We start from the raw sequence: 66,672 nt of genomic DNA on the forward strand, positions 1-66,672 counted from the left end.
GCGCCCCGACCCCCGCAGGCGGTGCCCCCCGCGGCCGCCGGCCCTGCGCTGCGCCGGGGACGTCCCCTAGGGGCCCGCCCCGGCGACCCCGCTGGGCTCCCCGCAGGGCTCCGCGGATCCGCCACCCAGCCGGGGACGCAGGCCCTTCCCTGGCCGCCCGCCCGCCGCGAGCACCCCTCCTCCGTGGCACCCGGCAGGGGTGGTTCTCCGGGTGGGCGCCTGGGCCACCGTGCCAGAGGGGCTGGGCAGCTCACAGGCTGCGGAAACGTACCCAGTGGGAGCGGCTCTGTTCCCAGCGCACCGCGGGGGGCCGCCGCCAGTGTCGCCCCAGCTGGTGGGGCGCTTCACCCCCAAGAAGGCGCCATCTCCGGAGCCGGAGGAGCGGAAGCGGCGTGGTCCGGCTGCCTCACCTTCTCCGGCGGCGCGGCGCGGGCGTGGGGCTCCCTGCGCTCCGGCAGGCCATGTGACCCACGAGCTGCGGAGCGACTGCAGCCCCCCAAGCTGGCTGGGTGGGGGTGGGGGCGGGGGAGGATGGCATAAAGCGCCAACCGAGGGGCAGAGGGGGAAAAGCAGGCTCAGGGCAAAGGAAGTTGAAATGCGGCAAGGTCTGGCTCTCTTTGCTCTAAAGAGCTGCAACCGACCCTTACGCGCGTTCTCTGCTGGAGATGTCTGTCATTGCCAATAATAATAATAATAGCTGCCACCCACCCGCCCCAATTCCTCCCGTCATTCGCGTTGTGCCAGGTACCTTACGGACATTACTACTCTCATTACACTCCTGTGCATTAGCAGTCACCCTCGATTTGCAAATGGCAAAAAAGGATTTGAAAGAGCAATTTGCCAAATAACAGCCATTATTTCAAAAGGCTGACATTGAAAGAGCTCTTAAAGAGCCCCAAAGTTAGGTTTCACCAGGCTAACATCACTTAGCTAAGCATTGGTTTTAGGTCAGTGATTCTTTCGACTTCCCAGTCAGCCTCTCCCAGAAGTGACTTTGGTAGTTGATTTAAATCACCTGTACCTTTCCCTAACCCCTTAATTTTGGCTATGTAGAGGATACCATACCTCACACATAAGAAAACTGAGGTTTGGCCTAATGAATGGTCTTGTTCACATGTCAAAACAGATCTAAACCCAGTCTATTGGGAGCCTATCAGCTACCAATAATTGGGTGCTTGTTTGCTGAGAACTGTGCAAAAACATGAACCTAATGCACTAGATGTTGGGCTGTTGACCACAAGGGCAGCGGATGTGAAAGACGTTAAGATTGACAGTCTGGAAACCCCTATGTGGGGCCCTTCTATGAGTCAGAATTAACTTGATGGCAGTGCGTTTGTTTGTTGTTGCTTGAGTGTGTGTGTGTGTGTGTGTGCTGTGCAGAACAATTTATATTATCTTTGTGGTCACAACGATCTTATCAGATAGCGACTATTATTATTGCTAAGTTAAGGAAATTGAAGTTCAGAGGAGATTATGAAAGTGTCACACAGCTGTGACAGAATTTGAATTCAAGTTTAGGTCCCTTTGATCTCCAAAGGGAGGTTATTTTTCAGTGTTGTGCAACCTTTTGTTCATTGCTTGATTTTAAGATTTTGCCAGTTGAATGGAGTGTGTAACCTGTATCCAGAAGCCCAGACTGGAGCTCATTAGTCATGGCAATTTCTGGGTGGTGTACGCTTTTGTTTATAGAACCCCGAACCAGCCAAACTCACTGCCATCGATCCCGTTCTGGTTCACAGCCACCCGACAGGATAGGGTAGAACTATCGTGTAAGGTGTGCAGGGTTGTCTGTCAGTCTTTTCAGAAGCAGGTTATAAAGTAGAACTGAGGAACAGGGAGGAAGACAGACATAACTGACAGGACAAGGGAGAGCAGAAACAGAAATAGCTTTATTTGGGGGTGTGCTCCAGGAGGAGGTTCTATGGCCTAGGCCAACAGGTCAGGGAAGTTGTGCTCAGAGCTGGGGGTGAGGGGTTTCAAAGGGGTGGTGAGGAATGTATGGCAATAAGCATATGGGGTCTGGAAACTCCAAATTGCTTGTCCACTCCTCGCTTGCTGGCTTTCTTTGAACCCAGAACATCTGGTTCACTGGTTATCTTATCTGGCTGTTATCTTCTCTGGCTCTGGCTGCTGCTGACCTTTGGGATGTGCAGGGAAGCACTTGCAGGGCCAGGACCTGCTTCAGCTTAGTCCAAATGGGGGCTGCCTAGTTCAGACCGGGCCCAAACATTCCAAACTTCTTAATATTGGTAATGGGGTGAAGTTTTTTTGTCATAACTACTTCCTGCTGAGATAGGGCAAAGAAGGGGATTAAGAGTTGGAAGTTTTTGGGGTGGGGTGTTGGCTCAGAGCAGGCTGAGCAGGGAGGGAGCTGGGAAGGGGGAGAGAGAGAGAGAATCCAGGGAGTCTGGTGGGTCTGGCTCAGGGAGGGGGCGGGTGTCCGAGGTACAGTGCCTCCGCCTTTGGGAGTTGAGGGGTAGTGGAGAAGGTGATGGTGAGGGATACTCAGAATATGGAGGTCTTACTGGGGGCACAGACAAGGAGTCAGGGGGTCCGGAGAAATATGGAAGGGGAGTACTGTCTGGGTCTGATTAAGAGAGTGTTTGGCTAGGAGGACTTGAGCAGGGTGACAGGTAGTAGAGAGGGATGGGAGCGAAGAAAGAAAAAAAACCTGAAAAAAAGAAAAAAACCTGAACATATAGGACTTCTGATTATTTGTGAGTTTGTTGATAAAAATTGTTGTGGTTGCGGGGAACGTTAAAATCAAAAGTGCTATTTTCTGGCTTTGGTTACAGAAAAAGACCAGGCATTTAGGGCAGAGATCAGGAGCCAAACCCTATTCAGTAACATTGGCAGTAGGCACCCCAAAGGACTGTCCTTAGGGGTTTGGGACAGAGGACTTCCCATTGTGTCTCAAACTGCAGGGGCTACTGACAGAGGAGAAGGGCGTCCCCTGGTCCCCCGTTCGCACCCTTCAGTCAGGAGGTGGCCCAGTAACCATGAGAGGTGTCTGGGTCAGAGCTAGGGGCCCAGTGGGAGAGTCCTGGACTTTCCGGAACAGGAAGGTTCCCTGGCGCAGGCCTGCTTCTTTAGCTGGCAGACAGGGACCTCGGATCAGAGAGAGACACATGGAAGCCCAGGAGGGGAAGGGGAGCCTGGCTTTATGGCCGGTAAAAAAGGAGTTTAGTTAGGCCTTTGTTCAGGGTGAGAGTAAGGGGAAGCAGAACATTTTACAGTAAGCACTGTGGGGTGCAGACACAAAACACACAAGCAGGTAGAAAAGGCTCAGACACACCTCCATTTCAATAATACTGTCTCCTTGTTGTTGTGTGTTGTGGTCATGTTGCGTCCGACTCATGATGACTCCATGTGGACAGAGGTGTGAAATCAGTCAATAGGCCACAGTGTTTTAATAAAGACCCTACACATAATTAGCTGATGGCAGAACACAAAACCACAATGCAGTTGAGAAGACTAACTACCTCAAAACATGATCAATGATAAATTTTGTCAGAAGAGATATTAAAATAATATTTTAAGCAGCAAAATCAACATTTTAAAAGAGATAAAGGACAATATTAGTAATATAAAACAAAGATGAGAAGAGGTAGGAAAAGCAAACCAGAAATATTAGGCATGAAAAAGAGGAGGATGTGGCTGAACGGATAAAGCTGAGGAATGAACTAGGACAACCAGATTGAGGAATTTTCCCAGAGGGAGTGGGAAAGAAGAAAGAAATATAAAATATGAAGAAAAAAAAATATGGAAGGCAGAAACAGAAGGCTGTGCTTGGCACTCAGTTTTTGTATGAAGCACCTTTCATATTTATCTATATAGAAATTGATCATTTTAGTTGCTTCATATGCATATGAAAATTGAGTGTTGAATAGGGAAGGTTGAAGAGGAATCAATGCATTTGCATTACAGACTTGGCAAAGAATATTGAAAGTACCATGGACTTCCATACAGACATGTCTTGGAAGAAGTACAGCCAGAATGCTCTTTAGAAGCAAGGATGGCAAGACTTCATTTCATGTACTTCAGACATATTGTCAGGAGAGACCAATCCCTGGAGAAGGACCGTATTTGGTAAAGTAGTGGGGCAGTGTAAAAGAGGAAGGCTTTTGACAAGGTGGATTACCACAGCGGCTGCAACAATGTGCTCAGGCATAGGAACAATTGTGAGGATGGTGTGGGACTGGGCCACGTTTCCTTATGTTGTACATAGGGTCACTGTGGGTCAGAACTGAATGGTACCTAACAACAATTCCTTTGTTCTGTTGGAATGACTGCCTCTTGATTCATGTATAGGTTCTCCATGAGTACAATTAAGAATTCCTGAATTTTCATTCTTTTTTTTTCTTTTTTTTCAAACCCCAGCCCAGCCCTCCTGAATTTTCATTCTTCTCAGTGCTATCCATAGGTTCTTATGAGCCACGCAGTTGAGTGCCTTTGCATAGTCAGTAAAACACATGTAAATATTTTTCCAGTATTCTCTGCTTTCAGTCAAGAATCATATGACATCAGTAGTAATATCCCTAGTTCCATATCCTCTTCTGAGTCTGACTTGAATTTCAGCCACTGTACTGCTAAAACCATAGTTGAATGATGTTCATCAAAGTGTTACTTGCATGTGATATCAATACTATTGTTCTATAATTTGTGTATTCTGTTGGGTCACCTTTCTTTGGAATGAGTTCAAGTATGGAACTCTTCCATTTGGTTAGGCAGGTCGTTGTCTTCCAGATTTCTTGGCAAAGGTTCAGGAGTGCTTCCAGTACTTCATCAGCTTGCTGATACATTTCAATTGGTATTTCATCGATTCCTGTTTTTCATTAATGTCTCCAGTGCAGCTCGGACTTCTTCCTTCAGCACCATCTGTTCTTGCTACTCCTTAAAATGGTTAAATGTCAACTAGGTATTTTCTGCATTGTTCCAACACTTTGCTAATATGATCCTTCAACATTGACACCCTAGACTTGAATCTTCTCTTGAGTTCTATCAGTTTAAGATGATGAACATGTTCTTCCTTTTTGATTTTTCAACTCCTGGTCTTTGAACATTTTGTAATTTGTCTGTGCTCTCAGCCAGGATCCATCGGGTGTCACCTGGTCTTCCCCTTGGTCTATAGAGTGAAATTAAATTCTTATTAAATGGCATGGCAGAGGCATCTGACCTCCTCTATCTGCACCAGGGGGAGAGAGGACTAGCATTAGCATCAGCCCAAGGCCAGTCCTGTTAGCTCCTCTCCCCAAACCTGAAACCAGTGTCCTTTCCTTAGCACACTCGGCTGGGCTCGATGACTTCGTGCAATGGCCACACAAAACTCACAGACAATACAGGCAGACCTTTGGTTATGATTGATCTGCTCCTATCTCTGTCTTTACGGCTTTAAGTGGACTGTGTAGGTGAGTCATAACGGGCATATAGTTCTTATTTAGCTTTACTTTAGTGCAAGCTGCAAGTCAGCAGTTTGAATCTACCAGCCATTCTTTCTCATGTGACCCTATGGGCCAGACAGAACTGCCCTTGCAGGTTTCTGAGATGAAATCTTTATAGGAGCAGAAAGCCTTGTCTTTCTCCCATCATAGTGTCACTGAGAGTTGGAATGACTCTAGAGTCATGAGCCATTCTTTCTGTAAATCTTTACCGCTTTGGGAACCCACAGGGGGCAGTTCTGTTGCTCTAGGGGGCCATTATGAGTTGGAATCCACTTGATGGCAATGAGTTTTGAATGAGGATTGGGTCAATAATTTCAAAGTGAGCACAAATCTATATAACATTAAAGGGCAAGTCTGAATTACATAAAAGTTTGTCATCTGAAACTGCCTAGACTCATCCTGATGGGGTTTGTTAGAGATGTCAGAATCAGAAACAAGGCAGGCTACAGTTGTTGGATCCGGGTAGCCTCGACTCAGATATAAGGCATGTCTTATATAAGATATAAGGCAGGTGGCCTGGCTGAGGTATGTGGCCCTGCAGGTGCTCTTGGGCTGTCCTGGCTTCTGTCTTGCTCTGGCAAGTGTTGTAAAGTTCAAATTGGATTAAACGGTTATTGTCATCTCTCTGTGCTGCCTCTCTCGCATTGTGTGTATGCCCGAGTGCATATGCAAAACAAGATTCTTCTGTCTGTTTAGATTTCGCAGTCACTGCATCCCAAGTTTCCCGGAGTGCGCGTGTGCATCATTTCTTTTGTGATGGAAGGGGGAGAGAGACGTTTAGGTTGGGCAGGGAGTGAACAGAGAAAGGAGAAAACTAGAGGCATTGCGTTTGAGATCCTCTGATCAGAATTCACACCAGCTCCCGTGTAGACATAGACAGCATCGCTTTCTGAGAATTTCCCCAAAGAACGAGGGATAGATAGTTTGATCAGGACCATGCTTCTGTTTTAGGGAGGGACAGCTCAGAGACCTTGTGTTTAGACTCACATATACATATCGCCCTATTTTAAATTCATGAAAAATTTCAACTGATCTTTGTTGATTGTGAAAATACTTTCCTATTGGTGTTGTAACAAACAACACCAAGTGTATTCTACTACAGTTTGGGGCATCAATTGTCCACAGTGAATGTTATGGACTAAAAGCAATGCATTGGCAGGTGGGCTCTCTCTAGAGACTCTAGAGAATCTCTTTCCTCGCTTTTTCCAGGGCCCAGAGGCTGCCCACCCCCAGTGCCCTGGCTCACAGCCCCACAGCACATCATCGGTTATCGTCACATGGCTTTCTTCCTCCTTTGACTATTTCGTCTAATAAAAATATCACTGTGATTACATTTAGGGCCCACCAGATAGTCCATGGAACCCCGGTGGCCTAGTCTCAATGCATTGGTCTGCTCACTTTGAGCTTGGCAGCTGGAAACCACCAACCATTCCAAGGGAGAAGGAGGGGGCTTTATAGCCTTGGAAACTCACAGGGGCAACTCCACCCTGTTTATAAGGTCACGTTGAGTTGGCCTTGACTCGATGGCAGTGAGTTTGATTTGGTTTGGAGATAACCCATGATGATATGTTTCTATTTGAAGCTCTTCAATTTAGTCACATCTCTGCAAATAACCTTTGACCGGCTAAGGAAACCTTCACAGGTTCTAGGAATTTGTCTATGATTCAGCTTAAAACCAGTATGTACTATATATCCAGAACTACTCTTAAGTTATGGGGCTACAACTCATTGCTGTTGTATCAATTCCAACCCAGAAGGTGCCCTATAGGATAGAGGAGAACAGCCCCATAGAATTTCCAAAGTTGGGAAACTCGACAGCAGCATGCTGCCCCTCGTTCTCCTGCAGAATGACTAGAAGTTTGTGTTGCCAACATTTTCTTGTTCCGCCGGTGCTCCTTTTTGCTAGAGATAGCTGTGAATCAGAAAGCCGAGGGGGGAAGAGCCAGAGCTGAATGAGTAGGTTGCACAGAGGGATCTGATTAAGCAGGATCTCCTAAGCCTGCTGCCACGAGATTGGGTTTTATCCAAGTACAAAGAGAAGCCATTGAGGAGTTTTAAGTAGGTGGAATTATTAAATTCTCTCAGGATTCATGAAGCGAATGGTCTGATGGGGACCCCACAATTTACATTCTGGCTAGCTGAGGGTTTAGGACTCCTTTGGGGTGGGTGGAGGTAGAGGAAATAAGCAACAAACATGCAAACAAACAAACATACACACATACAAAAATAAAGAGTATGTGATACTGGGAGAGAACTAGGTCAGGGTGACAATGTGATAGGAACCAAGGGAAAGAGCTTCAAAGAGAAATTAATTAACGGTGTCTTCCAGTATTAAAGATGAAGATACAAAATGGGTTTAGCTACGTGGATGGAATCCGTGTCACAATGAATAAAGGTGTCAGCAATTTCTCAACATAACATGGTGCTAAACCAGTTTGGAGAAGGTTGAGGAAGGAAGAGATGGAGACGGTCTTAGACAAGGGACTAGTGGGCCAGGAGAAGAGAGCAGCAGAGTTTTAGAGGGCGGAAATGAACTGGAGAAATGGAGGGTGGATCTGGGTTGTTATGGATTCTGCTCAGGCTCCTACCGAGTGCTAAACTTACCTAACTGCTGGCTTCCTCCATGGAGAACAGTCCTCGAAGAGTCCCGATGGAGAAAGCTCCGAGGTCTTCTGGTGGGATGGGATGCTGCTTTGAACTCATAGGTAGGTGTGAGTATGTGCATGTATGTGTGTGCGGGGTGCGGGGACTTGCTGTGAGATAATAACATAATAAAAGAATTGTGGACCTTCTTCTATTGCTTTTCTCATTGCTTTGTGACAAACAGGATCTATACCCTTACCTGTGAGCTCTGGGCCAAATATAATCGAGAGTAAAATTAGAACAGAACCTTATAAGGAGCTGAGGAAATGTCTGAACGGACTTGGGGTTATCACTTTCCCACCTGTTCCCTCCTAAACCCTGAAGAATGAAGCCGTGAATTGTTCTGGAAAGTGAGTGTGATTGGCTTAGATTCTTGGGTGTCTGAACTCACCGCTCACAGACTCATTCACCATAAGCCAGAAGCTGACATGAGGTCTGGCTTTTCCTCCATTGCATTGTCTGACATGTATTCAGGCAAAATCATCCCACAGGTCAAAAAACAGGCCACAACAAACAAAAAACCATAATGCCTTTGAGAAGATTAACTACTTCAAAACATGATCAATCATAAATTTTATCAGAAGAGATAATTTTAAAACAGCAAAATGAATATTTTAAGATAGATAAAGGACAATATTAGTAATATGAAACAAAGATGAGAAACAGTAGGAAACTGAAAAATATATTAAGCATGAAAAAGAGGTGAAGTGGCAGAATGGATAAAGCTGGGGAATGAATGAGGAGGACCAGACAGGAATTTTTCCAGAGGGAGTGGAAAAGAAGAAAGAAATACATGACAAAAGGATATGAAAGACAGAAATGGAAGGTTTGTGCTTGGCACTCGGTTTTCATATTAAACTCCTTTAATATTTATCTATCTAGAAATTGTTGGTGGTATATTCAACTGCCTTATCTGCATGTGAAAGTTGAGCCTTGAATAAGAAAGATCGAAGAATAATTGATGCATTTGAATTACAGTTCTGGCAGAGAATATTGACAGTACCATGGATATAAAATTCACATATCATATACTTCCATAGTTGTGTCCCTTTTAAAAAGAGAATGTACACATCATCACAATCAGTTCCAGTAAGCACACTGGTTTCAGATGCTTTATTTCTTTGTATAAAAATGGATGTTATAAAAAAAAAATGCATGTTATACGTACAGTCCTGTACTTGCTTGTCCAAGTCAGCCTTGTAAGTATTTTTCAATTTTAAGAAACACAGCTCAATATCATAATTTTTAATGGCTTCATAGCACTCTATAGACATAATTTACCATGGTTAATTATTATAATTACTCAAATTTTTAAAGTATAAGTAATGTATGATAAACATTGTTGTGAAGTTATATTTACATACTTATTTGAAATTTTCCCTAAGAGTACATAATTAGACCTGGAATTGTTTGATCATTAGGGGAGCTTATAGTAAATATATTTTAATTTAACTTGCTTTTCTTTTTATTATATAGGTAGTATATATTCATTATAGGAAAAAGAAAATAGAGATAAACAAAAAGAAAGTACAGTTAAAATCACAAATATTATATTCCTGAGAGAACCAGTGTTAGCAATGTAGCCTTCTGGACATTGCTATCTGGATATATATATATATGTATATATGTGTATAAATAAATAAATATATATATATATATGAAGTTGTGATTTGTAATGTTCATATTGCTTTATACCCTAATACTTAAAAATAATGTTACCATGATCATTTTTCCAAATTAATAAATATCTTTCTTTAACTTGGTTAGCAGCACTGTAATTTATTTAGCCCTATAATGCCTGATTTTTTAATTTCAGGAAAAATTTTTTTTGTTTTTATTCTTTACTTTCATAGTTATCAATATATATATTAATATATACATTTAATTAAATGTTATGAAAATGTCGCACTAGGCATTACAGGGTTAAATAATTCCATATTTTTGATACCAGGTTCTTGTTTCAGTTTTATCCATTATCAACAATTATTCCTGGCTAAATATTCCTCAAGCTACTCGGTTTTTTAAAAGGAGTTATAAATTTTAACCACTTTTAAATAGGGCCAAAATCAAACTCTGCCATTGAGTCAGTTAGGACTCATAGCGACCCTATCGGACAGAGTAGAACTGCCCTGGTGGGTTTCCAAGACACTAGCTCCTGACAGGAGTGGAAAGCCTCATCTATCTCCCAAGAAGCATCTTATGGTCAGCCGCCACATCCATAATCCACTGTGCCACCAGGGCAAAAGCTCATAGAAATTTTTCATTACCTATAAACTTTTTTCTCACGAAACAAAACTTTAATTGATCTTTATTTATTTTTTTCAAAACCATTTTCTTGAGAACTAATACAGATATATCATTTCATAGTTCAATCACATCAAACGTTATTATACAATTGCTACCATAATCTGTTTCAAAACATTCTCTTCCTTCTTGAACTCCTTGATTGATCATCTTACCTTCTACCCTCACCACCTCCCTCACCATCCCCTGCACAGGAATCCTTATTTTATTTGTTGTCTCTATGTTCATCAATTCTGGATTTTATATACTGAAAAACAGAAAAACACTTAACAAAGAGGCTACCCACAATGAAATACATCAGAGATAAACTCCAATATGAAAAAAAAAAACAAATACTGAAAAGCAGATTGGGCCCAAAGTGTACTGGAGGGGCATCAAGTGACAAGGTTGTAATCGTTCTAGCCAGGGACCTTGAACTGTGGGAAGCCCCGAAGATGAAAGTAAAAGCAATTATTTCATCATTTAAGCTTGAAAAACGCTATTTAACATTTAAAAACCAAATACAATTTAAAAACAAAACACCCAAATCAAGTTATAATCTAATCAAATTATACTTCAATATGGAAATTTAGTCTGATAGTCAACTTCAAGTTTAATTTCAAAAAATTGGCAAATTCTTCTGGTAGATAAAGGAATCAACTATTCTGTAACTTAATATATTCACCTTCATATTTTAGTTATGCTCCATAGGAAACTCTGGGTTCAAATTCAGATCCAAAAAACAAACAAGACTTTTAATCATTGCCATCTAGTCAGTTCCAACTCATAGTGACTTGACAGGGCAGAGCAGAACTACAAATCTTCCATTCAACAATCCATGCACGTTTCCTTTTGTGACATTGACTGCAATTCCCAGAGTGCAGCACTCCTGCCATTTCCTCCCGGTGTTTCCATTTGACCTTCTTTCTTTCAATGTAAAGATTCGTTTTATTTCTACTGGGGAGAGGGGAAGGATAAATAGAACTGTTTCCAATTTGCTTTCCACTATAGACACACAAGGCCCCACATGTATGCATACATACCCAAAACTCCTGGACCAAAACCCCAAAAAGAATCAAGAATCAAAAGCACCCTCAAATTGCAGTGATAGTTCACATTTTGACCAAAATATTAGATCCTAGAAGTGCAAAATGCAAATCAAGTGACCAAAAATGCTGAAAAACAGCATTATTAAAATACAAAACATTTCTATTACTGAACTATTATCAGGTGATGCTCTCTGTAGAACTTTGGAGCCACATAGCTGATCTGTTCAGTCTAGTCCATACCAGCTTCCCCAAACCAGGAAAGACAGGAGTTAGCTTCATTCAAAATTTTCTGCGAGATGTGGAACATCATCATGCTCCTCATCAGTGTCTTCTGGCTTTGGTGTTTTGCCATCCTGCATTTGCCTTGAGAACTGTTCAGCTAATTTCCTAAGACTTGCTAAGCTGTCAGCACCAAGCTGATTTAATATTCCAGGCAGCATTTCTGTGATTGGTTTTGACGTCTGCATGGCCAATAATAGCACATGTGTTAGCAGAGCCGGAAGCTTGGACCTTGGGATTGTTGAAATGAATAACTGTCCCATCATCTTTAATCATGCTTACCTCTTCAATAGCAGCTGTATTATTCACAGCCAATTTTTAAAGAGAATTCTGAAGCTTTTTGTCATCAGCTGTAGCTGTTCTATGGACCCCCTTCTTCTTTCTGTGAGCTGTACCCCTGCCCTGTCCAGACCTGACCTGATGTCTGGCTACCTTCTCTTGATTCATGCTGATGGCCAATCTGAAGCAGGGAGGGGCCTCAAACACCAGCACTCGGCAAGAGCAGGATGGCTGCCTCAGTGGAGACCCAGGCCTTCTTTTCTATCCCATCTGGCCTTCAGAGTTTTATCCCTGCTGCTCTTTTGATCCCCGAGTGTTCATGGTTCTCATTTGTGAGTATCTCTTTGATGCGATTGTTCACCTTAAAGATTTGATGAGTATTGAAGTCTTAGGGGTTTCCACCATCTCTGTCAGACCAGTAAGCCTGGAATACTTTATGATTTTGAGTTTTGCTCCGCAATTTCCTCACTCTCTCTTCCTATTATGCTCCCTGTCAGAGCACTCAGAGTGGTAGCCTGGCAGCAGTTCTCTGGTCCCAAAGTCATGGAACCTGGGGTTCAAATAGTCCATTAGTCCTTTGGAGTAACTGTCTCCATGCGTCTTGGGTTTTTTTCGTTCTCCTTTGCTCTCCATCTTGAGCTGGTTGTCTCCAGAAACAAACTAGTGGCACTCCTCGACAAGGAAGAATGTTATAGTAATATTCTAGAAGCAACTCTACATCAAAGAGGCCCCCAAGCCTAGGCCACGGGTCCGATGCTAGCCGGCGCTCTTCAGACTCCTGTAGCAGCTTCAGGAAGATCAAGTAGGCAGCAGGGGGAACACAGGCTGGTGAGTGCAGTCACGTGGCTCCAAGGACAGTGGAAGCATGGCAGGGCACCTACAGCCTTCAGGGTCGGGCAGCCCACACGAGGCCACCCCTGGCGGCAGACACAGAGTCCCAGGGAAGTCTCAGTGAGGAGGGAGGTTAAGAGGAATCTTCTCTGTCTCATTCTTGCTCTTATACAAAAGGCCACACCCCCAGGAGGTGTCATCATGCTGCCACTTGATTGACAGGTTGGACTCCTGTCTGTAGCCAGGACATAATCTCCAGCCATTAAACTGTCTATGGCGAGAGACCAATAGTTGCATCTTATAGCTTTTAAGACTCTGGTAGCTTACTCACCAAAGTAGGATGTAGAACATTGTCTTTGCGAACTATGTTAGACCAATTGAATTCTATGTTCCCTGAATTTTATGATCTTGAGCCCCTAAGCCCAGCAACTCATTCCCTTACTGGATTTGGTTATGGCTAAGACATTCGCATAATCTTACATCCTGTGTGCTCCATGGGAGAAAGATGGGGCTTTTTACTCCTGTAACAAGGTGCAGTCTCAGAAATGCTCAAGGACTGTTCTGTCTGTCCTATAGGGTCACTGTGAGTTGGCCTGGACTAAATGGCAGTGAGTTTGGTTTTGGTTTGTTGTGCTTTATCTAAGGAGTCTTGGTGGTTGGGCTGTTAACGTCAAGGTCAGCACTTTGAGCTCACCAATCACTCCGAGGGAGAGCCAGAAACTCAAAATCAAACTCACTGTCACTCAGTCAACACTGACTCATAGATAACCCCTGTGGGTTTCCAAGACTGCTGTTTATAGGAGTTGAAAGGCCGGTCTTTCTCTTGCAGAGGTGCTGGTGGTTTTGAACTCATGACCATGAAGAGCACAGCCCAACATGTAACCACTACACCAGGGCTCCTCCGAGGGAGAAAAACGAGGCTTTCTGTTCTCACAAAGAGTCACAACCTTGGAAAACCAAAGGCCCAGTTCCACTCTGTCTTATAGGGTCACTATGTGTCCAAATCCACTCAGCGGCACTGGATTTGGGGTATGCTCTCTATACTCGTGGGTATATTTACAGTACGCATAAATACGTGTGGAAATAGTCCCTATCCAGCCTGCATATATACTCCTGGTATAATCCCATTCACATTCCCACCCTCATTCAGCATGAGTAGCTAGGGATCCACTATAGTACTTTCATACCACAGTGGTGTCACACAATATTTGTTCTATCATGGTTGACTTATTTCACTAGAAGAAGGAAGGAAGGTCCTCTAGGTTCATTTCTGTGATGAGGTGTTTCACAGGCTCTTTGTCACTCTTTCTAACGTTCCATTATGTGTCTGCACCATAGTCCATTCATCCATGGATGGGCACTTAACATTGTTTCCATCTTTGTGCTATTGTGAATAGCGCGACGGTGAAGATGGGTGTGCAGAAACCTGTTTGTATCCTGGCTCTTATTTCTCTAGGACTTATATCCAGTAGGGAGATTGCTGGGTCATATGGCATTTCTATGTCCAAGTTTTAAAGGCAGTACCAGGTCTGGCTGATATTTAAGCTTTTGGTACCATCGACAACATGACTGCCAGGACAGCCTTTACAAAAAGAAGAAAAGACAAAGCAGAATGTCCAGTACATCGGATATTTTCGCTTGTATTGCTTGAAACCACACATTTCTTTGTGATTATTCTAAATGGGAACATCACATTTCACGTAAGCGGTTCTAATGTTAGGCTTGGTTGTTAAACAGTTGTTATGTGTTCACAAGCTAATTATCAGATTAATAAAAAGAAGGACAAGTAAGACAACCTGTCTGGTTTGAAAGGGAACTGGGTTTCAAGATTAGCTGAAGATTTGAAATGTCAAAGTAAGGTCAACATATGCGCCAGGGCTTACACAAGCACAAGTCAACCACCCCATCTCTGTGCTTTTGAAAGCTCTCTTTACCCTGGCATCGGATTACTTTTAAAGCTGTGTCCAATTACAAGCTGCAAGCGAACTAGTTTCGAGCTGGTGCAGAACTTGTAATGTGAGGTTTTCTTTCAAGTAAGTAAAGCCTAATGGTTTATCCCATGACAAAGGGTAAATGTTACCACGTAGACCATGCAGCAGGGAGCAGAAGAGAAGACGTCGGGAACCCATGGACCGCATCCTATGTCAGATCACATGACTGGGCTTTATAAATGCTTTCAACAGGAGACCCCACTGTCCTCCTGGAATAAAGACCAAACCCCCGTGGGAATGATTTGTGACGGCTTACACACAGGCTTGCTTCACAGTAAGTCAGTGTGTGCGTGCTACCGCTGGCGCGTTTCCTGAGGTCCTGACAGTGACCAGAGTGGGAAGCACTGGAGTGTCACAGGGGTGGGGGCTGGGAGTACTGTCCTAGAAACTGGGCTTGGACAGCTATCTGAGGACTTGGAAGCTGGACCCGGACTGCCCGAATCTGAGGGGGCCATCAGTATGATTAGCCTACTTCTTCTGCCTTTGGTGGGGAAGCGGTGTTGATAAAGCAAGCTTTCAAACAGTCCTGGGTTTTGTGCACAGATTACTGCTACAAGACTGTCTATTACCTGGATTTGGCCGAGGGCTTCAGGTACCCACATTCATCTAGGAAGGTATCACAATAAATGTGATGTCCACAACTGGTTTCCTGGAGTCAGTACATGTTTGTATGGGAAACTGAGGACCAGGAAGAGAGTGTAGGTGGACAAATTATTTTCATAATTAAATCTGGGAGGGCAGGGTTCTGGGTGGGTAGAGGCCTTCACACTTGTGAGTTAGAGATGAGTCCCAGTCACATTCTCATAATTAAGATTAATCCCCACAATATCCTCCCATAATAGTGCTACCTTAAAGTTACCTCTTAGAAGCCCATGGCTGATTGCCGTCTGGCCGGCAGCTTTATCTACAGGCGCAGACACGTTGCTATTGCTCTCTCTGCTCAGGGGGCAGTCCCTCCCCTTTACCTGCCACTGGTGTCATGTTCTCCTCCAATGAACCCAGAGACGTCTGCCCACTTTGTTACATATGTGGCTACCTGTATGTGTATGGGGGCTAGCATGCCCCGAGATCTATGAATAGATGAAAGAATACATTTTCTCTCTCTCTCCCGGACCTGGTTCCTGATATCATGGAAGAGGTGAGTACCCCCATGTTTTTGTCTGTCTCTTAATTTCTTCCCTTCAAGTACACAACCATCCCTTAGGACCCCTCCAGATGTGGACTTGATCCCACATGTTTGTATTGTTATAGGGTGTCTATTCATATCAATTCTCCCATCCTGATCTCAAAAATAATATAATGGGGAATTAACCAGATTCAACATAACACACACACACACACACACACACACACACACACTTCACTGAAATAAAATCAATGTTTTTTAAAATTGGGTAATATACAGATGCTTACTACCTAGTGTTTAACTTACTTCTTTTTTTTTTTTCTCTTCTAGACATTTACTTTCCATTGAGCCCTTGAGATCAGCTCCTCTTTACACCCCTCCCCTCAACTTATTTCTGTTACATTATTTAAAAATGTATAAATACAAACTTGGTATAAATGCCTTCCGCTTACACCGCTATGAAAACGGGAGCCTATTTACAAGTTAACCATTACCAGAGTTAACAAAGCCAAATAAAATTCAAATGTACAGAATTTATTTAACGTGACATCCGATGTTATTTTTGGTGAATTAAGCCCCTGCTTGCAATGTGAATTCTATGCAATTCAGTGATCCATGTCATCACTCTCAGTTGCCCACTGGGAAAGGTGCTCACCGCCAAGCCTGCAGATTCTCTCTGGACGCCCGTAAACTCCGAGGGTGAAGGAGAGTGTGTCTGTAAACCTAATTAGACACTGTGGTCCCAAGGCTGCACTCAGAGAAGCTGAATTGAATATGCACAAATACCCTTGCAGGAATAATGTTTTTTGCATTTCTTTATAACTGAAAAATGAAAACAAGATCTTCTTTTTTTAAATTAAGGTTGCTGAGCCCTGGTGACATAGTGCTTACTCTGTGGACTGCCATCGGCTATTTGAAACCACTGGGCGCACCTCCAGGAGAACGACTGGGCATTCTACTCCAGTGAAGACTTACAGTCTTGGAAACAGGACAATCTACCCTGCCCTGTCGGCTCTCTCGGAGTCAGAATCCCTCGATGGCCGTGAGTTTGGTGGTGGTGTTCTTTTGGTCTTTGCGTTCCTCGTGCTGCTGCAACATTAATACTGCGAACGGATGACTTTAAAGAACAGGACGTTATTGATCTAAGTTGCAGAGACCAGAAGTCCAAATTCAGAGTGCGACTCTAGGTTGGTCTTTCGAATCGACCAGGAGGTGCCTTGAAAGAAAGGTCTCAGACTCTACTTCTGAAAGGTCGTAGGCACCCAAATCTTGATGGAGCATAGTGCTACTTTGATACGTGTGAGGTTGAAACGCAGGGGTTGGAATTAACCCAATTCTGTTTGTTTTTTGGCATGTAGACACAATGCAGCTTATCAAGAGAGCTTTAAATGAAATGGAATCTGCTGGCGATTTGCTCCGCACTTCACTTCTCATGTTTGCAAAGACCTTGTTGAACCTCCCGACCCCATGCTCAGTGGATGAGAGACCTTGCTTTGGCTCCTGGAGTAAGGTACAAATGACCCTGTTCTTTAGGAAGCACAGAGCAAGGTCGGGGAGGGCATACTTTAATGGCTTTGGTGGTGCTCAATGAGCTTCTAACTGCAAGGTCAGTGGTTCTAACCTACCAGCTGCGCTACTGGGACAAGAGGAGGCTGTCTGCTTCTGTAAAGTATTTAATTCTCAGAAACCCAAAGGGCTAGTTCTACTGAGGCCTCCATGAGTCAGAAATGAGTCCAATGCCAGTGAGTTCATGGGATCTTGGGAGAGGCAGACGGACGTGTGAGAATGAAGGTGCAGATTGCAGCGCTGGTGAACGGTGGCTACAAGGTAAACGAGGCTGAGGACAAAAAGGTGGGGCTGGTGTCTGCGGGACCCCCTCAGGCCAAAGTGTCCATCATCACCTGGGGCAGGGTTCTTCAGACAAGTCTAAGTGGGGCGCATAATTACCAAAGAAAACACTGTCACGTCCAGATCCTTCCCCTGGAGATTTGAATACCCTGCGAGGGGAGCAAACGCTACGGAATCTCTGGGTGCCTCTGTAACAAATGATACCACCCACTGGCATCGCTGGCTTGGCATCAGCCAGTGCTCACAGTCACTCACCACGCGATTCACCATGGGCCTTCTGCACCGACCATAGGGAATCCTTTGTAATGCGTATCAATTTTAACCATACATGTGTGATGCAGGTGATGTTTCTGACCAGTTCAAAACAAAATAATGTGATATATATTGTGAATTGCTTGAGTGGGATATTTCTGAGGCTGCATGGATACTAATAACAGGAGAATTTCATAAAATCTCTCTACAACATCACTGCTAATTACAGTATTATTTATAATCTTAATAATAACTGAATAAGAGCCTTTCAGGATTTTTCTTCTTTTTCTTTAATTGCTACTTTATTATCAAAAGAGTTATTCATAAAGTGAGCTGAAAGACAATGTGTATAGCCTGTCGAATTAAAATTGATGATTTGCTCTATAAACCTTCACCTAAATCACAATAAAAGATTGAAAAAATTAGATGACAGCCTTGGACCCCTTCTGGGGCAGAACCACTCTGTCCTGTGGGGTGGCAATCGATCAGTCAGTTTTGACTCTAGGATGCGTTTTTTTCTTTTTTTAATGCTAAGTTGACCCTCTCCTGATGGGGTGGTTGGCTTGTTATTGCACATTACCCATTGCCTTCTGCTGATCCCGACTCATAGTGAGCGTCTCGGAGAGAGTCGCAAGCTCTTTAGGGTTGCTGAGACTAGTTCCTTACGGAGTTGACTCCGTTTTCTCTCAGAATGGCTGGAGGATTCGAACAGCCCAGCTTGGGGGTTAGCAGCACGTCTTAGAAAGTTCACAAAGTAATTTAGCCTCTAGTTTATACCTTGTAGGCATATTGATGCATTGCAAGCTGGGCTTACAAAAGATGTTTTTGTTGTTATTAACTCACTACAGGCATATTTCTATTTAAAAAACAATAAATTTCTGATGAAACAGTACACACACATTTAAAGTCATTTTGGTGTTGCCTCCTCTGATAACGTCACTGTGATCCATTCTCACTGCATTCTCCTAATGACATCATTGATGCCACACTAGATGCCATTCAGCTCTCTACCTGTAAATCGAGGCTGCCTAGCACCCAGCCCAGTCCAGATTTACGGAATATCTGCAGACACGGAGATGACTAACAGCCTTACTGTTGAACACCCACGGCAATGGGAAGAAGAAATGTTTTGACAAAATTTTGGTAAACAAAAATAAATGTTTCTTAATTTGTCCTTCAGGACTGCATTAGGCCCACCCTAGTTTAGGAGCCCTGGTGGTAAGGCTGGGCTATGTGTTAGGCTGGTAAAAACAAAATCAGCTATTCAAACCTACCAGCCACTCCATGGGAGAAAGAGGAGGCTTTCTACTCCCATAAAGATTAATAGTCTGGAAACCCACTGGCACAGCCCTACTCTGTCCTACAGGATCACGATGAGTTGATGAATTGACTCTACAATAGTGAGTTTTTAAGTTAATTTGCTAGACAAATAGTTTAAGTTCACAAAATATAAAGAAAATCACAAAGGCTATAGAATCCTTGCATAGGCATTCACTCAATCAATAAAAATAATTTTACCACTGTTATGTGCCGGGCAGCCCTCATGGCACAATGGATTACCCGTTGAACTGCTAACCACAAGGTCATCAGTTTGAAACCAGCAGCAGCTGGAGGGAGAAAGATGAGGCTTTCTACTCCCGCAAAGAGTTAGTCTCAGAAGCCCACAGGGGTAGTTCTGCTCTGTCCTATAGGGGCACTATGAGGTGGCACAGACTGGATGGCAGTGAGTTTGGTTGCTTTACTATGTGCTAAGGAACTCTCGTGGTGCTGTCGGCTTGAATGCTGGGCTGCTAACTTCAAGGTGGGCAGTTCAAGTTCACTAGCTAGTGAATGGACTTCTCTGCTTCCCTAAAGATTTTCAGCCTCAGAAACCTTATCTAAGGCTGCTTTGAGTCAGAATCATTGGAAAGTCAGCGAGTTTAAGTAGTGGTTGTCCAGGTTTCTAAGCATTAAACACTTGACTGATAAGTTTAGTACTTTCCAACCAAGGTGTTTAAAAGGAAATCGGGGCCAGAGCCATGTGGCCTGCTGCCACCTTGTGGTAGCACTATGTACATAATGAAGAAGGATGTAAATCACATACTAGGTCCTTCTCTAATAAGACAAAGAATCACTCAATAATTGGGAGGGGAAAAAAATCACTTAAAATCTTAGGGTCTGAGAGGAGGTACACTGGTACAGATGGGAACTGGAAATACAGGGAATCCGGGACGGATGAGCCCTAATAGGACCAGTGAGTGGCGAAACAGGGAGGGTAAAGGGAGAATGGGTAGGAAGGAGGGAACCGATTACATGGAACTGTGTGTGACCTCCTCCCTGGGGGACAGACAACCGAAAAGTGGATGAAGGGAGACATCGGACAGGGCAAGATATGACAAAATACCCATTTATAAACTATCAAGGGCTCATGCGGGAGAGGGGAGCGGGGAGGGAGGGGAAAAATGAGGACCTAGTGTCGGGGGTTTAAATGGAGAGAAAATGTTTTGAGAAACGATGTACAAATGCGCTTTACACAATTGATGTGTGTATGGATTGGGATAACAGTTGTATGAACCCCTAATAAAATGTTAAAAAAAAAAATTCAAATCATCTAGCAAAAAAAAAAATCTTAGGGTCTGTTTCATTCGTTTATAAATTATGTATAGTTACAGTGTACTATATTATAATGTTGTTGAGGTGACCAATAAGAGATTTTAAACAAATGGATTCTAAATATTAAGATCTTATTTTTTGGCTTAGCATGGTTAACATACTCTTCTCCCAGATATGAGTGAGAAGAAACCTCATTTGATTTTCTCTTCCTTAAGACAGTAAGCAGATGGGCAGTGTGGTCAATGCCTGAAATGGGCAATGTGGTGAGTGCTTTTTTCCTTTCCCCAGCCCATTGTTCCGGTTCTCTAGGATCAGGCTAGCCTATGAAGCTAGCCAAGGGCTGAGTGGGGTTTTCAGCAGGTGCAGAATATGGGGGCCTACATGACAAGACTCAAAGAGTCGTAAAATATGTGCCTCTTTCGCACTGCCGTGGGGTACATGCCGCCTCCTGCTACTCTGTGGGACCCCATGGGACTCTGAAACGGTCATTGGGAATGGGAGCAGAAAGCCCTGTCTTTCTCTCAAGGATGGGCTGGTGGTTTCCAGTTGCTGACCTTGCAGTTTGCAGCCCAAAGCACAACCACGACCCCACCAGAGCTCTTGTAGCCATTTTTAGGAGGTAGCATATGATCGGGAAGCAACAGCACTAGAGGAAGAAGTCCAAGGTGTACTGAAGACATTGTTAAAAACAGGGCTTCAGGAATTGACAGAATGCCAGATGTGATATTGCAACCAAAGGATGCAAAATGGAAGCACTCATTGATTTTTGTCAAGAAATTTCTAAGACAGCAGTGTGGTCAACCAACTGGGAGACATTTACGAACCCTCTCCCAGGGGGATGGACAACAGAGAAGTGGGTGAAGAGAGACAGTGGTCAGTGTAAAACATGAAGAAAAGAATAATTTAGAAATTATCAAGGGTTCACGAGGGAGGGTGGAGGAGGGAGGGAAAAATGAGGAGCTGATATCAAGGGCTCAAGTAGAAAGAAAATGTTTTGAAAATGATGCTGGCAACATATGTATAAATGTGCTTGACACAATAGATATATGCATGGATTGCAATAAAAGCTGTAAAAGCCCCAATAAAATGATTTTAAAAAAGGATTATAATGTTAAAAAATGGATTTATTTTCAAAGCTACGTATTTAAATTTTTTTTTTAAAACAAAACAACCTATCACCATCCAAGGACTCTCCATTACACTTAATACATCTGTCAAATCTGCGATTCCATTCTTGGAAACATTTTTCAAACTCATCTGTTTGCATGGCTGACAGCACCTCCCTTGTTCTTTTCTTCACCTCTTATATGTCATCAAATTGCTGTTCTTTCGTGTCCTTCTGCATTCGTGGAAACAAAAAGAAGTCACATGGAGTGAGGTCAGGTGAGTCAGGTGTGTGGGGCAAGAAAGGCATGCTATTTTTTGCCCCAAACTGGCGCACTGAGATGGCCTCATGAGCAGGTGCATTGTCGTGGTGGCTACACCAGTCCCCTACCTGTCACAAATCAGGCCTTTTTTTTGTCGCACACTGTTAGGCAATCTTTTCAGAACTGCTAAATAGAAAGTTTGCTTAACAGTCTGACCTGGTGGAAAGAACTCCAAATTCACTATGAATTGACATTTTGGGGAAGGTGACAGACATCCCGAACGAGGTTTATCACCAGTCAACAAATCACCTTTTTTGAAATGAGAAAAACACTCATATGCTTGAGTTTTTCCCATAGCACTGTCCTTGTGTGTGTTCAACATCACAACATTTTCTGTGGCATTTTTCCTGAGCAGGAAACACAATTTCACAGCTTCAAACTGTTCTCTGAAATTGGCCATCACAAAAAAAATGAGGTTTGTGTGAAACTGCTTTTATGAAAAAATTCCGTGACCAGAGAGAACCTTCCCAGGTGATGCCACTGGGTGCATTAACTTAGAGCTAGTTGCTCATGCTTGCCTAGTGGGTAAAAATGCATATTAGGAAAGCTCCGCCAGCAGAGTTTTTTGGTTTTTTTTGTACCCCGTCATACATTTATACCCATTGCAAACAAAGGTGATCCAACAGAATTTGGTCATTATCAAACATATTATAGGCAAATTAAATTTTATTGAAGAAAATTAAGATTGGTTGCAGCAGTACAGGGATCTTCTTACATTCAAGCCAGATATGGAAGACAGCACAAAACAAGGGGAAATCATTGCTGATTTGGAGCTTGGAGGAAAGCAGAGATTCCCAAAAATATGTTTACTTGTATTTTACTTCATATGCAAAATACCATGTGTGGATCCTAAGAAACTATGGCTAACATTACAAAGAATGAGGAACTCAGAACTGCCACAAAATTATAACTGGAGGCCGATGAATTCTTCATAGTTGTAGGTGGGGCTACAGAAGGGAAAGGGACCGTGATTGGAATGACTGACTACACTGTAGTGGATTAGAAGAATTTACAAGATTGGTTCAGAGCCCTCCGACCAAGGCAGTCAAGGTATGGCTCATAACTATGCTACTCTAGTACCCCACATTCTCTCAAGGGCACACACAGTTAAATCCAAGAGGCTGTGGCTACTGCCTCCCTGGGCTGGTTAGGAGAGCATTAGTAATTCACTTTCAAATACACTGTGCCTGAGAGCAAGCGTTTTTTGATGGTCAGAACTCAAAGGAGGAGGAATATATGTGGAGACTCAAAAGTGGATTTTGGGTTCCAACTGTAAACCTTCTGCACACTAGGACTCAGAATTTAACCTCTGAAATGGAGGCAGACAGCTTTGAAGAGATAAAGATAGATTGGTTACTTTCCTATCATTGTAGAGTAGAGCCCTGGACCTTGACACTAACCTGTTCTGGGAGCAGTCGAGTTCCGAATCAATTTTCCCCATAAATAACTGAAAACGGATTAATCCGTTCTGACCACCAAGTTTTTACCCTAACCTTGCCTTTTTATACAAAACTACACAGAAATTTCAACGTAAGTAAGTTCAGTTAAATAATATAATTTAAGTAAGAGACACAACATTAAAAAAGTTTTTAACAACTACAGTATGGCCCATAGCTTGAGATGGATGAGGATCTGGATCTGTGGACATGGATGTGGAGAGGAGGTGTGGAGAGTCATTGTTTGGAAGAGGAATCCCCTTCCATAAAATCAATTGGTAGCTGCTTTTCAGGAGGTTTTCCCTACTTCTTTGCTTTTTTTTTATTAGGACTTGGCTGGCTTTCTCTGAAAAAAAAAAATTCTATCTAATGTGGTCTGCTGTTGGCATTGTCTTAACTGTTTTCTAAATGGGATTACTAAATTATCATCACAATATTGATGACACAGTTAACCAGTTCCTTACATGATGATTCTTTTCACAAAAACTCTTGGACTTTCTCCCAATGAAGCAGCATTTCTTTGATTGCTGAAGAAGCTGACTCCCTCTGGATTTCCTCCTCTCCTCCGCCAAAATCTGCTGCTGATCCTCTTGAAGTCCTGGAGTTCTTCGGTTGTGAGTTCAGTGCTGTGCTCTTCAACCAGCTCCGCGATGTCATCAGCACCCCCTGCTTCCCCGTGCCGTACAACACTATGAATGCCACTTCTTTTCTTTTGTTGTTGTTATTGTGAGGAGGCATTGCGTGAGTTCAGATTCAACCATCCCATGTACAGCAGAACAAAACACTGCCCAGTCCTCTGACATTCTCGCAGTGATTGCTACAGTGATTGCTACGGTAGAGCCCATTGTAGCAGCCATGGGGTCAACCCATCTCCTTGTGGGTCTCTTTTTCCCTGATCGTCTACTTTACCAAGTATGATGTCCTTTGCTAGGAGCCAGACCTTTCTGATAACATGTCCAACATATGGGAGAACAAATCTCGCCATTCTACTTCTCCCAACAGATTTGTTTTTCCATCAATATTCTTTGCCCAAACCTTGCTTCAAATGCATCACTTCTCCACTCTTTCTTACTCATTGTCCAGCTGTCCTAGGAATAGGAGGGGATTGCAACTACTGTGGCTTGGGCCAGGTGCACGTCAGTCTTCAAAGTGACATCTTGGTTCTTGAATCCTTCAAAGAGGTTTTGTGCTGCAGATTTACCCAATGCAATCCATTGTTTGATTCCTTGACTGCTGCTTTCATGAACTTGAATTGTTTTCTTAAACCTGTAAACCAGCCCCTACTAGCCAAAAACTCATGCTCCGGACCACGACTTGATCCAAGTTTGCTTTTCATAAGCCCACATGCAAAGTTCGAGCCTGAGTGCAAATAATAGCCTCTGAAATACTATCACCAACCATTTGTTTCTCAATTTGTCTCCTTCATCTCTTATAGGGCGTCGCTGGTTTGTCAAACTTGTAACCCCCTTAGCAACACGAACACTTTCTATTGCCTCTTTATTCTTTAAAAATGTATTTATGGTGGATCTTGGCAAACTAAACTGGGACACTAAATCAGTCACACGAATGCCTCTTGTGTACTTTTTAATCACCTCTTTTTTCAGTTTAATTGTGGTTCTTTTTCTTTTTCTGCTTGTCTGCAATGGCTTTCTTACAACCCATGTTTTTTATCTAAAAACAGAAAAGCCACAAAAACTAAGACGATTAGAGCAAAGTGCAAAAGGTTTAAACAACGAGTACTAACAATGCCAACGAACACCGAGTGACCCAAACATGGACTGCTTTTGTTTACGAAAATCGCGTGTCAGGTGGGATACTGATGTTCTTTCTGCTCGAGCTCCGATGCAAAATGTTCTCGACATTTTGCGTCAAAATCCTATTATGTCGAGTACTGATTCAGTACAGTACACGGGTTCTACTGTATCAGAAAAAAGTTAAATGGAGAGGAAAAAACCAAGTTAAATGGAAACAGCAGTTTGTCATGAACTAAAATCAATGTCACGCCAGGGCTGCCTCTTGATTTGCGAGGATCTTTTCCCCTTCGATTTCTCGATCCCAGGAGGCACGTGAGTATTAAGTAGTGGTTCTCAAACCTTTTGTCATCGTATTATGGGGTCGCACTGCTTCTCACATGTTTCTACTATTAATAAAATGATTAAAAAATTCAACTTCAATGAGATATTAAAATGAAAATGCAGTAGCCTTTAAAAAATGTTTCTAATATGTGGGCAGGCCCGTGTATTGTTGGCTGTAAGAACAATATAAAATCTTTGGACTTTCTTCAGAACCCTTCGTTCAGCTGCACGGGCTTCGTGTCTTTCCCAGTGGCGTCTGAGGCTAGTTCGGCTGTCCAGGAAAGTGACCGAGGTCAAGACGAACCATGACTTTAACTCGGCGCCCCACGCCCCAACAAAACTCCAACAATGAAAAACTCAAGATGGCAGTCGTAAAGACCGATTCGCTTCCAAACACAGCGACACGCTCCCTCGGGCGTCAGTCGTTACGATAGAGACGAGCCATTCCTCCAACGCCAGGCGTCCTAGAGAAGCCGCGCGTACTCGGGCCTCCGGGCGCCCTCGCATTGCGTCACTTCCGTGGCGACCGGGCGGAAGCGATTTCCTCTTTCCTGTCCCTTCTCCGCCTGGTCCCGCCTCCCGGAAGCTTTGCTCGCGCTCAGCGGGGCCCTCGGGTCAGGGGTGAGAGGTGAGAGGGCGGCGTGGGCCTGGAGAGTAACTGCCGCGCATTGGGCTCCCCGGTAGCGCTAGTTGAAGGCACCAGGTAGGTCTCGGCTGAGGGCGCGATCGGGTTGTGCGGGCTCTCGGGGAGTCTCCAGTTAGGGGGCTCTTCTTCCGGGGCCGGCAGCTGGCCACCGCCAGGTCTAGGGTCCCTGGCCCCGCGCGAGGTGGACGGTAGCCTTTGTCGCTGCTCCGGTTTCCACCCTGCGGGCGCCTCCGATTGCTGCCACTGCAGTCCATTGGCACTGCGACGGCAGAGCTGCCTTTGATGTAAGCAGAGCGCTTTCGCAGCCATTGCGCTTCCCCTGAGCTCCGAAACCGCGCGTGGCGCGTAGGGCAAATGCAATGATGAGCCAACGCCAAGGGGCAGATGAAGCGGAAGCGCTTGGAGAACCCACTCTTTCAAGGCAGCCAGGCTCTCTTAGAGGCAGAACCGGGGCTCACGCCGAGCTTTAGCTTCCCTAGATGGGCACCAGATCGTGGGAAGAGACTGGAAATAGAGAAACCGCAGGCAGGAAAAGGGGAGCCAGCATTGCTTTCTGCGTGTCTGGCATAAGGCTACGTGCTTTCTATGATTATGTGACCTGTGCCTTGGCACAGTCATAGGAAGGACATACTGCCAGTCCTCGTTTAGGAAGCTGAGGCCCAGACGTGACAAGTGACGTGTCCAGTGTTAATGCCGGAGCGGACCTCTCTCGAGCTAAGAACTCTGCAGCACTGTGGTTCTTCCTGATCAAACTGTACTTTTCTGGGGTGGGCATAGCAGGGAATGCAAAGAAGTAAGGGACAACACCCTGATAGCTATTCTTGGTCTCTTCACCCTCTGGCTCCTGTTTGGAAATTTATGTTCATAGCAGTCCAGCCCGGAGTCTTCCTTCACAATTTATTTCCTCCCCAAGAAGAATTTAGGGACTGTATTGCTTGGACATAGGTTCAATACCAATAGATATCGGTTAAAGGGCTGGCTGGGAAAACTGGCAGTTTTTGTAGCAATGGGTGGTCTCATTGCAGACATTTTTTAAATTGCCCTTTTCTCTTTGCTTATCTTACCTCAATGTATGCATTTTTCCTTCCAGGAAAGAGACTATCTTCTTCTGACAAGATGTCTGGGATTGGCAATAAAAGAGCAGCAGGAGAGCCGGGAACATCTATGCCCCCGGAGAAGAAGACAGCTGTGGAAGATTCGGGGACCACCGTAGAGACAATTAAGCTGGGTGGTGTCTCTTCAACGGTATGTGGAAACAGTGTTTCTCTTGTGATCGGAAATTCAGAATGCCCATGGAAGATTACAGTGGCAGGTATAAGAGGAAATAGAGCAATGTCATTAAAAGCCTGGCAGATGAGGGTCTGCAGCCAGACTGCGTCAGGCGGACACTCAGCTCCATGACTGTTAAGCTGAATAGCCTTTTGGTATCTTTCTTACGACTGTATCCTTGTCTGTAACATGTAATGACAGTACTTACCTCATTAGGTTGTGCAGCAATGCTGAAAGTCTGTGTCAGGACTGACAATATTGTCTTAAAGTAATTGCTTCAGCAGTGTGTGTGGATATTTATGATTATTATTGGGCTAAATATTACACATTTAATGATGAGCAGAGATGGTATCTTTGCTCTCTGTACCTGACAGTTTGATTAGACTATTATAAACGGAAAACTCATTGTAATGTTATATGACAATTAGATATCAAAAGTTAATGTTTTTCTTATAGACAGGGTTCTGTCTTTTGGGGCTCAGCCATGGGATATGGTGCAAAATGTTTTAGATCTTTATAGTTTACAAAACCACATGGATTCCTTATTTAATGATGAGGCTGAGACTTAGAGAAGTTTACCCACCCTCTCCCTGCACAGCCTGGAGGCTAGAAGAATACTAGGAACACTCGGAGCAAATTGTCAATGAAGACAGTGCCGTTTCTGAGGCTATGCCAGACTACTGCCAAGAAGTGGTTTTGCCTTACCACTGCCTCACAGTGTACACCTGAAGGGCATCTATTCACTTAGTGCTTAAAATATCTATCGAGCGTCTACTCGTTTTCAGGCAGTGTGCTTTCTACTGAGAATAGACCTGGACTTAACTTTGTGGGCTTCTGTTGTAATACAGTCAAGCTGGAAATGTGTTGTTCGTAGGGGTGAGCCCATAGCATACAATTTGCACTTTATCCAAAAGACACTGGGGAGGCACTGGAAGGTTTTAAGTAGCAAAGTGACCTCTCTGGCTGAGGTTTGGAGCACAGTGTGCTTTAAGCAGGAGTTCATTTAGTAGAACTGTTCTCTAGTCCTTGCCCCAGCCCCCAACCCCAGAGGTGGGGAACTGATGAATGCTTGTGCCCTCATTGCTTGAAGCTTGCCTTTGGAAGTGGTCAGTCCACAGGGCTTCCAGCTTCTGAAGTGAACCGAATGAATGTAGGACTGTAAAAATGAGATACCAAGGGGGAGCCCTGGCAGTGGAAATGGCGCTGTCCACCACTAGTGTGCTGAAAATGGCTGGTCAGCAGGACACGGCATGAGACACAAAAGTGTCAACTGCAGGAGGCTATTGTCCTAACTTTGATTATTGGGCTGGAGTCTCCATGGAGGTAGTGCTGACAGGGTTTCTTGATGGATTGCATGAAGCATGCGAGAGAAAGGAGATAAGATCACCTTAGAATTTGGGGAGGATGGAGTGTTCATTTACTGAGCTGTGGATCACATGAGAGGTGCTGATTTGGGGATGGTGTGGAGGATGAATGCTGCAGGGAGTTATGACTGATTGTTTAAGATGGCTAGTAGCCCTCTGATTGGATTAGCAGTTGGATCTAGTTCAGGTGGGCTAAGGTTATTTACTTGGACGTAATCGTTTGTAGGTGGTATTTTCTTAAGTGCACGAGACTGAGGGTCTTCCCTAGGCATAGACAGAGAGATCTGTGTACCAAGGTGTAGGTCTCTGCAGCGCGTTCACATCCAGGAGATGAGAAGGAACGAGTCAAGAGACAGTGAAAACGGGGCCTGTGAGAACAAGGGAGGCGTGGTCTCAGATCCAGATGAAGAAGGTGTTTCAAGAAGGAGTTGATCGGGTGCTGCTGATGGCTTCAGTAAGGTGAGGACTGATGATGACCGTTAGATTTACCGCCAGAGAGTTCATTGTTGACTTAACAAGCACAGTATTGGTGGGCAGTGGGAGCAGGACAAGGAGAGAGGAGAAGAGTACGTGAAAAGAAGAGTCTTAATGTAAAATACAGCAAAGAAACGGGGCAGTAGTCAGGGGAATGTGGGCATGAGGGAAGGCTTTTGTCTGTTTCTCAAGGTAGGAAACAGTACAGCCTGCTTCTCTTTTGGTTGTAATGATTTGGGAGTGAGGCGAGAGTTGATGCAGCAGGAAGAGCGGGCAGTTACTGATGTGATGTCCTTGAATGGGAGAAAGGGAGTATAGTGTAGCAAACAGGCGGTGGGGAGCTGTTGACAACCAAAAGGGAGGCAGGGATATGGGTTCATGCCCAGGCTGTCAGCTGTGGTGGTGGAGTTAGGTGTGAAGGTTCTCTTCTGATTGCTGTAGTGTTTTTCCCCAGTGAAATCAGAAGCATGACTTGACTGAGTGAGGATGGGGGAAGAAGTTTTGGAGGTTTGAAGAGACAGGAGAAGGTATGAAGCAGCCATCTGAAGAGCAGGGACTAGAGATGTCAGACTGCTGGGCAGCTCCGAGTGCCCACTTGAGGATTGTGATCATGGATCTGAAAGTGAAGTTAGTCAGTCTGATGCTTCACTTTCCTCCCGTCATGTTTGGCTGGATGGGTGTTGTCTTGGTATAGTTGGAGAGGCGGGTGCTTTCAGAGTTGGGGTTCTGGTTATCAGGCAGGTCTGATGAAGGAGCAAGGAGAGAGAGGAAGGTAGATAAAGGGGTGTGTGTGTCTATAATGAGTTATCATGGAGTTTAAGTTTGGTAAAGAAGAAAGTGAGAGGAAAGATGGTAGGATGAATGTCTTGTAGATCATAGTGGGATGGAAAATTGGTGGAATTGGGAAACTAGAGAGAGTGGGCTGGAAAAAGCAGTTGGCAGTTGTGAAGAATAGGGTATTTGAAATTGCACTGATAGAGAATGTGCAGGTCCTGCTGAGAATGAGAATAATCGTAGCGTTGGTGGCTGAGGGCGGTAGAGGGCAAGTGGATAGGAAGAAGGAATTTTTTCTCAGCATTGCCTTAGCATTGTCAACAAGTCACTAGTTCAAGATGTTGGAAGGGTTCTTTACGTGGAATTTGATGTTTGGCAGAATGTGGCATGCGTAGTACTGGAGAAGGTGATAGAACAAGCCAGGCACTAGGTCCTGGAATGTGTGGGAAGTGACTGCACACATATATATGCCCACAACTAGGCAGGGGCAGGCGGAGCAAAGATAAGAGGTTTTAGGGAAGAGGATAGTCTAGAACTGCCCTTGGAGAACAAGGAATGGGAAGTCGGAATCTCGGGTTTCCAAGGTGGCGCATTTCCAGATAATACTGAGGTCCAAGATGTGACTTTTGAAATGCATCACTGAAGCCCAGGGAAGGAGATAATCATTGGCGCTAAGGCATCCAAGGTACTGACAGGCTAGATACTAGAGGACTAAATGGTTTGTCCACATGAATATTGAAGTCACTGGAGATGCTGGCAGTGATGGGGTAGACATGGAGCCCGGTACCCAGTCATGAGTGAAGGAAGGGTAGTACTTAGGAGATGACAGTGGTGATGCGGTAGAGAGTGACCCAGCTGCATGGCCGAGCCTCCTGTGAATAGAAAAGTGATGTGGGTAGGGGTTGAAATTCCATAATGCTTGTGTTCCTCAAACTCTCATAGACCCTTATTTCCAATCGTAGACCCTTTCCTTCCTCTCTCTGCAGGATTGTAGAATTTGAAAAAGGGGAATAACTTTGCAGGATGTACCTAATGAATTAATGTGGTCTTGTTGGGTTTCATAGTAGCTTTGTCTTGATTTTTCTGTGGAGACTAATGAGATGGGTTTCCTGGGCAGGAGGAGTTAGACATCCGAACACTGCAAACCAAAAACCGCAAGCTGGCAGAAATGCTGGATCAGCGGCAGGCCATTGAAGACGAGCTCCGTGAGCACATTGAGAAGCTGGAGCGGCGACAGGCCACTGATGACGCCTCCCTACTGATTGTCAACCGCTACTGGAGTCAGGTAGCTAACGGTGCAGGTTGTGGTGTGAGCGTTGAAGATCTGTTTTACCCCTTTCTCCATTTCCAAAGTTGTGTCCTTCGGTTTGTTAATGCTTGTGCAAACCCTTTCCCAGTTTGATGAAAACATCCGTATCATCCTCAAACGCCACGATCTGGAGCAGGGTCTGGGAGACCTACTCACAGAGAGGAAAGCCCTTGTCGTGCCCGAGCCAGAGCCAGACTCTGATAGCAACCAGGAACGGAAAGACGACCGAGAGAGAGGTGAGTGTTGTCAGGACTCCTCCAACTGCAGGCCAGCTGGCTGTTTTGAAGTAGATTCTTGCTTTGTGTGTGTGTGTGTGGGGGGGGGGGGCGTATTTCGATCTTTACAGTTTTATAATCATGGTGGGCTTCTTTTTCCCACATGTCCTCAGGGGAAGGACAGGAGCCAGCTTTCTCTTTCCTTGCTACTTTGGCCAGCAGTTCCAGTGAGGAGATGGAATCCCAGCTCCAGGAGCGCGTGGAGTCCTCCCGCCGAGCCGTGTCGCAGATTGTGACCGTCTATGATAAGTTGCAAGAAAAAGTGGAGCTCCTGTCCCGGAAGCTAAATAGTGGAGGTGAGGCAAGAATCAGAAGTGGATAAGCACTCACCTGCATCTCTGTGTGCTAACTTGTAGCAGGAAAAGCCTGCGTGTTTGCTCTGCATGACGTTCCTGGACTTGTATTCGGCCGCAGCCCTGTGCGTGCTAGTACTTTATGAGTGCTTTGCATGGTGTTTGTACCGAGCCAGGTGACAGCCCTGTTCAGAGTTGAGGAGAGATTTTATCAGCTCCCTTGTGAGAGTCTTTGATTTCAAAGAATTGGTTTCTAATGTGCTACTGTTTTTTGGTTTTTGTCGTCTCTGATGTTTTCAGACAGAAGTTAGGTTTTAGAGTTGTTTAATGATCTGTTTCTTTGTTTTAAAGGCAAAGTATTACATTCATGGAAAAGTAGCCATTTGAAATGAAAGCATTGGAAAAATCACATGACTGTTCAGTATTAGTGCAGAAGTCTATTTTTGTACAGTCTTTGTGACAGGAAGGTATAGCTAAGTTATATTTAGTCATTTGTGACATGAAACTTTTTGCTCAAGTGCAAGTAAATGCCGTGATTACATGTTTCTAAGAAATCCTGGTCTATTGGAAATGTGTTAATTTCTCTGGTTAAACATTAGGATATTTCACTTCTGAAAGAAAGAAGCTGAATGTAATGGAGGTTGAATCATTGGTGAGCAGATAGGGATTGTCTTACTTTGTAATTTTGTTTTAAAGGATGTGCTCAAAAACTCACTGCCATCACATCCATTCTGACTCACAGTGAGAGAGACCCTGTAGAACAGCGTAGGACGACTCCTCTGGGTTTCTGAGAAGACACTTCTTTACAGAAGCAGAAAACTTCCTCTTTCTCCGGGGGAGTAACTAATGGGTTTGAGCCCCTCCTCCGGTTACCAGCCCACCACCAATCCACTCAGCAGAGTTGAAAGAAGCAAGCAAAAGGCATGTAAAAAGTGGCGAGGGAAAGAATTGGAACTGACCAGTGACCTTTTTTGCTTCTTCATCAGGATTTGTGTATTTCTGTATTATTAGAATAACAGATACTTAAATTAAGATCCGCAAAAGTCATTCCCTCTCACTACCCAAGATAATCATCATAAATAATTTGGTTTGTGGCCTTCCACACTTTTGGAGTCACATACAGCCGCTTGTCCCTGTCCTTCCAACTCCACTGTCTGGTGGCGCACACCTCAGCTCTCTCGACCGTGTCTCTCCAGTCTCCAGCCCTGAGCCTGGCTTCAGTGAGTGCTTGCATGATGCCGACTGAGTGACTGTGGATCTCCCCTTTCACCTGATATAAACAGGTGTTGTTACTGCTTCCTCCTCTGGCTCTCCTTGAATGGTTAGTTGGAAGATCCTCTTAACTCCTAGCAAGGCAGATAATATGCTATACACAGAGACTGTGTTAATGTTAACAATGATAATTACAAATAATATAAAGTAAAATAATTGCTATATCTTAAAAAGCCAAAAACTAAACTAAAGCTAGTTGTGTATTAAACAGTGCTTTAAATTACTCATTTTGATGGTATGCATTTTAAGGTAGGGTTTGAAAATTAAAAACGTTCATTACAATCTTAAAATTAACTAAGCTGTTATTTAGAATGTAAAAGACAATGCCATTGATAAGCTGACTGCTAGAGATACAAGTAAATAATCTACTACAGTACCTTGAAGTTAGTTTTCCCCATTTGTATATGGTCTGTGATTCAAAAGACTTGCCTAATTGTACAGTCTTTGTGACAGGAAGGTATAACTAAGTTATATTTAGTCACTTGTGACATTTTTCAATTCACTAAACACTTATCGAGCCGTTCTCCTTGCTTAGGATATTGAGATGAGTGAAAATCAGTTCTTAGGGCTTAACTTGGGATTTGTGTCAGAATACCCTAAGGAGTTTTCCCAGAATCCTTTTTCCCAGCTCTAGAAACCCTGGTGGAGCAACAGTTAAGCACTTGGCTACAGCCTAAAAGATTGGTGCTTCAAACCCACCTAGGGGCTCCACAGGACGGAGACCTGCTGTCAGCGTCCATACAGCTTTCAGCCAGGCAAACCTTGTGGGGTAGTTCTACTCTGGCCTGCAGATTCGCTCTGAGCTACAATCTACTCGATGACACCACTACTGGCAACAACCTGGAGACAGTGAGTTGTAGGTTTGGAGAGGGTCTTAGCAAAGTGTTTAGTTTCAAATTTCACAAGTGATTCTCATGGGCATTCCTGGTTGAAGATCTCTGGTCCAGATCCTCTTCTGCTTCTAAGTGAAGCTCAGGAATACTATGCAAGAGCACAGGCCCCGAAGACTAGGTAGCTATCCCAGAGCACCAGGATTTATTTAATACGACTCAGATTTGAGCTGTAGTATCTGTAACACTCATATTAAGCATATTAACTCGGTGCCATAAGTTCTTTAAACTTACCTACCTGTTTTGCAAATGGTAGTACACATTATGTTTTTTTGAGCTTCAGGTGTGCCCCTAGAATAATAATTTAGAGTGTAATTAATTATTTTGTACTCTTATCTATATTCATCATGATTTTATAGGTGCCTATTTGAAGAAGACAATTCCTTCTTCCCTTCTCTGTCTCAATAGTAGTTAATAGGAATTGTGGTATGTTCGTAAACTACAATTATTGCCTCTTAATCATCACACAGATTAGCAAGACTCCTGCTTTGTCTGCAGTCTAGAATGGGACTGTAGTTATGTGACTATAGTTGTTATAGAAACAGTGTTTCTTTCCTCAAGGCTTATTGGCTCTCGAGAGAGAGATGGGGTTGGGTGAAAGGCTTTTGTGTAAAGAAGTACAATGTCGACTCATTTCTTTAAGCAAATCATCTTCATTCTGAGTATTTCACTGTGGCCACATGCAGATTTAAAAACAGATAATAATAACTAGCCCGCATCATGGAGTTGTGAGGGGAAGGAAGTGAGACCTATTATAAAGGGAGATAACATGTTAATGTGAGGCCTCCCATTTGAAAATTCAACACGATAGATACTAAACTAATTACAGTTCTTCTTCCTCAGATAATCTGATAGTAGAGGAAGCAGTGCAGGAGTTGAATTCCTTCCTGGCACATGAGAACATGCGACTACAGGAATTGACGGACCTTCTTCAGGAGAAACACCGCACCATGTCTCAGGAGGTACGTGAGCACAAACAGATGACTGCTCTAGGTCAGGCTGTGGCCAACCCTGATCCAGAATTCGGAGCGCTTCAAGGACTATATCACGCTTGAAAACTTTCTTTTACATGGAAGGGCATGCAGTAGCAGCCAGTCCTGAAGAATCACTAGTCTGAAGAAAGGTTCAGGGAAGAGAATAATGGAATGTTTTTCCTTATTTCTGTTGAAATGCACATTTGAATATTTTAGTCTGTATGCAGAATTAACACAGTATCATAGACTGAGTGCAGTGTTACCCGGGTCAGCCTGAGTTGGTTAAAATTTAACACGGAGTGGGGCAATGGAAACCACTGCATAGATGATGGCCTAACAACTTGTAGAAAGCAGGTTTTCAGTCCAAATTTGGGGCAAAACTAGTAGCATGACCGAACCTTGCCAAGATTTTGGCATTCATTCATTCTTCATTCAAAATGAGCTAGGTAAAGTGATAATAAATGTCCTCAGAGTCTCCTGACACACCTGGCAAGCATTTTGGTTTCATTCAGAAGGATCGCTTCTGAAATGCGGCCTTCCTTAGTTTACTGCTCAGCTCTCATGTGAACTAGTGCCTAGCACTAGACACTTGATGAGTGTTGTCGCTAGTGGTCAAACCGTAACCATTTCAGTGCCAAGGAAGAATAATCCCGAGTCGAGTGGCTTTGTCTAAAGGTACACAGCCAGAAAGTGACTGAGCGGTGGGTTTGAATGCAATTTTGTTTTAGCTTCAAGTGCACATTCTTCGCTACCACCATGCTTCTTCCTAAGCTCCAGTGCTAGAGCTGTTGCTGGGCTGGTGGCATGAAGATTATGTAGGGTGTTTGTTGATGAACGAGGATTCTCATCAACTTTCCAAAAGGTTAGAATACAGCAGTGCTTAAAATCAAATTGGGTGTCGTAAGAATGTCTGCTGTTCTAAGACACAACATAGTTGCTGCCAAAGGGAAAGGGCTTTCTCTTCTAACCGTTCCTTATGCTCAGCAGTACTAAGCTGGAGGACGTATTGTTTTGCTTAACCAGACTGAAGCCCAAGATTATGCTCGTGCTGACTCTTGGTGCTGCCAGTCACCTGGGTGCTCGGCTGTGCTGTCCACTGGGACACCTGCACGTGGCCTTGCCAGCACACCATTCTCACACTAGTCAAACTTCTAAATTGAGTTCAATACAATCTTTTCTCAGAAATAAGCATCCCATGAGCACCGAGCAGAAGTGACCTGGCCTTTCAAGTACAGATCCAGAAGTTAGGTCATGGCATGTCCACTGGTCATTAATGTTGACCCACATTCAAGAGATGGGGCCTACAATTTGGGGGTGAGGTTTATATGGCCAATATAAAGGGTATATGTAGATTAATCTGAACATATAACCATATCATGATTGAAATACTAAATTGCTTTAGTTGCTATATAATCACCAAGTAAATGGAGAACAACAAAGGTTGTTCAGTGTTTTATAGTACCTGGTTCTAGACTGTTCCAGCATCAGCCGAGAAGAGAAGTTTTCCTTTTGTTGTACATGGAATATCACTTGTGAGAATGTGGGGAGCAGGGGCTGGGGATAAAGATAGCTCTCTATGAATATGCATTTATCTTTTCTAATATTTGGCAACACGAAGAGATTACCCTTTTTTTTAATACACGTTTTCTGGTGGCTTGTGGTCTTCCGAAGGTTGTGGTGCATTTCAAAGGTGGAGCATTTATTGATCCTTCAGTGCTGTTTTCCTTACAGAAGAATGGATGGACTTTGACCGTTTTTATGATTTTGGTTGACCCAGAACTTTGAAAGACTCCATGTAGAGGGTGAGGAGGAGCTCTGGTAGCATAGAGTTATGCTTTGGGCAGCTAACGGCAAGGTCAGCAGTTTGAAACCTTCAACCAGTCCTTGGGGGAAAGATGACACTTTGTACTCCTGTGAAAATATATTTGCAGTCTGAGAAACCCACAGGGCAGTTCTGGTGTGTCCTGTAGTGCTGCTGTGCGTCAGCCTGGGCTCAATAGCAGTGACTTTTTTTTTTCTTTCCCTTTTTGAGAGGATGAAGCATCCTTTGTTTAAATCCTTTATTTCATGACACAAAATTCACTGCCTTGGAGTCAATCCTAACTCATAGTGGCCCTGGAGGACAGGGTGGAACTGCCCCTGTGGGTTTCTGAGACCAACTCTTTAAAGCAGGAGAAGCCTCGTCTTCCCGTACGCAGGGAGCAACAACTGCCGACCGCCCGATTAGCCGCCCATCCTGTAACCACTGTGCCACGAGGGCTCACAGTGACACATGAGCAAGGGTTAATTTGGTGGGATTTGGGACTTTAGTGATGCAAAGCATGCTTTTTCGAACTTGGTCGTGTATTAGTCTAATCCGTTGCATGTTTTTGTAGTTCTCCAAGTTGCAGAGTAAAGTGGAGATGGCTGAGTCACGGGTGTCTGTCCTGGAGTCCATGATTGACGACTTACAGTGGGATATTGACAAAATTCGAAAGCGAGAGCAGCGACTCAACCGCCACTTAGCCGAAGTTCTAGAACGGGCAAGTGCTGCCGTCCCGGCTCCGTGGTGTAGATGCGGGCAGTGTTGCTCAGAGAAGGGGAAGGACTTTTGGGACAGCATTTGGTAATCAGACGCAAATCTGAAGGTTTCTCACCACAGTTTCTTGTGTCTTTGGTAGGTGAATTCCAAAGGATACAAAGTGTACGGAGCTGGGAGCAGTCTCTATGGGGGCACCATCACTATCAATGCCCGGAAGGTAAAGTCATTGATTGCCTCAGGACACCTTTATTTGAGCTGCTGTCAGGGTCTGGGGGCCAGGTGCTTAAGATTCTCAAGTGGCCCAGTATGGGTTTTCTAGACGAGGGAGTCTGAATATTGGAAGCTTAGACATGGGAAGGATTTAAGTTTTTTTTCATACTCTCATGTTACTATTTCCTGTTTCTCTAGTTTGAGGAAATGAATGCTGAGCTTGAAGAAAATAAGGAGTTGGCCCAGAACCGTCATTGTGAGCTGGAGAAACTTCGGCAGGACTTTGAGGAGGTTAATACACAAAATGAAAAGCTGAAGGTAGGAAAGATATACCTGAAGGGCAGTAAAACTAAGCTCACCTGATCAATGCACATACCTGCTTGTGAACCCTCATCATGTGAGGGAAAGGAAAAAAGCAGGTTTTGTTTGTATGTCATTTTATTGACAATAGGGATTTGATGTTTTGTTTAGTTTTATTATTTGTACTCTGACTTGCTCCAAAGAAGATCTTTTTTAAATCATCTTATTGACCAAAGAAGTTTTTAAACAACCTACAAAGATATACAGCCTAAGAGGCAATATTCAAACAGAACAAACGTAATGGTTTAAAATCAAGAAAGGCGTATGTCAGCCTTGTACCCTTTCACTGTACTTATTCAGTCTGTGTGCTAGCAGATAATCTGAGAGGCTGGACTGTGTGAAGAACACTGCTTCAGGATTGTAGGGACAACCTGCACTGTGGAGATGATGACACTGCTTGCTGGAAAGGAAGAGGACTGGCGCTTACTGAGGAAGACCCAATACTACAGCCTGCAGTAGGGCTCACGCCTCAATGGAAAGAGACCAAACATCTGCACAACATGATCAATGGAGAAAAGATTGGAATTGTCAAGGATTTCATTTTACTTAGCCCCACAATCAATGCTAATGGAAACGGCATTCAAGATGTGAAATGATACATTGCATTGGGCAAATCTGCTGCCCAAGACATCTTTAAAGTGTTAAAGAGCAAAAATGTCACTTTGAAGACTAAGGTGGGCCTGCCCCAAAACACTTGTTTTCCATCGTGTCATGCATTTGAAAGTTGGAACGAGTAAGGAAGCCTAGAGAAAAATTGATGCCTTTGAATCGTGGTGATAAGAAAGAATATTGAATATACCATAGTCTGCCAGAAGAACAAGCAAATCTATTTGGAAGAAGTACAGTCATAATGCTCTTTAGAATTGAGGCTGGGGAGACTTTTTCTCGTGTGCTTTGGACATATTATCGGGATGAGACCACCCGTGGAGAAGGCGTACTTGGTAAAGTAGGCGGTCAGTGAAAAAGAGGAAGACCTCCAGTGAGGTGGACTGATAGTGACTGTACCCATGGACTTAGTCACAGGAACCGTTGTGCAGATGTGCAGGACTGGCCAGTGTTTTGTTCTCTTGTACCCAGGGGAAAGCTATGCGTCAGAACTGACTTGGTGACAACTAACAGCAGCAAGAGCAGTAAAGAAATATTCAAAGTACTGTAGCTTAGAAGTTGTTAAGAAAAATGAGGCTGACCCCACACCCGTCTCGGTGTCTGCAGCCTCCTCCACTTCCTTCCTGGGCGACGAGAACCAGCGGCCAGAAATCCATCATGTCTATCCTCCAGATTCACGCCAGAGAGATCTTCGACTCCCGTGGAAATCCCACCGTTGAGGTCGATCTTTACACCGCCAAAGGGCTCTTCAGAGCTGCCGTGCCCAGTGGTGCCTCCACTGGGATCTATGAGGCCCTGGAGCTCCGGGACAATGGTAAGACCCGGTATCTGGGCAAAGGTGTCTCAAAGGCTGTTGGGTACATCAATAAAACGATTGCACCTGCCCTGGTTAGCAAGAAGGTGAACGTGACGGAACAGGAAAAGATCGACAAGCTGATGATTGAGATGGATGGAACTGAGAATAAATCAAAATTTGGTGCAAATGCCATTCTGGGCGTGCCCCTCGCTGTGTGCAAGGCCGGAGCTGTTGAGAACGGAGTCCCCCTGAACCGTCACATTGCTGACTTGGCCGGCAATTCCGAAGTTATCCTGCCAGTTCCTGCTTTCAGTGTGATCAACGGCGGCTCCCACGCCGGCAACAAGCTGGCCATGCAGGAGTTCATGATCCTCCCCGTCGGGGCAGCCAACTTCAAGGAGACCATGCACATTGGGGCCGAGGTGTACCACAACCTGAAGAACGTCATCAAGGAGAAGTACGGCAAGGACGCCACCCATGTCGGGGACGAAGGCGGATTTGCCCCCAACATCTTGGAGAACAAAGAGGCCCTGGAGCTGCTGAAGAATGCTATTGGGAAAGCTGGTTACACCGACAAGGTGGTGACTGGCATGGACGTAGCTGCCTCCGAGTTCTTCAGGTCTGGGAAATACGACCTAGACTTCAAGTTTCCTGATTACCCCAGCAGGTGCATCTCACCTGACCAACTGGCGGACCTGTACAAGTCCTTCATCGTGAACTACCCAGTGGTGTCTAGTGAAGACCCCTTCGACCAGGATGACTGGGACGCTTGGGCCAAGTTCACTGCCAGTTGAGGGATCCAAGTGGTAGGGGACTATCTCACAGTGACCAACCCAAAGTGAATCACCAAGGCCGTGGGCGAGAAGTCGTGCAACTGCCTCCTGCTCAAAGTGAACCAGACCGGCTCCGTAACTGAGTCTCTGCAGGCGTGCAAGCTGGCCCAGTGCAATGGGTGGGGCCTCCTGGTGTCTCATCATTCTGGGGAGACCGAGGATACTTTCATTGCTGACCTGGTGGTGGGACTCTGCACTGGACAGATCAAGCCTGCGTGCGCCATGCCAACCTGAGCGCCCGGCCAAGTACAACCCGGTCCTCAGAATTGAAGAGGAGCTGGGCAGCAAGGCCAAGTTTGCTGGCCCGAAGTTCAGAAATCCCCTCGCCAAATAAGCTGGGCAGGCAGACTTGGTAGTCCCTCCCCTGAGCCCATCGGCATTCTCACCGCTTCATTAGAGCTGCCCCTGCAGCCAAGCCAGACCATCTGGACGCCTGTTGGAAACCCCAGTTTTGTGATCCTGTGACATCCCAACGCCTCACCCTTCTCGCGAGCTTCCCACCAAGTGTCCCAGTGTGATCCCGAGGTGTCAGCAGGCAACATCCCCAGTGGTCTTGTTTGCAAAATAAACATCAGTGACCCCTAAAAAAAAGAAAGGAAAAGAAAAATGAGGGGTAGAGTTAATTAGGTTGAAGATCTGAAATAGATTGGATAAAAAAAAAAAGTCTTGCCTACAAGATGCTCATGAGAATCACGCATGCACATCCTGTGGGAAGGTAGCTCACCCACGTGCCAGTCCTTGCCACAGACTTCTAGCAGCCAGAACAGAGAAAGAAACATGATCAGTGAACCTGCTAGTGTTCAAGCGTGCCCAGCGACATGCTTCTCCCCTGTTGTTGTGGGAAGGAAGTGGATTCTGGGATCTCCCCATCCCTGTTTCTAACGTAACCATCTGCCTTTTATAATTTGATTTGTTTCCAGGGAAGTCTATGAATAAAAATGTTGGACTTTGAAAACAACAACAACAAAACCTGGAGTTAAATTAATTAAGGCATTTGAATATTTAAAGCAAAACAGTTGCTTAGGAAAGTGTAAAATATACATCCTGGCAGATTCCATAGTGTTCATCTTATTCCTCTCTGTTTATAGGTTTACGGCGTCCTGCAAAAATACACATCAGTTAAAATAATTCTTTAAGGAAGATTGCTATGTATCCAGATATCACCTCTCTTTTTTTTCTTTAATACACAAAAACATCAGACCACCCAGACCCATAAGCTATGAAGTGAAGCTGCGGGCACTATGTAGAGGTGACAGACAGTGATGGCTAGATCAGCCACACTGCTAATTTACCTACAGGGATTCCTCTAGCACATCAGAAATACCCTTTTTCTTGATATGAAAAAAAGCAGAGAGTGAAATGTGCATCAGATATCGCTTCCTCTGGGAGTCTTATACTATCTGGGGCAAATCTTATGTAACTAGAGGAATGGCAGGCGGTCCGTCCCAGAGCTAGTCCTTCAAAAATGGTGTGAGTCCAAGATTTTCTTTCCTGTCTAGCATCCGGGCACTGGTGCTAAGTTCCACTCTGCCTTCTCTCCTTCCTAAGTCGGACTTACGGAGCGCGGTGGAGGAGGTGGTGAAGGAGACTCCAGAGTACCGCTGCATGCAGTCACAGTTCTCCGTCCTGTACAACGAGAGCCTGCAGTTGAAAGCACACCTGGACGAGGCTCGCACCCTGCTGCACGGCACCAGGGGTACCCACCAGCGCCAGGTGGAGCTCATTGAGGTAACGTCTCTGCTTTGTCTAGTGTAGGTGAGCTTTTCTGCCTCAGAGCCTTCACTCTCTTGGGTTCCGTTTCTCTCTCATTCATTCAGCAAAGATTCATAGAGTGACCACGTGTCTTTACATTGCTAGGTGCTGAGCATACAAAGAGGAGACAACAGAGTTCCTGCCCTCAAGGATCTTAGAGTCTAGTGGGGGGAAGGTATCCCTCAAAAGGCAGTGTGGTATAATGGAGACACTGCAGAAGGTGCAGTGAGCCTGTGTGTTAGACAGGGTTCTCTAGAGAGATAAAACCAAATTGCTGATAATTTAATATATTTATTTATAAAGATAATTAGATATATAACAAGAAATGAACTATTTATTTATAAAGATAAATATATATATAACAAGAAATGAACTGTTAAATCATATACAGATAAATATGTAATACAAGAAATAAACAGTTAAATTATAAAGCACTACAAATGACTCAGTGCAACTCACGTCCGTAAGAGAGTTGAGAGACTAGCAGTCCTTCAAGTCTAGTCTGCTGCCAGATCTTCCTCTATTTGTAGAGAGAGCTAGGCTATGTCAGCACAGCAGCCAATCATAAGGCAGGTCACCAACCGCGAGTCCCCAGCTCCAGAGATGTCTTAAAGGAACCTCAACTTACAAGGACACAGTCCACAGGCAGCTGCGCACTGGTCCGATGTTCACAGAGCGAGAGACAAGAAAGGCAAGGCTCACCAAGCCATTTATCTCTCTGCCCTTCAGTTAATCCCACATGTGTTTATCAGCCAGGCTGGCACAGTAAACTATCTCAATCTGGGAAAAGGGGATCTACTTTAACTGTAGAGCTTTCCTGATTGCACTGGGGGTACGGACCGAAGGCTGGGTTTTAAGGTTAAATGGAAGATGGAAACTGCCTGGTAGCCGGAATAGGAAAGGGCATTCTTAGCCGTGAGAACAATGTGTGTAAAAATGTGAGAGAGTGTGACAAATACTTGGGCAGCTGAAGCCTTATGCATCTGGGGAGAATGCTGGATCGAAACCACCCCACTGCTTTCGTGCCAGTAGAGCTTGTAATGACTTGTGTAGAGCTCTCTTTGTGTTTTCTCAAGGCAGAGACTCCTATTATTCATGGATTTAGTTCAGTATATCACTTATTTCTGAAGGTAATATTTGATAGTAAGCCGCCTCATAGACGTTTATGCGTTGAAGTTAATCTGTCTGACTTGGTGACGTGCTTTTGTACTACTTGTATGGTTTAGTTCTCCCACTCAATCATTAACATGCTCCAAGCGAGGGTCCGTTTCCTTTATTTATTAAGTATCTTGCCAGTTCCCAACACAGTGTTTGGTAGCTGGCTGGTGCTCATTACGTGTTGATTGAATCAGAACATTTTCAGAATGATCCCTTTGTCTCTTGTCTCTCCCCTCCCCCTTTTTGGTAAGATTGAATTTAGAATGTGATGTTATTTCCACATTTTGATAAGATAGTCTGACTGATTCCCTTCTCTGTGTAGCGAGATGAGGTTAGTCTTCATAAGAAGCTGAGGACGGAAGTGATCCAGCTGGAAGATACCCTGGCCCAGGTCCGCAAGGAATATGAAATGCTGAGGATCGAATTTGAGCAGACACTCGCTGCCAACGAGCAAGCAGGTATGCTTATCCTGCCCCGCCCAGCAGTGCTTTCCTTGGAAGACATAATCCGAGTGCAGAAATTCCAGAGCCCTCAAGGCGGATCCTGTAATTCATTTGGCTCACAGTCTGGGGCTTGTTTTTAACTCAGGTTGACCCATTGCATTTTCATTTTCTGAGTGGAATCTTTCCAGGTACTTCTCCCTTTTTCTCAGCAGTTCCTGACATGCCCTGCACTTTGTCCTCTGTGCCTTTGTCGTGATCACAGTCTCTCATGACACTGCTGTTGCTGTATTTAAGGCCCCATCAACCGGGAGATGCGCCATCTCATCAGTAGTCTCCAGAATCACAATCACCAGCTGAAGGGGGAGGTCCTGCGATATAAGCGGAAGTTGAGAGAAGCCCAGTCGGACTTGAACAAGGTAATCAGAGGAGCAAAGTCCGTGTTCCAGTCCTCCCTCAGCACCCACAGGAAATAGCCACCTGCAAGTACCCAGCTCCTCGGATGCTCATGTCCCTGATAGGAAGTGGTGTAATGTTTGCATATAACCTACGCACACCCTCCTATATGCTGTAAATCATCTCTAGGCTGTGTATGAAGCCGTAGCCTCCGGGAAAGGTTATGTAAAATAACCCTTTTTGCTCCCTCTTAGCCTTTGAAGGCTTGCCTTGACCACTTAATTGGTGGGTTGAATCTGCGCGTGTGGAACCTGTGGCTATGGAGGGCCGACTATGTGCTTTCCTTCAGGTGGCAAAGCATTCTTTGGGTAAGGAAAGCTCTCTGCTTCCTGCACGTTCTAGGCATCTGTTCCTTTTTTGTCCCCCAACACCCCAGACACGTCTTCGCAGTGGCAGTGCCCTCCTGCAGTCCCAGTCGAGTACCGAGGACCCCAAGGATGAACCTGCCGAGCTGAAACAAGATCCTGAGGATTTATCCACCCAGTCCTCGGCATCCAAGGCTTCTCAGGAGGAAGTCAGTGACGTCAAATCCAAACGGGATGAAGAGGAGCGAGAACGGGAGCGGAGAGAGAAAGAGAGGGAGCGGGAGAAGGAGCGAGAACGGGAGAAGGAGAAGGAGCGAGAACGAGAAAAGCAGAAACTGAAAGAGTCAGAAAAAGAGAGAGATTCTGCCAAGGATAAAGAGAAAGGGAAGCATGATGATGGGAGGAAAAAGGAAGCAGAGATCATCAAACAGTTGAAGACTGAGCTCAAGTAAGAGCACTATTGACAGTGTCTGTGTCTGACCCCAAAGCTAAGGTCCGGACATCATGCAGGAATTGTTCATGAGGTCTGATTTTTGTTTAAGTAATGCTTTGATTAAAGTGTGTAATACTCTTAGCACAGTTAATGTGGCATTAACTTTTGATCAATTATACAGACAAAATAGCCTACCTAGCTGTTCTGTGGCCTGTTTTAGGGGTCAGATATCAGTCAAGCCATGGATGCAGCCTTTTTCTTCATGAGTCCAAATTAAAGGAAAGGTGTTAAGATTGTAAGTAACGTTTGTGAAAATTAAGTTCTGCTACTTAGGAGATTTGGACAGATGACTGGCATTTGAGCTATAGTTTCATTATGCTTGGTGGAGTATGTAATTTGAACACTAACTGATCTATTGTTTGGGAAGTTAACTAGTTGGTGTGTATGCCAGAGGATTTTAAGAACTATCTTAGGGAGTTTACTATGATAGGCCTTGAAACAGTACCTTTGTCTTAATTTCACATGATGTTCCTTCTGTGTAATTAATAACTTCTCTGATAGAAGTGGTTAGGTTTAGTACTTCTTGCTCCCCAGTATTCATAGTTGTCTCTTTATTGATCTCTGGATTTGGAGGACTACTGTTGAAAACACTTGAATTCCTCTTATCTCTTTAAAAGTTTAGGAAAATTGCCCCCACAAACAATTGCATTCTTGCCATCTGACCAGAGGAACTGGATTATGCCCACCTACCATTACTGAACATTTTGATCAAAGATTCTAGAAGAGTTCTGATCAAAAGCAGGAAAATGCATAACAATTTCAGATGCGATTGGGCGCATTTAGGGGGTGGTATGGCCGTAGACGCAAAACAATTTCACATTGTCATGGACTAGACTCTTTTGGAGCCATGATGTGAGGATGAATTGCTGAAACTATTGTACTAAGATAATCTTTAAAATTTAAACCAAAATCATCCCCTGAAGTCTTAAAAACAGAGAGTAGTTTTAGTTCAAAGGTCTGCCTGAAGCACTAGGATCTCTAACTGTCTGTATGGGATCAGTGGCAACTAGAAAGATTAGATAGGAACTGTAGTGAGCAGTGAACTTATGTTAACGAGGAGGAACAGCCTAGAAAAGAGAACACAATCACCCTCTATAAATTATCTGTGTTAAAAGGCCTGAATTGGGGTATGCTTTGCTATGTATCTTCTCAGCAGCAACAGGAAATACAACTTACAGGTTAAAAAAAAAAAAGATTACAGCCTAGAAAATCTACAGGACTTTTTCTTTGTCACATTAGGTTGCTATGAGTCTTGATGGCACTTAGTAATAACAAATATAGATAGATTTGATAGTTTAGTGAAAGATGCAGTTTTCATCTTCATCTGATGGTTAATCAGATAACAATCATATCTAGGATTAGCAATATAATTTTAAACTTTAAAAATTTTTCCCTTGCTCTTTTTAAGGGAGAAAACTTTTTTTTTCCAAGTGTGGTATCAGAATTATCTGATGATGGTTTAATTGAAATAGGTTCCTCACCCATCTCCCGATATCTTTTTAATAGTGAAGTTTCTAATAGTGAAGCCCTCGAAATTTGCCTATTAATTATGATGGTTATTTTGTAATTGTTGAAGAACTTTAAGGGATAAATGATTTCTAGTCTTGAATATCCAGAAGTTTGTCTGTGCAAATGTTTCATTTTTTAGATGAGTGTTACAAAGTATAAAACAGTTTTAAAATCTGTGTGATTCTCAGTTTCCTTGACCTGGGGCTACCCTTTGGTTTATCATCATCCTGTTCCCCTCCCTCTGTCTGCTCCACCCCCTATCCCACCCCACCCCCACCCCATCGTAGGAAGGCTCAGGAGAGCCAAAAGGAGATGAAGCTCTTACTGGATATGTACCGCTCTGCGCCCAAAGAACAAAGAGACAAAGTTCAGCTGATGGCGGCTGAGAAGAAGTCGAAGTCCGAGGTAATCTAGTCTGGTTTGACTTGTTATTCTTGTTAAAGTCATCACAGGTGGGTTTTTGTTTTTTAACTTCTGAAGGTTGTTTCTTTCTTTTTCAAGTTAGTATTTAACACAACAACATTTTCTACTCCTTCCAAGACTATCTAAGAAATTTTCAGATTCTCCATAAGATATAAGGTATATTAGAATGACTGGGCATAGGACTGGCTTTTCCAAGTCTTTTATTACCCTTTCTCCCCATTACATCAGTGCTGTAGTGATTCTCTTTTTATGATTACTTTTTGGGAGGGATGTCTTAGATTCTTAAACTTGGGGCCAAGGTACCCCGCTAGTGTAAAGATACGTTCTCTTGCATTCTTTCTCAAAAACATTGCTTCCGGAAGCGTGAGCTGAAGTGTTGTTAAAACAGTGTTATCACGTGGTAGATTAACGAGCATGTTAATGATCTTTTCTATAATTTTGTCAAGGTTCTTTTGGTGTTTGGATCCTCACAGTGTTAGTTTTTGAAATGGTGACAGTTGTCTTCCCTTTCTATGGTTTCTCTTCCTGCAGTTGGAAGACCTCAGGCAAAGACTCAAGGAGCTAGAGGACAAGGAGAAACGAGAGAACAAGAAAATGGCCGACGAGGACGCCTTGAGGAAGATCCGGGCCGTGGAGGAGCAGATCGAATACCTGCAGAAGAAGCTGGCCATGGCCAAGCAGGTGAGTCCACGATCCTGGCTTTTTAAGAAAATCTTACTGGGCGCCATGAAGTTACCGCCACTGAAATTGGTTCTTTGGTTCCAGGCTTAACATTTTTTTTTGATCAGTACTTTTTTCTCCAGTGTGTTTTCTTGATTGCTGACATTGAACTCTTCATTTTTGTGAGGCAGGAACTCTACTTTACTTTGAACGGACGACCAGTTCCAACACGGTGTTCTGAGGTGTACCTGCGGAAGTCAGGGGACCTATTGTTGTGTTGTTGTTGGGGCCACCGAGCAAGTTCTGACTCGTGACAGCCCTATGCGCAGCAGAACGAAGCCCTGCCCGGCCCTGTGCCACCTTCACAACTGTTGGTGAATTCGAACTGCCGACAGTCCCATTAGCAGCCGAGCAAGCACTTAACCACTGCGTCACCAGGGCCCCTACATTTTCTAAATGAGCCCTGGGGAAATGATCTGTGCTTACGTTTCTTTGGAGTCAGGAAAGAGCTGACTTCTTTTTCAGGGCCACCTAACCCATCCAGTGCTATTGAAATGAAGGTCTTGTTCTCCCGGTTTCAGGAGGAGGAAGCTCTCCTGTCGGAGATGGACGTCACCGGGCAGGCCTTTGAAGACATGCAGGAACAAAATATCCGTTTGATGCAGCAGTTGCGAGAGAAGGATGATGCCAACTTCAAGCTCATGTCAGAACGGATCAAATCCAATCAGATACACAAATTGCTTAAAGAGGAGAAGGAGGAGCTGGCAGACCAGGTTTTGACTCTGAAGACTCAGGTAATTGGGATGAGCAGAACTTTCTCTTCTGTTGAATCAGAGTGCTTTTTCCATGAAGATACATGTATAAAAATGATGGTTATGAGATTGCTTATAACAAACCCCCTCCAAACGACTGCTATCAAGCCAATTCTGACTCACTGATCCTTTAAGGCAGCGATTTGCAACCTGTGGGTCGTGACCCCTTTGGGGGTCGAATGGCCCTTTCTCAGGGGTTGCCCGATTCATAACAGTAGCAAAATTACAGTGATGAAGTAGCAACGAAAATAATTTTATGGTTGGAGGGGTCACCAAAACATGAGGAACTGTAATAAAGGGCTGCAGCATTAGGAAAGTTGAGAACCACTGCTTTAAGGAATAGTTTCTGAAACTTATTTGGCTTACTGCCTCCTTTTCAGAAAAAATAAAAATCACTTGGTGTCCCTCTGGCAATTACAAACTTTGGTACTGTAGCCCGTAATCCAGGATAAAGTGTAGGTAACTTTTTGCAGCCCCTGTGGAGCATGCCAGTGCCCTGCAGGGGGTGGTATTGCTCACTTTGGGAAATACTAGGGTTTCCGAGGCTATAGATCTTTATGGATGCAAGTGCCACATCTTTCTCTCTCAGAGTGACTAGTGGGTTTAAATTGCCAACCTTTGGGGGTAGCCACCAAGTGCTTCAACCACTGTGCCACCAGAGCTCCTATTATTTGTAGTGTGTCAGTCCAGGTTAATTTGAGAAACAAATTCATAGACATTCATGTGTGTACAAGAAAGAGCGTTATATAAAAGAGCATTTATATGTTGAGGAAACATCCCAGCCCAGTCCAGCTCAAGTCCATAAGACCAATATTAGCCCATATGTCAGATGCTAGTCCATAAATTCTTCTTTAGATTCACACAGCACATGTAATGATGCTGAATGCAGGAAGGTCACAGGCCAGTAGGGAGAAGGTCGTATGGATCCAGTGGCCGTGGAAGCATCTCAATGCTGGTGCGTGGTCTTCTCCTGCTCTCCTGTTCGTAGTGTTTCAACAGCCGGAAAGGGAAGGCAGAGAGAGTGGATCTGGCCTCCAGTGAGCTATTTATCTCCATCTTACCACCAAATGAGGTCAAGTTGCAACCTTACTGATAGGCTAGACTCCACCCTTTCACTCAAGTTGACAGGAGATTATGCAATTGCCACATGTAGTGTGGTGAAATTACTGTAAAATGTCCACCATTAGTGCACTAGTTAAATAAAGTGTACGGCCCTGCAGAGGAGTACCATGGAGCCCTGGTGGCATAGTGGTTACTTGTTGAACTGCCTACCTTCAGGGCAGCAGTTCAAAACCACCAGCCACTCTGAGGGAGAAAGACAAGGCTTTCTAGGCCTGTCAATAGTTCCCGTCTGGGAAACCCCGGAGGCAGTGTTACCCTGTCCGGTTGGGTCGCTCTGGGCAGAATCAGCCTGATGGTGCTGGGCTGATTTTCTCTTTCCTTTTCTGAGTCTGGTTAAAACACATAGACTGCTAATATGGGAAAGTATCGATCGGATCATTAAGTTATTTATGTTATGATTTCTTATTTGTATGAGTGTGTTGTGTAGAAAATTGTTGAAAGGCTGCCTGAGAAATTGTAAGTGTTTACTGGATTTTAGGGTAGGAGTTTGTGGTGTGGGATTAGGAATGTGTCTGTAATGGTGAGATTCTACTTTGTGCATAAAGTTCAAGAAAAAGACTGCCTTTCACGTAGAACCGCTAGCCATTCTGAAAGAGAGACTTGAACTTTTGTTTGAACTGTAACAGCCCACTATGAATTGCCAGGCTTTAAGGAGTCTGGAATTTCTGTCTAATCATTTTCTCTGTTTTTTGCAATTAGGGGAAGAATTTTTTTCAGCCATTTTCGAAGTTTTTATTTCAGTCTCCAGCAATATTTTATTTTGAAAGTGGAGCTTTTCATTGTTGCTTGCATGTATTTTGAAGTGTTTATGGGTAAAATCAGTCGTAGTGTGAAGGCATGTGGGTTCTTAGCCTAGACAGTCTGTTTTTCTTTGCGCGTGTGTGAGAAGCTGATGCTTCGTTCAAGGTTGACGCCCAGCTGCAGGTGGTCAGGAAGCTGGAAGAGAAGGAGCACCTGTTACAGAGCAGCATCGGCACCGGGGAGAAGGAGCTGGGCCTCCGCACTCAAGCCTTAGAGATGAATAAACGCAAGGTATGCTGGCCTGCCGGGTGGTCCGCAGGGCCGGTTTGTCTCTGAGGACAAATCAGCACGGCGGCTATGGCGTCTTCCCCTGGTCCTGGTTAAGACTGCCCACTGCAAATGTGTGGGATGAGGTGATGGCACTGGCACGTCTCTCGTAGGCACTGGAAGCAGCCCAGCTTGCAGATGACCTCAAAGCACAACTGGAAATGGCTCAAAAGAAGCTTCACGATTTTCAGGAGGAGATCGTGGAGAACAGTGTCACCAAAGAAAAGGACATGTTCAATTTCAAACGTGCCCAGGCAAGAGCAGTGGCCTTTTCTTAACAGTTTGTCTTTGCGGCGTTTCCTGAGCTTTGAAGTGCTCCATATGAATGAATACTGTGTGACGAGTGTCTGTCATTAGACTATGTTTCTTGAGGGAAGAGAGACACCCTTATTTTCTTCAGTGTCATCTCCCCTAAACTTATGGCAGTTGTTTATTAAATGAAGGAAAGAATGCATTTTGGGCAGGGTAGCAGTATAACAAGAGTGGAGGTTTTTTGTGTTGTATAAGTCCTCTGCCTTTTGAATGTCAGTTATTTTTCACATTGCCTTTTAATTCTTATTCATAAGTCTGAATTATTTGAATCACATCTACCCTCAGGTTAAAAAGCTAGTTACCTTAAAATAAAATGACTGATTAGGTTGTTTTAAATTCAACTTTTCTGAACTCTTAGACTCCGGTTTTACAGGACTGAATTGGGAAGAGTTACACAGAGCTCTGGTTTTGAGACAGGAGTATGGCTGCCTGTTCTGAAACAAAGCATCTTCCTAAAGGATAGCTGGATGTGCAAGGGCAGAGCCTTTACGTGGTCGCAGTTATTTTTCTCAAAATGGCAGGAGTGAGGAAGCATGTTCAATGGCTGTTGTGCTTTCCTATTATAGGAGGACATCTCCAGACTTCGAAGGAAGCTGGAGACCACTAAGAAACCAGACAACGTGCCCAAGTGTGATGAGATTCTGATGGAGGAGATTAAGGAATACAAGGTTAGAAAACTGCCTGTCTCATTTCCTGGGTTCCTTGTCAAGGCCTGAAGCGGCCAACTCATAAACTGAGGGACTAAGTGCTCAACTTTTTCCCATGTAGGTCCTCAGAGACTGGTGTGTTTCTTAGGAGACTAAGGGGTGGGTGGGGGATGGTACTCTGTAGATCTTGGTGGGGAGGTTTTTTCCTTGATGATTTGCTTGTGTGTGAGACCCATTGTCACATGAACATGTGTGTGCTCCAACTCTGACCACTTTCTGTTTCAGGCACGCCTCACCTGCCCTTGTTGCAACATGCGTAAAAAGGATGCGGTGCTTACCAAGTGCTTTCACGTTTTCTGCTTTGAGTGTGTGAAGACCCGCTATGACACCCGCCAGCGCAAATGCCCCAAGTGTAATGCTGCGTTTGGTGCCAATGACTTCCATCGCATCTACATTGGCTGATCCAGGTCAAGAGAAGGAGAGAGGCTGGCTAGACAGACACTTATTCATTTACTACCAACCCTCTACCTCTTTCTCCATGACTGTCACCTGCTCTGCAGACTCCACCTCCGGGACCTCCTCTCTCATAGCTGGTGGCTTTAGAGGATGAGACTGGAAAAGGCAAGTCTTGGCTTCATGGTGAAGTAGAAACGAACAACTCTTTCTTGTCTTCCCTGCCAGCTTTGTCTTTTTCCCCCTGCCTTTAGACATCAGCATTTTTCTGCTCTGGGCCCCCTGTGTGACCCAGGTTGTCCGTTCTTCCCAAAGAAGGCAAATTGGGGTTTTTGACTTGGAACAGGGGGCAAAGAAGAGGGGAACACTGGCTGGCTGGAAGAGGAATCTTTTAGAAATAAACTACCTGTGGGCACAAACTTGCCTTGGTTTGGTTAGTGAACTTTTTATAAAGTTGGATTATAAAGGGTTGCAAGTGTGCTACTCTTTCCTGGATGGTTTGAGGCCTTAATGAAATTATATCCATTCAATCCTTTTCCATTCTCTAGCAAGCTAACTTAAGATCAGCTGGCTTCCTTGTTAAAAGTTACTGAGGTCTTGAATGTTTTGGTTCATTAAAGGCGTAAGTTTCTTGAGGTCAGAGACATAGTTTCAAATCACATAGCTTTTTTCTAACCTTCGAATGAATCAAGATCAGAAAGGAGGTGACGAGACCTGGTCCCGTGGAACTTGACACAGAGAGGCTGTGGTGAGCTATGTGTCGCTGTCTTTCCTCTGGACAAGAGATGGATCCAGGAGGTCCTCTGTCACGACTCTGTATTTCACAAATTTCTATTAAAGCAGAATTCAGTTTGTTTTTGTATTTGTAGTTCTTTATATATTTATATCTATTTTTTGAAACTTGTCTTTTTAGGTTTAATCGCTCCTCGAAAGATTGCTTAGTTTGACTGCTCAATTCTCTTCCATAGTCATTACAGGGCTAAGAGATTGAGAGTTCTTCTCGAGGCCGTGCAAGGCTGCCTAGAGTTTGTGGGTTATACGTTTTAATAGTAGACTGTAAACCAAGTGGTTTTAATATACCCCTGGTAGGTATGTGTTTTCTCAGATAACACCTGTCCTAGAAGATGGATAAGGACAAATTTCATGGCCCCACCTAGTATCAGTAATATGATTTCTACAAAGTCACGTAGTCTTGTTAAGAAATGCTATCTGGTCTACCTGGGGAATGTTATAAAGCAGAAGTCATCAAGAGGGTATAGGTGCCTTACTTCCTCCCCTTCTGCCCACCTCCACCAAGCCGTCCTGAGGTCAGGGACTGTCCCTGCCCCTGCTGCTTTCCAGAGCTCATGGTCTGGCCATCTCCCCGTGCTGCAACCTTCTCACTGGAAACATGAGCATCCAGAGCGCTGTGGGCTGGGGATAAGGGGAGAAAGAATCTGTGTGGGCAGCAGTAGTTTAAGGTGAAGATATTAACTCTTTGTGAGGATTGTCTGGGAAAGCCCAGCTGCTCAGCTAGGGGTCTACGGGATGTTTGGAGGAAGCCACTGTGTCATGGGACGCTGGGTGTCGGGGAAGAGCAGAGAACCTTTGGTGCCAAGCCTGCTCTTGGTCCAGGCACCCCAGTAAGCTCCCAAAGTCATATTTGCAGACTGACCAAAAATAAGTTTTGATTTTGGGGCAATTAGTCTTCTCTGACTACAAAAGAAGTCAATGAAGCAAAGCTCCCTAAATGGCATGTGAAGTGTCACTTAGGATGTTTGTACATTATCCACACTCCCTTTTCAGAGCCTTGCAAATCCCACAAAAGTTAACTATTGTTTGGATCCTAGCAATTACAAAGAATATATATATATATATTTAAGTAATGCTTATTAATGCTGACTTCAAAGGCTATTGTATAAATAATGAAGGCCTCTCTAACACTTTAGATCTTGAAGGGAAACCACTTGTATTTTCCTAGGTGGTGTTACCTTGGAAACAATCACTTGTGTGCTTCTAGACCCACTGTGGAGGGCTAATGTGCTGGCAGGCAGCTGTATTCTGATCTCACCGATTCCTTGGCCATGTTCTAGTGTGCCAGGCCTCTCTGTTCTTAAGCTCCCCACCCTTCCCTCCCCTCCCTAGAGGATTCTCAACTGTGCAGTATACCCAGGATCCAGTGGTCCTGCCAAAAAGTTTTGACTATTTCTGGACACAAACTCTACTTCACGATGACAGCTACATGGAGAGTAAGCAGACACTTGGTGGGCTGCATGTGTGCTGGATGAGGTTTAGACAATAGCAAATTGCCACCTGGGATCACTGGGTCTCCATCTATTGGCGTCACAAAGGAACCGTGAGCTTCACGTGGGGATTTCTACCCACGTTTGATACTATGGTTCTATCCCTAGTGCACTTCCCAACTACCAAAATGAGGATAGGGAAGAGAGCCTGTCTTCACCATCTCCCATGCCCAGTGTCTAGCAGAGGCCCTGCACCTGCCTTCCCTGCCTTCCAGTACAGATGGGCGTGATTCTGCGAAGGCCCTGCCATGCGGCCGCTGCTTCAGATTTTACCTTCACGGCCCAATTTGTGAAGCCACCCCTTGTTGGTTTTTTCCCAAAGTGGCAACACCTTTTCCTGGTACATTAGTCACTCTTCAAATACGGATTATCCTAACATATGACAATTTCAGATTTCATTTGGTGTTGATAAAGGGATTACTGTGCATTCTGAAACTAAATCCTTAGAAGTCACCCCTGATGGCCAGGGTTTCTCCTACTGTGTAGGTTTAGTGCTGTTTTTCTCCTTCCTTTCAGGTAAGAGCTGTTGTGAGCAACATTCAGAATCAGAGTATGTTCCACATTAGTAAACGCAGGGAGTATTTCTAATGACTGGAATTTATGTAGTGGAAGGACTTGACAGGAGGTAGGAGCTGAAAGGGACCTTGGCCTGTGTCCCTTTGTGGAGATGAGGAAGGTGGTCCCAGGTCACTCAATTTCGCCACGAGATCAAAATGTGACTATTAGACATGGATGTTCTTTAAGGAGTCCTGGTGGCACTGTGGGCTAGGTATTGGGCCACTAACCACAAGGTCCATGGTTCAAACCCACCAGCTACTCCATAGGAGGAAGGTGAGGCTGTCTCTGTAAAGACTTACCGTCTCAGATACTAATAACCATAGAGCGGTTGTTGCCCTGTAGTGGAGACCTCTTAACTATAGGGTGGTTATCATCAAGGAGATAAAAAACGGAATGATCTACGTTATCTTGAAGCCTTCCTGAAGCGTATTTATCCTTGACATCTCTATAGTTTCCACAGGAAACTTTTCCAAGCCCTAGACTGGGACTGTTCTGATATTCATGAAGAGTTCCTATATTCATGGTGCTAGAATAGAATTGAACCACATGACCTCCCTGCTTATCCTATCCTACTTGGTATTTGTTGAGTGTATTATTGTTCCTAGAACTGTAAAGCATATTTCTTAGGGAGTCAGACTTGCCCAGGTCTGGCCCTGCCACTTGATAGCAAGTTACACACTTAACCTTTCTATGCTTCTGTTTGTGAAATACTAATAATGGCCTCGGGGTCCTACTGAGGATTAGCCGAAGGATTAGCAAAGTGTGTAGCACAGGGCCTGGTACATGGCAAATGTTCAATGAGATATCATTATTGTTGTAGATAAGAAATTGAGCGGCTGTGGTAGTTACGTCATCTGGTGTCAATTTGAAGATTAAGAGTGAAGAGAGGGAGTCTGTCAATTGGGTCATAGCCAATGAGACTTCTGTGTAGGCGTAGCCTTCCCCTAAGGATTCTGGAAATTCCGGTATTTCATCCGTGGAGGCGGGAGACTCTCTCTGCTCATTTCCTGTGACACACCCCTGAGGAGATGCCACATGGACCTACCCCGATGCAGCCCTGGGTGCTGGAGCAGCCGTGTGGAGACTCCTGCCAGCGCTGAGATGTTTACACCGCCACTGGATCCAGAGACTTTCTGCCCACTGGCCTGTGGTCATCCTGAATTTGGGGTCATTGCATGTGTTTTGTGAGTCTGAAGAGGACTTTATAGATTGGTATCGGACATATGGGCTAATATCAGACTTATGGGCTTGGACTGGGCTGGGTTGAGAGGCATTCTTAATGTATAATTACCCTTTATATAACCCTCTCTCTTATACACATATAGGTTTCTATGGATTTGTTTCTGTACCTGGATTAACCTAGTGACTGAGTAACTTTTCCTCTGCATATCTATTTTGAGGGAAAAATAGAACGGACTTCCTTCCTGGAATCCAGGCCATGTGTATCAACCTGTGTCTGACCGTCTGCCTCTGGTTTGTCCGTTCTGATTAAATGATCCATGACCGTGTCATTCCAGAACACCGAGAAGGTAACTTTATCTGCCCGTTGCCCCACAAACAAAATACACTTGAATGACAGCCACTTCCACCTAGTGCTGAGGATTCTGTAAGATGTCTGTCTTTGCCTTGAATTTCTGTAATGGTTCCTATTGCCCTCAAGATGGGGATTCTGTCTAGCTCAGAGGCCATACCTTGGCTGTTCCCTTTTCGGCCCCTGGGCTTGTCGTTCACCTTGTGTTTCATGCTTCCACAATACTGAGCTGTTTAAAGTACTTAAGCAGCTGACCAACTCTGGAATGTCATGCATGCTATTTCTTCTACCTGGGATTCCAACCAATCTCTCCACCCTGCGCGCGCGCGCGCGCGCGCGCGCACACACACACACACACACACACACCCAGGGTTAAGAGTCTTTTCTGTTCTCATAATACCCAATGTACATTTCTTTCTATCTTTTTTTAACGCCAATGTGCGTTGGCAGTTTGTGTCCCCAGCCTTCCCATTAGCTCATGGGATCAGAATTTCTTCCTCGCTTTCCATCTCCAGAAGCTCGCCCAAGGCCCAGCTCATAATTGTACCCAATAAATCAATGGTTAAATGATGCAAAATATCTTTGGGTAAGTTTTCAGTTGGATTCTCTTCTATTGAGTTTATGTTCTCTTGATTCGACTTGATTATATTCCGAAAGTGAAAGTGAATGTTCATGAAGGGGAGTTTGCCTGTAGTTAAAACTGCCTGGACTGTCAGAAACGGCAAGATGCTTGCAATTGCGGGACTGCTGTATGGTTCCAGCTGTGCTCCCACCTGCTCTGAGTTGGACTAGAAAGCAGAAAGAGCTAGGGAAAGCCTATGTGAGACTTGGGGTGGGGGTAGAATAGGCAGTGTTAAATGGACCGCTGGCTGCAGGTGTCATGGTCACAAGAGCTTCCTTCTCTCTTCCTTGGGGTTGGAGACCAGACAAGCATGGTAGGAGGCACAAAGGACAAATGGCAGCAGGGAACGGCAGGGAGGGTGGGGAAACGGCAGTTGGAAGGCAGTGATCCGGCTGCTCTGGAACTGCGCTGTCAGAGTACACTTCTCTTCGACCCTTTACAGCGACATTTCTTGGGCAAGTTATATAATGTCTCGGACTCTTGGGTTTGGGCCATCTGTTAACTAAAGGTCATAGTCGTGCCTATCTTGTGAGGTGGTTTTGAAGATGAAATGAGATGAACAAAATGCACTTTGTAGCATGTGTTCTATAAATGCCAGCATCGGTATTGCTTTTTGTATAGGCTGTGAAGAGGCCAGATTGTGATAGGGACCATACCTTGTTCACGGGTACGTGGCCAGCATTTGGCCTATGAATGGAATGTGCTCGGCAAATGTTGAATTAAATGAGGGTGGCCAGGGCAGAGGTTTTCAGAAATCCCTGAATGTGGTGTCATTTCCCAGAGCCTTGCCCTTTGATGAAGCCATTTCAATGGCCTTTCCTGTTGCCTAGGCTCTGGGTTCTCTCGGTGTATTTCATGTCACTTCTTTGGACCAGAGAAGAAAACAAGCATCAGTCAGCAGCAGTGGGGAAGCACCTGAGGTGAAGGGGTTGGTACCACCTCAAGATTGGAATCCCAGAGACAATGCCAACAGGACGTCCCAAGTGAAGTTTCTATCCGAACATTTATTCCACAGTCAGAAACTGGAGATGGCAAAGACCTGAGGACCCCTCGTCCATCCCGTGGTTGGTGGTACAAGAAAAGTGGGTGGAGCCAAACCGCCCAGTCACTTCATGCTCACAAGACAGCAGCTCTCAGGTCTTCCTGGAGCGGAGCCATCAACACACGGAAAGGAAGACACACGGCCAACGTTCTTCACAAACGATAAGAAAATACTTGTAAGTAATTTTCATCTAGCAGATCAGGAACTAAAAAGAATAACAATAATAAAACGCGCAGGAATCCAGAAGTACACGGATGGCTTCGTGGGAGAAGAAAGTGCTAGAGTAACTCAACAGCGCAGAGTGAAGTGGTTTTGATGCCCAGAGAGCGACTTCTCCTGCGGGGGTGGCGGCTGGGTTTGTTCATCCAAAACACGTGAGGTGGGAGAAGGGAGGCTCTGCAGTAGGTTCTGTCCCCTTCATTGCTTGTCACCCCAAGGAAGTGCTCACTTGCTCTGAGCCTCTCACAGACACAGCGCCAGCACTCCGAAGCCTGTGACCTGGAAGGCAGTGCTCGGTTCTGCTTGGCCGTTGCCCCATGGACCACTTCTCTGGTCAGAACGGAAGCAGCAAGAAAGCCAGTCTCCTCTGGCCACGGGAAAGACCCCCACCCGAGGGGGTCCCCCACAGTGGCCTCGCTTTCCTGTGTAGTCCTGCTTCTCACCCGGCTCTAAGGGTGGGAGGGATCCCCTGTGTCCACTGCCCCGAGGTAGACATACTCTGGGACCCAGGCATGCTGTGTCACATGCCACCGTGGGGGGGTGACACAGTCACATTGTCCTGCTGCTGGTTTCCAAGCACCGGAGCTTGGAAGCAGATTGAGGCCTTCCCGATGTCCTGGAATAGTTAGGAGCCCACCGGACAAAGCTCCGTTGAGCCCTTTCTCTTCTAAATACCACCCCCCCACCCCACCCCTTACTGATCTTTGTGCCTGCAGGGAGCTGAGCAAACAGAGGTGGCACCAGACAGAAGGTTGTCAGCGGACCCCACCACTCCATGAATTCTTTATACAAAACACAACACACTGTTTCACAAATTGCAAAACACCGGTCAAGTACTACTAATAAAAAGAACCATTGCTATTTAACATGAACAGGGCTTCGTGTTGCCACAAGCAACACATGTTGCCCCGGTTTGTTCTCCTGGACCCGGACCAGGGAAGCATTGCACGCAGTGTTGGGGGCAGTGCCGCCTGCCCTTGGTTCCTGCTGCTGCTGGCAGCAGCCTGGCCAGGAGGCTGGAGGAGGAAACGGGCCTGGTCATCTACGTGGTGGCAAGGCAGGACGATCCGGCACGGGCTCACCACTGCTCAGAAAGCCTCCATAGAGAAGCTTAAGGGAAACCCAATATACAAAAATCCAAACTTACAAAACAATTACATTAAGGGATAATTAACTGCATTACAAAAGGATTCTTTACAAAAAAAATTCACCTCTGGGTGCCCTTAAATAACTAGCTTCTCAAATACAGTCAGCGTAGGAGTTGATTTATAAAAATGTCCATGTATAACTTCTCAGGAGCATGGCTGTTATGTGAATTGAGGTACACCTGTACATCAGCCTCCTGGTTCAGGGGTGTGCAGAGCATGTGGCTGGCAGAGTCGCTACAGCGTCCTCAGCAGTTGCAGATGGGTGGGGATGGCTAAGGGGCATCGTCTTCCCAAGGCAGTTGCAAAACTACTCCTGGGCCTGGGGTGAGAACACGGGGAGACAGGCTATTTCAAAGCAGAAGTTCTGGTTACAGGGCTCACCTGCTCTCTTGCTGGATTGTTTCCTTGGTCAGGTTGTTGGGATTCTAACTTGAGGCACCGCTCACTTCTCTTACCAGTACCTCTGGGCCCAGCTCCACCCCCAGGGTTTTCTCAGACAACTGATTAATTGCTAAGGCGTTATCTAATTACAGCTTAGGTCTTTCTCCTGCGGAGTACCTGGTGGATTCAAACCTGTGACCTTTCAAAGTGTCAGCGGCCACACATGTAACAACTGTGCCATCAGGGCTCCCAATCTGTTATTCTGAGAGGTGGTGGTGGTGGTCTGTTGAGTAGGTCCCTACGCCTGGTGAGCCCACACAACAGAAGGAAGTACTGCCCTGCCCGGGGCCAACTTCACAACTGGCCGTGTATTTGAGCCCAAAGTTAGGGGGAGGCATTTCTGATCCTCTGCAGCTGTTAACACAGTGTTTGGCACTGCGATAAAGTCACTGTGGGCAGTGGAATTAATCGGGGCGGAACAGCGACACTGCAAAGGCAAAGTAAATAATTGTTAAATAAACAAGGAAGACTAAGCCTGTGTGGTGTGGGGGTGGGGAGTAGGGTGGAAGAAGAATGGAAGATGAATTAGCAGGTAGATGCTTAAATAAGACACAGAATAACACCCCCCCTCAAACAAAACAAAATACCACCCCAAACTCTCAAAAAGTTTCCTCTCGCCTTACTTCTGCCTGAGCCTAGAGTAGCGAAACTTCCTGAACAGAGTTTCTTCAAGACTAATCTATGGACCCTAAGTATCACTCGGCTGCTGCTATGAGGGGATTTCTGAGTCCGCTTCCAGGATGCCTGCCTGCCAGTCTCTGGGGAGGGGCATGGCAAGGAGCATTTCAGTGAGTCCCCTAGGGAAGTCTTGATACGCTAACGTTTAGGAGCTGCTGTTTTAGAGAGTTCTCGCATTCCTTTCCCTCTTGTGCAGTGGGGGAAGGGATGCCTAAGTGGGAGGGTGGGGGCCTTATGGGAGGCGGGCTGGGGCTGGAGGATAATCGGGGTGGGAACCAAAGCCCATTCAGAGATGAGTGGGGTGAGCATGGGAGACTGTCAGTACAGATGTGAAAGGCCCCTGGATGTGGAAGCTTGGGAGACTTGGACTTGGCCTTCTCTTCTGGGGTTCCTGCAGCTCAGAGCTAGGTGGCTACAGATCTGAAAATGGCCTGGCATATGCCTTTCAGAACACCTGCCGCAGTGCCAGCGCTCACGTCCTATTCAAAGCAGTAGACACTGGTATTTTGGTTTCGTGCTAAAGCTACAGCTTTGCCTTGCTTCTTTCTCTGTCTTCTGCTTTTCGTTACAAAAGGCACATGCTACAGTGGGGATGTTGGGTGAGAGGGAAAGTTCAGTCCTATTTACTCCTTAGCCAAGTTGCCTCGCTAGTGCAAAGCTTTTGTTCTGAAAGCGTCGAGAATGTTTGAAATGCCTCTGTTCCCATCACCACATCCCAGTCTGCTTTTGTACTGGCAGGTCATCCTATTTCTACTCAATGCTACTTGGGATGGAGTCGGGGACACTCGGATCTTACCAGAGATATGGCTCAGGCTGCTATATGACTACTGACTTCCAGTTATGTTTAAAGTACCCACCCCTCTAAGCCTAAATTACTCTAGCTCCCACTCTACCTCCCCATTTGGAATACTGGGGCACATCGAGATTGGGGAGTTTGAGGAAAAGCTACAACCTTGGCTTATCGTGTTGGACATAAAGATTAAAACCATGACCCGAGTAAGCCCCCAGTCAGAATGGCAAGTCCATCCTGTGTTAACAGTGCAGAGCAAGGGCGTTCGTGGGGCACCTGGTGAAAAGATGAACGGGGGCCGAGGCTGCCTGGTGACTCAGGTCCCCTCTGCTGCCAAGTCGATGGTGACTCCTAGCCAGAGAAGTGCCCCGTCGTGTTTCCATAGCTGACATCTTTACAGAAGTAGGCTGCCGCATGGTTCCTCACGGGGTGGCCGGGGAGTTCAAACTCCTGAGCTTGTGGTTAGCATCCGAGCACTTTAACCACTGTGCCACCAAAGGCTCGCTCAGATGCCTTACCAGCGGTTCTCAACCTGTGGGTCGGGACTCCTTTCCTACCAGTAGCAAAATGACAGTGATGAAGTAGCAACAAAAATCATGTTATGGTTGGGGGGTTCACCACAACACGAGGAACTGTGTGAAGGGGGTGCGGCATGAGGAAAATGGAGAACCACTGCTTAGACTTATTTGAGCTACCCCTGTGAAAAAGACTCCCATCCTGGAGGCCTGGGAATGAGCTTGGGAAGAAAGTGCTGCTGCTGCTGTCCAGGCTCAGGAGAACAGTCTGGACCTCTCCAAACACCCGGAGCCCCAGCCTCCCCACACCTTGGCCAGTAGGTACAAAAGAGCATTTGTTTCAAAGTGTCTCAGAGGAGTGCCAAGGACCGAGAAGGGGCCGCTGTGACCGCCTAGGACTCACAAGTCCGGTTTGTCCTTTGAAACTCTTCCAGCTCTGTTTTCCTGCTCACAGCCGCCTGCAGCTCCCGGCGGATCACCTGGATCTGCTGCTCCAGCTCCGAGAGTTCCTGCATCACCGAGTCCCGAGCCGCCACGTGGAGGGCATCTGCCTTCCCGTTGGTGGTCAGGGAGGCGGGGAGCTCTTTTCGCCTGGGAGGGAGAGGGAGGTCCTGGGGGGTCTGGAGGCCCAGCTGGTCGGGGCCTCCCTCCTCGTTAAAGATGGGTTTGCACCGGTTGTCATGACTCAGGTGGGAGGTATTCCACACGGCGAGCTGACGGGGCCCCATATTGGACCTAGGAAGCAAAGAGAGAATTGGAGATTTACCTTCCATTCTGCAGCTCTCCACGAGCTGCTTCCCTGGTGACAAATAGGGAGCCCCCCACCCCCACCCCACGACCCCCAAACAGGGCTGAAGAAGAAAAAGAATGTTTAGAAATTGTTGATGCCAACCATTCTACGCCTGCTAGATATAATGAATGCATGGATTGTCATCACATATGTAAGAACCCCCAACAAATGATTTATTTTTTAAAAAAAGAAGGAAAGAAAAAGCACAGGAAGCTGGCGTGCACTGTAGAGGGGAAGTCACAAACATCCTGGAGAGACTGGCTGCTCACGCGCCATGGGGCCCAGAGGAAGTCATCGAATCCCTCTGCTCTGAAGTTCAGGGTCTGTTCAAGACTGGGGGTCTTATTGGAAGGGCTGCGGGAAGAGCTAGGGCACAGTCTTTTATGACGAAACGCATGCTTTTTAATTCCCTTCTCTCAAGTGGGGGTCAGCAGGCAACACTGCCTCGAGACGTTCTATGGCCATAAAGACGATGCTTTAGTAACAGGGAAAATCTGTGTGCTCAGCTGTTGGACTGTGTGCATGAGCCTGCTGAGAGAGCGTAAAATATGGCTGCTGCCTGGTCCCACAGGCCCGCCCCGGTGATGCTTGCTACTTGATTTCGAGGCGAATAAAAGCAGTGCAGGCAGCGGGTTTCAGGACAGCTCCCCATTATAGAGACGACGTTATGTGGGTTGGAATGACAGGTTGGGCCTGCAGCTTAAAGAAGAAAGCCCTCCTGTTCTTGCTGGGATAATGAAAGTCAAAGAGAAACGGATTTGCAATTCTCTTTCGGGCTGGCACGCTACCTCCCACCACCATCACAGGGAGCTGCCCATGGACAGCGAGTGAGTGATTGCCAGAAAGGCCCAGGAGGGGGCCAATGCGGTTCAGGAACACACGTTGACAGTTAGGTCCAAGCCGCAGACCAGAGATGAGCCACCACAGCACAGCTGCGGGCTTCTTTCGGTCTGGTTACAGGAGGACGAGGAGAAGGAAGCAGAGAAGGTAGAGGAACTGACCACTGCTGCCATCTGAACCACCACAGTCCATCCGAGCATGTTCTGTTCCTGTCCTCTTGCTTTTGCCAGGAGGAGGCGTGGGAAGGATAATAGAATCTTGATTCAGGCACATGCGTAAGATCGGCCATGCAAACTGGCTGGCTGACCCAAAGATTCATGAGCAACTTGCTATTGGTTAAAATTTTAAGTATTGAGATGATTTTGCACACAACAAAAACAATCCCCAAGCCATTAAAATACACAGGCTCCAAGCTTCCCAGAAGGGCGTCGCTCAGATCAGTCAGCAGAGTGCACCAACGCTCAGTTTTCATGTGCTCTGGCTCGGTGAAAAGATTTATAATGAACCCACTTATAGCTCACCTGGCCTTCGATGGGACTCAAAGAGAAGAGGCAATCATGATTTCCTTCCAGCCTCAGGGCTCCCTGTCACTTTTCAAGTATTTTCCTACTGAGTCTCAATAGTTTGACAACTATCTTCTTGTGTGTGTGTGCGCGTGCGCGTGTGCATGATATGGCCCATAGTTTCTATGTGTCTCTATTGGTGGGGGTGGAAAGGAATCAAGGAGGGATGTGTAACAAGGACCCTGTGAGGTGAAACATAGAAACTAACGTCTCGTAATCATATGTCGACTACAACAAAGACTGTAAGTAATCATGTCCTATGGGTGTTGGTAGCAAGCAGAGAATACCAGAAAGGTGTTCACCGGTGTTTTATTGACTATGCAAAAAACATTTTAAAAAGCCATGGATAAAAATTCCCATGGCAAAGAATGGGAATTCTGGAATGCTTTACTGTGCTCCTGTGGAGTCTGGACACAGACGGGAGGCACTGTTGGAACACAGCAACGGGGTCTTGCAGGGTTAAAAATGGAGAACGGGGCGTGTCAAGGTTGTTTCCTTTCACCGGACTTATTCGATCTGTATCCTGAGCAAATAATCAGAGAAACTAAATTATATGAAAACGGATTTCACACTGGGATTCGAGGAAGGTTTAGGAACAACATGCAGTTCTACGGGGTCACCAGGAGTCGAAACCAACTTGAAGGCAAACAGCACTAACTCCAGGTTTAAGTTACGATATGCTTTAACGGGTGGTTCTCAACCTGTGGGTCGAGACCATTTCACAGGGGTCGCCAGATTCATAACAGTAGCAAAATTACAGTTATGAAGTAGCAGGGAAAATAATTTTATGGTTGTGGGGGGTCACCACAATATGAGGAACTGTATTAAAGTCAGGTGATCACATGTCCCACTTTTGGCTGGACAGTCCCGATTTTTAACAATTTTTCCCATGTCCCGCAGCATTTTTGAAAAGTCCCAATTTTTGGAAAGAATGCATGACAAGCTAAGGTATACGGTTTTCGGCTGCCATGTGGCTATTTCACCAGGATATGAGTTTTTTCAATGGTGTCCCACTTTACCAATGTTAAAATCTTGTATTAAAGGGTTGTGACAATAGGAAGGTCGAGAACTACTTAAGCCTTCCTCGCTTCAGGGGAATTCTTCTCTGCAGGATCTGACCACTGAGTGAGCTGTATTTAACACACACACACACACACACACACACACACACACACACACACACACCATACAAAATAAGGTCTCATAGAATAACCGGTTACCATTGAGCATTGAGATTCAATACTTCACTTGACCCTTGAGTAGAGGAAGAACAGGGGGAACCCCAAGCACTCATTGTGTTTGAAAAGTTACAGGTGTTGAGTTGTAGGAAGGCGGACACAGGAGATACGAGTTCAAGATAAGCCAGGGGGATGCTCTGCCTTAGCTCCTTCTGAAAACAACAGATTCCAGAAGGCAGTCTACCAAAATCAAAAATAAAAAAGTGGCTCAGTGGAGTGAAAGACACATTTGGTTATCGGTTTAGGTGAGAGAGAAGGCGATGCATCACATCACTCTTGGGACGGCTGTATCTGGATCGCTGGGAAACAAACGTTCTCTCATTTTGCGCTGATGTCTTTGCTGCTACAAGGCCTTCTCAGGCTGCTCTGGCTGAGAATTTACGTTAACAATGATTATAGAAAACATACCTATGGCGACAGAACAGCTGCACCCTGATGGGTCTGCTGCTCGTCATGAACGGGGTCCAATATGACCGAGGAATGGCACAGACGGAGAGGCCGAGGGGGCAGTGGGCTCAGTGGTTGGAAAGACATTTTAAGAAACAACGAAGGTGATTCTGATAAGTGAGATACAAACTGGAGAGAAGATGAGGGCCAGTCTCCGGGGAAATAACACAATAAAAACATATCCTCTGTTTTTCTCTTCTATTTAAAAATACGAGGTGTGGATTTCAGATGGTAAAACTGCTCAGAGCGCCAGACTTCGCTCTGCAGCTATTCCGTCCGAGGCCCCTGGAGATCTGGAAGAACCAGCAGGACAAGGTAGGCGGCATCCAGTCGAGGCTGGGGAGGAACCAGGTCCCAATGACTGACCTTTCAGGGGCTACAAACAAGGCCATGGCCACCACAGACTCACAGCCAAGGTATGTGTGCAGCTTCAGTTTTCATACGGCACCAGTTAAGTTCACCACTTCCTATGGAGATGGATGAGGCAGACCATGTCTGGGGCATATCGTTGATTCCTGCGGAGGTCCAGGAAGGACTGGGGAGTGGACACACACCCACAAAGGCAGTGTCCCAGGCAATGAATTCCCCGCAGTCCTCAGGACTTACATACGCCAGGGGCTTTTTTGAAATCCCCTCCTATTTTGCACACAATAGGAATGGTTCACACTTATTAAGGAGTTGCTCTGTGTTCAGAACTTTGCCGGTATTGTCTTATTCCATTTTAACAAAAACCTACATGACACAGGTACTGCCCCCATCTCAGTTTTACAAATGAAGAAATGGGGGCACCACGTCTTGCCATCAAGTCAATTCACAGGGTCTCTGCAGGATGGAGTAGAACTGCGGCCCACACGTTTCCCAGGCTGCACACCTTCCTGCGAGCAGACTTTGCTGCCCACACGTTTCCCAGGCTGCACACCTTCCTGCGAGCAGACTTTGC

General features: G+C 45.2%; 3 protein-coding genes and 2 pseudogenes across 4 annotated transcripts in view; 2 read left to right on the forward strand and 3 right to left on the reverse strand.

Moving 5' to 3' along the window:
- Window positions 1-406, reverse strand: part of PGAP4 (post-GPI attachment to proteins GalNAc transferase 4) — a 17,807-nt gene extending 17,401 nt beyond the window's left edge. Inside the window, exon 1 of the mRNA XM_045296594.1 lies at window positions 272-406. The gene's annotated coding sequence lies outside the window, so the exon portion shown is untranslated. The remainder of the gene's footprint in view (window positions 1-271) is intronic.
- An 11,285-nt stretch (window positions 407-11,691) lies between these two features.
- Window positions 11,692-12,142, reverse strand: LOC101654010 (annotated as a pseudogene).
- A 14,011-nt stretch (window positions 12,143-26,153) lies between these two features.
- RNF20 (ring finger protein 20) lies at window positions 26,154-52,884 on the forward strand. 2 transcript variants are annotated; one of them, XR_006680710.1, is made up of 21 exons: window positions 26,154-26,255; window positions 27,289-27,443; window positions 31,197-31,364; window positions 31,477-31,624; window positions 31,777-31,959; window positions 34,962-35,080; window positions 37,468-37,614; window positions 37,753-37,830; window positions 38,022-38,141; window positions 41,967-42,146; window positions 43,651-43,786; window positions 44,066-44,187; window positions 44,601-44,977; window positions 46,819-46,936; window positions 47,486-47,635; window positions 48,196-48,408; window positions 50,455-50,580; window positions 50,730-50,870; window positions 51,495-51,596; window positions 51,861-52,093; window positions 52,135-52,884. XR_006680710.1 is itself a non-coding variant. In XM_045296554.1 (20 exons), exons 2-20 carry the CDS (start codon window positions 27,315-27,317, stop codon window positions 52,035-52,037), a joined length of 2,934 nt encoding a protein of 977 aa, XP_045152489.1. In that variant the 5' UTR covers window positions 26,154-26,255; window positions 27,289-27,314; the 3' UTR covers window positions 52,038-52,884. The 2 variants fall into 2 exon arrangements, 1 of the variants encoding a protein (XP_045152489.1); XM_045296554.1 differs by having other exon boundaries at window positions 51,861-52,884.
- LOC101647967 lies at window positions 39,379-40,752 on the forward strand (annotated as a pseudogene).
- Window positions 52,885-61,903: 9,019 nt separating the features above from the next.
- Window positions 61,904-66,672, reverse strand: part of GRIN3A (glutamate ionotropic receptor NMDA type subunit 3A) — a 209,187-nt gene continuing 204,418 nt past the window's right edge. Inside the window, exon 9 of the mRNA XM_004710974.3 lies at window positions 61,904-62,589. Coding sequence (XP_004711031.1) covers window positions 62,247-62,589 — 343 coding nt within the window. The 3' untranslated portion in view covers window positions 61,904-62,246. The remainder of the gene's footprint in view (window positions 62,590-66,672) is intronic.

The sequence above is a fragment of the Echinops telfairi genome, unplaced genomic scaffold (assembly GCF_000313985.2).
Source record: "Echinops telfairi isolate 266 unplaced genomic scaffold, ASM31398v2 ScPeMD7_7410;HRSCAF=8448, whole genome shotgun sequence".
In the NCBI taxonomy this organism is placed as follows: Eukaryota; Metazoa; Chordata; class Mammalia; order Afrosoricida; family Tenrecidae; genus Echinops; species Echinops telfairi.

Bases quoted from the DNA above. Each gene is read 5' to 3' on its own strand.
- RNF20 (XM_045296554.1), top strand. From the start codon at position 27,315: ATGTCTGGGATTGGCAATAAAAGAGCAGCAGGAGAGCCGGGAACATCT. The intron at 31,960-34,961 runs GTGAGGCAAGAA...CTTCTTCCTCAG, and splicing joins CCGGAAGCTAAATAGTGGAG to ATAATCTGATAGTAGAGGAA. The intron at 38,142-41,966 runs GTAGGAAAGATA...CTCCTTCCTAAG, and splicing joins CACAAAATGAAAAGCTGAAG to TCGGACTTACGGAGCGCGGT.